The following is a 67,656-nucleotide window of genomic DNA, read 5'->3' as shown; positions in this document are numbered from 1 at the left end:
GTAAAAATTCTGACACGGGAATAATGATGGCTTTGATTGGGCCCCATTTAACGGGAGGCACTTCCTGTTCCTTTGTATTGGTCTCATTGTGAGAAGATGGGGTGGGAGGGGAGTGGAGTGGGCGAGGCAGGGTTTGAGGGAAACAGCTGCTGGAGATGACACAGTCAAGAACATCCCTGTGACCTCCCACCCTTGCACACAACGCACACACATTCGCACATATCACCACCTCTCACATTGGTAGACCTGTAAATGTGGGTGCATGCAGATTTTTCTGCTGGTGACCCAGTTAAATCTCTTTTTAACTTCCACGCTGAATCGAGAGTTATTCAAAGCTGGAACACGACCATGGGACGCTTACTTTCAATTCTCAGGGCAAGCGCCACTCAAAGAGCAACTTTCAGGTCATTGTTAGTAGTTAAAGTTCAAAAGCATGACACTCAGATCAGTCACTGAGCACTGCCATCTGAGGTCTTTAGTCCAGGGGAATATCTAGATTAGCAGATTACTGTGCCTCTATTCAAACAACTCAGGGATAATACCTTTAGCAACCTGTTTACAGGAAAACAGGGCCAAGTGTTTTCATAAAATTATCATATATAAATTGTCACCAATATACCTAAATGCCATTAGTAATCACAGTATAAGACAGATTAATGAGCAGAGAATGAAAAAGAGCACACTTTCAACAGATAAGAGTTTTTTAAAAACTCTTATCTAAAATTAGTTATTAAACTAAGCTGCAGCTTAAATGTCAAAAACAAGTCAGTATCTTTGAAATCTTTGTTGTTAAAAAAAGCTTTCGTTAAATGTTATTTAAAGGTTAGGGTTTGTGATCGCGTCTGTTTTGTTTGTACAAAGTGAGGGAAGTCTCACTTGTTATCTGTAAAGGAAGGTCTGTGGTTCTCAAGTTAATTGCTGCAAGCGCAGCTGTATGTTGCACTTCTTCTTCTTCTGGAGAGCCTGACATAACCTTTGGTTTGCTTAGTTTTGAGAATAATTGTGAAATTAGAAAACTTTGCAAGACGTTCTGTGCTCAGAGGTGGAATGCACACACGCGAACGCACACTTAGTCTTTATGGACACACGCTGACGTTTTCTGAGTGAGGTTTTCCATTAGCGTTTTTGCAGAGATCACAGGTTCTTCTGTTTCCTGCCACACTCAGTGTTTCGCCACACAAGCTAACCAGTGTTCATGCACTCTCTGCTGTGCATTGAACATGATCACTGGAAAATCATCAGCACACACACACTCACACACTCACACCTGCCACAAACACAGATGCAAGAGCACAAACAGAGTTATGGTTAAGCTTGATTATGCATCTGTGTTTCTCACACTCTCTCTCTCTCTCTCTCTCTCTCTCTCTCTCACACACACACACACACACACACGCACGCACGCACACACGCACGCACGCACACACACATAGATAGATGGATAGATATACATATAATATTGTGTATATAATATGCAAAAGCAAAGCAGATTTAAAGAACTCCAGTGGTGAAGATAAGCTTGGCAACCCTTTGATAGAGTCATCTGCTCCATTCAGCTCCAAACCATATATTTTTAACCAATCAGTTTCCAAGGCTGGATAAAGTGCCCTAATGTCTCGTTACATGAGGGCAGTGGAAGTTATCGCACTTAGCGATATAATAGAATTTCCATCATTATTCCTCTCAGCACATTTTACACACCGGTTGAGTTACTGTTAGTCATTACTGCTGCTCTTTGACACCATTCGTGTTTTGAATAGAAAAAAACACTTTGCGCCTCTTTTCAGGGATCTTCTCAGATTTGATATAGGTGATCTCTTGGCAGGTAGCATTGTCTGATTATGGGAACCCTTACAGTTGAATTTGTGCAAACTGCAAAGGGCGTCCAAGAAGACTCAGTACTGAGGTTTGTTCTTTTTACTTTTCATGTAAATGACACGTTCTTCAGTAACTGAGAGTAATAAACATAAACCTGATGATGAGATTATCTTGAACTGTCAACAATCTATGGGCCGACTTTTAAATCGCTTCAGTCCTTCTTTTCCAATTTAGAGGTTGTGCTCATTAATCATAAACTGATTGTTAATAAAGATAGAAATTAACTTCATCATTTTGACCAGCAATGATCATTTTGTAATCTCTATTAAAAATGCTTAAAATATTAAGAGTTGCAGGTATAAATAACATGTAATTTGGTTCAGTTACTCAATTAGTAAAAAATGATTTTAACAGAAAGAAAAATGTGTTTGTTACATTTACATTTTTGAGTTATTAACTGCTGCATAGTTTTACTTATATACCTTTTATTTATTTTTTTATGTACAATTTATTATTAAAATAATCTCTCTTACTTGTGATTCTTTATCCCTTTCTTCATTTTCTGTTGGTCTTTTATTCTGTTATAAAGTGAATGAGACCTAAATGTTAAAATGAATATTGGAGGGATGGCTATGATGTTTTGGCTTTTCTGGAAAATAATTTAATCATCTTATTTTTCCCCTTCAGTCTATATTTCTAATTTACATTATATTTCTTTTGTCACCATCATATCTTACTGTTCTTTTTCTTCTTTTCTTAAATTGCCTGCTCTTATCCATTTTTCCAGCTGTGCTGTACCAACAGTCCAGATGTTGAGAGACTGGCTCTCATAACCTCTTCTACTGTCATTCACCTCACTATAAGCCAGATCTTATTTGATCTTTAAAATGTTAGCTTTTTTTTTTAGGGAGGACTTTTGTGTGTGTCTTTTGTCCTTTGTGTGCAATTTTATGATCATGAAGAAATTTGACTTCTGCACAGTTTTAATTCTCATTATAAAAACACTACAACAACAAAAAATTCCGTCTTTCAAAAAAACATTTGCATTAGCAATTTTCTTTGTCCTCATTTGCTGTTTTTTCTTCAGTTTTGTCTATTTTTATTTTACGTTTCATTGTTGCATTGATTTGCTAAAACAACATTTAACAGATTAAAAACTAGATATTTTTGACTAAAACTTCACAAAGTTGTACATAACAGTTTGCTGTAGTTCTGATACACCTTATAACCAAACAAAAGTACGCAATTTATTGTCTGACATTATTCATGACAGGTTTTATTTAGTACAACCTAATAAAGTATCAGTGCCCATTGACACATCTTTATAGTTTAGGACTACAGCTTGCTACATGTAGTATTTACAATAATTAAGTATAAGCAACATTTTTGGCCAGTAGGTGCAGAAATAAAATATTTTTTTTTCTTTTTAAAAGGCAAGTTTCATAGGATTATATGTGAAAAGTAAAAGAGCATTGTAAGGAAAAGACTGATGGAAGTTCAGTGCATTGGACGATGTTACAACCTAGCGTCCTTTACACCCCCCCCCCCCCCCCCCCCCACACACACACACACACACAGACACACACACACACACACACCTCAGACACACACAATCCCTCCCTCTCTCTTAGCTTTAAAACAAATGCTAAAACTGTTATCTTCACGTAACACTTTACTGGCTGGGTCAAAGGACACTTAGCCTCTAAAGTTACTATCTCTGCATGCGAATGGCCATTCATCAAAGTGGACCCAATGTCACCTTCCTCACCTCTTGTCCCATAATGCACCTCTCCTCCTCCTCCTCAACACTGTCATCCATGGTTCCTGCAACTGCTCACCCCTCCTTCGTTCCCCCGCTCCAGTGCTTCCTTCAAAGCGCACATTGATCATCAGTGGATAGACAGTTTAAGAGAGTCGTACTGGTTTCGCTGAGCGAGTGTGTCTGTGCATCGGCAGGGGTCACACTGTGAAATTAGGCTGCATGCCAAGGCTAATTGAACTCAGGGTCACTAACGCGCATCACTGACCGTGTTACTTAGCATATCTACTGATAAGATTGTGTGCATGTGTGTGTGTGTGTGTGTGTGTGTGTGTGTGTGTGTGCACGCGTGGTTGTGTGTATTGCAGGTAATTTAAAGTAAAACAGCAAACAGAACCCAAGGTAGCCATAATAAGGAATGACTACAGTTAAGTGGTTTAAGGTGTCACGGGAAATGACATTCACAGACCATCAAAGGCATTTTTCACACGTTGCTGTGATAATAACCACAATTGTTTCACTGCTGTTTATAGAACAAGAGGTTTTAAATTGGAAGTAGCTTGCAATTAAACAAACCATGCAAACACAAAGTATATACATTCATGCATGTAACTGGACAATAACAATCACAACCAGCGTTTGTTCCCATCTCAGGAAATTTCCCCCCCTGATGTTTTGGATGTTGTACGCATATAAGAGGCCACAAATGCTCTCTAATTTAATTTTGCATCCTTCTCAAAATAGATGGCCAGCATTAACCGCCCACATGAAGAAACGCCAAAAAGTAACTCACACATACATACAAAAGTCTAACTACTGAAAGGTCAAATTAGGTAGCAATTAGGCAAATTGAAATAGCTGCTAAATCCATTTTGCTCTAATTAGAACACTTAGTAGTACCACAATTTGTAATGCATTAGTCCAGTCACCTCTATGTAATTACGACATTTCATTTCACCTGCTGTGACCCGACATCTCCTGAATATCATTAAAAAGCAGCTTTTTCGAGGTTGTGTGAGAATGTAAAAAAAGGTCACAGTTAATAGTTTGCAAATACTTGCACACTAGTTAAAAGGAGACAGTTTAGGTTCTGCTCAACAGTAGTAACTATAGCTACAAGTAACATTAAGGGACATTAAGGAAAGAGTAAATGGTAAAACATGGTGTACCAGGGGCACAAGTGTAAGTTCTGCAGCAATGTTAAAATGGGTTAGATCAGATGTTGTGAGTAAGGTAGCATTTGGTTGTTTTTCTGCTGTTATAAGTGACAATATGTCTGGAAGTGAAGGAAAGCTGGTAGTTTTGAGTTAGAAAGAGCTCACCAGATATCTGCAACCTTCTTCTCATAAAGCCTAACATTTCCCCGTATGTTCCATATTTTATTGCACGAGTTTGACTGTAACAATCTAATCTCCAGAGAATGAAGTTAACTTTATTTGCATCTGTTCTGCTGAGATGCTGCTTTGATGTTGACCCATGTCATCCCAGTGGCTTCTAATCAAATGACCTAATGAAGGGGGTGGTGATGTGTGTGTGTGTGTGTGTGTGTGTGTGTGTGTGTGTGTGTGTGTGTCTGCCGTCAGAATGCAGACTGAGACTATCCGCTTTCTTTCTCTACCCATGTGGAGCAAAGGGTCAAGAGTTGCAACAGTTTTAATGATGGCTTGAGTGAATGTGTGCGAGAGGGTGTGAGTGTGTATTGTGCACTAGATTCCTTTGTGCTCATCTTTCCTGAGTTGCGGTTCTCTGTAGCGTGACCTCCGGCCTGGTCACTTGACCTTTCCAGTGTTGACCCGTCCTTGGTCATCCAGCTGTAAAACAGACTGTGCACATCTGCGCTTTGGTTACATCCTGAAGAAGTTCTGTGCTCTTTAAATGAAAAAGCCTCATAAACACATCTGTTTGTTTTCTCACAGTGTGGGTTCCTACGTGGTTTCCTCCTGCGATTGGCCTATTTGCTCACTCTAAATCTGCATGCTAGAATCTTTACTATTATCGTTGTTCTTCCATAGGTTTTTTCCCCCTAGATTCCTTGCCCCCTCTGCAGAGGACCAGAGGAACTGCATTTGCGCAGACTAACACAACTTACAGTAAGGCATTTGGGAGTAGGCAAACGAAAGAGGAGCTGCATTTACTTCCTAATATTGTTAAGTTTTACATGTTAACCAAATAGATGACGCACTACCTAGTATTTAATATTTGCTTTTTCCTTTCCTTTCCTTTCCTTTCCTTTCCTTTCCTTTCCTTTCCTTTCCTTTCCTTTCCTCGTGGAGATATGCATAATGCCATTTGGACGGGTCTCACTTAAATGACTCTCAAATACACACAGGAACAATTTATTAGAAAAAGTGGGGTGTTTGGGATGATTGTCAAACCATTCCAGGAGAGAAGAAACAGAGCGTACAGATTTCCGTCGCAGTTGCATCTGGCTGATCACAGTTGCATCTGGCTGACGGAGAAACTTTGACACACAAATCTGTCTTCAACAGCCCGAAAACCTCAATCTAAGAGGGCAGTTTCACAAAGTTCGAAGCTTGTGGAATGAATACGGTGTAAGACCTGCGCGACAAGCCACGGCAACAGACTGAAAAAAAAAAAAACTCCCCTTTTTCTACCCGCATCTTTCTTTCTTTCTATTTGAACTTGTTGGGTCCCCGATAAAGCACACAGGGCCCCCTTTTCGTCTCCTCCCATCCATCTCTCTTTCTCTCCTTCCTCTATATCTCTCTTTCTCTCTCTCCCCCCTGCTAGGATCCCCACAGCTGCGCGGACCAGGTGCGTTCCGCCCCGACACACACACACACACACACACACACACACACACACACACACACACACACACACACACACACACACACCCTTACACCCGCCAACGGACGCAGCAGGAAATGCCTAATACCAGTTTTAGAATGATGCCACTATGCCAGCTTGACAGGGAGGCTGCAGGATCTGTCACAAGAGACGGCAACGGAGACCGAGAGAGAAAGCAAGCCCGACTGAGTGAGCAGTATCTCGCACAAAACGAGGAAACCGAAAGAATGAAATAATTGCTTTATTTCCAAATGGTACCTTCTAATATTAAGTCGAGACAGCCGAAAAGACTTTCCGCTGCTCTACCAAACAGTGTCACCTCACGGGGGTTCATTTCCAATACTTGCATCTCCACTGACAGAGCCAAACATACATCCAGTGACACCCCTCTCCAGGGATCCTAAAGTAAAAGGGACCTCTTTGTGACTGTGCTTATGCGTGGGACAGCGCACGCATGTGTGACTTTACGTGTGGGTGGATGCACATGTGTTTTTATAACAAAAAAAAGAAAAGAAAAAAGTACCAGTTATTTTGGTCTGTGGCTCACCACAGCTCACACTCTCCTCTGTCTTGTACTCATCTCACATGGCCCCAACAGAAGAAGGGGAAAAAGTGTGTGACAGACTGAGAAGCCAGTGAACAAGAGAAAGACAGATCAGAAAATACAGATAAGATAAAGAACGAGTTGATGAGGTGGAGGAAAATAAATTTGTCATCAAAAGGTTTGCACACTACAGGAGATTTTAGAAAATACCCGACAAATCAGTATGCACTGCTGGCCTAATTCGTATTTGATGGCCTCCATTTGTACTGGTGCTGGTGTGTTTCTTCTCAAAAGTACTGCACTTCTCATAAAATGTCTCACAGAACGAGGTCTTGGGAAGGGAGCCAATACATGTTGTTTCATACAACAGTGAAGAAGATTACTTCTTAAGCAAAAAAAGCATATATAGTCCCACCAGTCATGATTTCCTAAAACCTAAGCGTCTTCTAGGCTACCATATACGGGTGGCCTGGTGATACAGGGGTTAGTGCTATCGTCTCACAGCAAGAAGGTTCCTGAATTGAACCCCAGCTGGGGCCTTTCTGCGTGGAGCTTGCACTTTCTTCCTGTGCCAGTTAGGGCTTCCTCCTACAGTCCAAACACATGCACATCTATTGGCCACGGAGGTGAGGTAAGCAGACAAAGTCCTTTAGGTGTATAAAATGCATGGTTAAATGACTAAAGAAGCAGGTTTAGTCATAGTTTTTTATTTAAAACGTCAGTTTTATTCAACCGTAATTTAGTCATCTAAATTCTTTTTACTCTGCTTTAGTCGACTGCATATCGTGAGATTATATTAGACTAAATTTAGATCTAAACTTGAGTCATTTGAATAAAATATAAAGTGTAACAGTTTACACAGTTTAAAAAGCATTTTACCAGAATAAACAAAGCTCTACCCTTTCCCCGGGGCAGCTCAAATGTGCGCATCTAATCTTACTGCACACTTCCAAACTCGTCCCATGTTTCTACGCAATTAAGTAGTTCTGATTGGATCTCATCTCTGCAGAGATGTTTTTATTCATGCACAGTGAGCGTCAGTTCATTTCCTCACACTTTTTGTCCTCATGCATTAGTTTTTATTTCCTTATAGCCAATTTCGTAGACATTGGTTAAAACTAGTCTAAACTAAATGACAATTTTTTGTTGCCCCTGTAAGCATTTTTAGCCTTGGACTAGGCTAAGTCCACTTCTCGTATCTGAGGCTGCTACACAATGTTTTTGGAGCATGGTTACAGTCAGTCTTAGGGATCGAAAATAAAAACATATGTATGTTAAATTGTGGCATACATATTATGCTATTAATTGATTAAAATCTGATTCTCTTCAATAAGAACCACACACCAACTTGCAGTACTGTGTAATAGTCTACTATAGACTATTACACAGTACTCGGATCATCATGAACAATTAAGGAGATTTGCAAAAAAAAAAGCAATAAAACAACAAAAATCAGTAGCACAAGTCTCTAATCATCCGACTGACCCAGTCCAATTTAATAGCACGTTATAGGACAATATTTGATCAGCTGACACAATAGGACATTATGGCTGCATCTAAAGTAACAGCCCTGATGGTGTCTCACTGATAAATACGCATTAAGTTGCATAAATTTAACCTTTTTTGCCTTTTCTTTTTTCGTCAGTCTTTGTGAAGCAGCTTTGCTACTTTTAATATTCAGTTAAATGAGAAAAATGCAAAGCCATTAATAGTCTAATATGTCATAGTTACTTATCATGTATATGCTGAACGTTCTGAGGTATTGATATTTTTTTTTCTCCCACAGAGGTCTATAAATAGGAAATGATGCACATGGTGCATGTTACTATGTATATGTCAGAGGTCAGTGTGATCAGAGACAAATGTGCAGTGTAAAGCACAAGTGCAATGTGGCTAACGAAAACTCTTTGCATTTTATTGTATTGGAAACTTAGAGAGACCGCCAAACTCATATATTGACACATACACAATTGCACACCCTGACACCTCAATGTGGCCACATTCTCACCTCAAACTTTTCCATTCACTGACTGACAGGCCAGCGTTTCCACCAGCGGATGTTTTTTGAGGCCAGTATTTCTTTGAAAAGACACAGAGGGCCTCAGCCGCACAGGAGAAAATTATGTCTTCAGTAGGATACCAAGAGTCTTCGTGCCTCGCTGCTGAACCCTTTCTCTTTCATACACCATGGAGGTTATAATTTTCTTTTTGCGTGCATCAACTGAAATGTTTCACAGAATGACATAATTCTGTGTTGGAACCTGTTGGAAGTAAATTTCTATACAAAGAAACTAAACATAGACGCACACACACACACACACATATGCACACACTCCAACAGGAAGAGTGTGGGTGTTTGGGAGCAGCTGCATGGAGTGGCATCAGACCCAGCTTCCTCCTGGTGCAGCGAGCACCATCTCTCCTCCCTTTTCTTTTTCTCTCCCACCATCTACTCATTTCCTACACATTTATTTCTAATCTTCCTTTGTTGTCGCCACTTCCTAGACAGAAACATATATTTAGTTGCAAATAGGCAACATCATCATGCCACCATCTTTATGATGAGTCTCATCAGGAAACTGAACCCAAGATTCAATCTGCACCGTTGACAGAAATTAGTTGGCTGTGGCAAGCACACGGAAAACAGTTTGCGCATGTTGCAATGCAAAGACTGTGTGTGTGTGTGTCCTGTTTCTGCCCTCTTTCCTTAGAATGGTTACACATCAGCACATTGCCACCTGAAAGCCCAAACGTTACTCAATACTTTCCTGCACTGAGCTCTAATTGAGAGCTTGCTAGCAATTTTAAGAGTTTACTTAACTTGCGCACCTGCGCGATGTGAAGCTGCAATGACTCAAGCAGTTGATGGACAGAGCAGATAAAGCTATAAAAAACACACACACACACACACACACACACACTACATAAAAGAGAGATGGTTTGGAAATGTATCTGTTATATGGGCGCCCCAGCTGCAAAATGTCAATCTTTTGATTGTTACACAATCATCTCTGTAGTGGCTTGATTATAAAAATGACATGATAAACAGGATGCATTGCATGTGTCAGAGAAATGTTCAGCAGTGTTTGAATCAAGGCCAGTGGAATCTTCTTCTAACACAAAGAGGCACAGGTGCAAGAGCCTAAGCATCTTGGTGTTTCAATTTTCTTTTCACTTTTCTCTCTTCTTGCTCCATACTGCTATTACTCAGTCCAATTCCAGCCATTACTCCTACATCTTTCTGCTTTCTTTTAAGAGCTCCTCTCAACCATTTTCTGTCAGCAGCACACTCCCAGTACGTGATAACTGTGCTGAAGACACTCAGCAGTTATTTCTGTGTTTCCTGTGTGTCATGTGGTGGTAGCTTGAGCTAGCTAGCATGGCTGACAACACACAGGCTCCCAGGTGCAGAGTGTCACGGAGTGGGCTGTCAGCCAGAAAGCCTGTGGGCCAGTTAGCAGCCAACAGGGCCCTGCAGCACGTGCTGGCCTCCACCCCCCCAGTGCTATTCCCAGTGGCAAAGAAGAACAAAGTTATAACATTCTGTCTTTTTTGGGAAAACACATGTGTATGTGAACATGTGTGAGCCTGCGTTTCTGCTGCACCAAAGTAACCTGTTTGAGAGTACATTTTTTAAACACAACATCACTGCTTTGTCAATGACTGGCATGCTGTAGCTGATCTGCCGTATTTGGTAATATGCTCCTGTTTCTCTCTCAGAGTTAAAGGGTCAGGCTGCACTAACAGAGCCGACCTCGAGTGAAACCGGCATGCAGGGGCACCAGGGTTTGCCCTCTTCCCCCAGCTCGCCCCCAGGCCACAGATGCATCGACCCAGACAAGGCTGCACTTCTCTGGGCAGCACAGAGAGACTGCTGTGCTCTGGTTCCTGGAGCCCTGATGCTCTGATTGAGACCCTGCGCCCATGCAGGAACCAGAGGGAGGGGAAGAGAGAGCAACAGAGGGGATGCAAACACATCTGGCATCTGCAAAACCCGCACACAACTTCTCATATCATCACGGAGTAATGTACAGGCCCTATAGAAAAGCAAAGCGCTCCCGTCCCTTCGCTATCACACGTGCGGAAGACGATACGCACCCCCACACAACCAAATGGTTGCCTCGCTCCAAATTCTCATAATTATGTGAGGAGCAGGACAAGAAGGCACAACAATCCTCCAGCTGGTAGGACAGCACCAGTATACACCGCTCTGTGCTATTGTTCTTTATATATAGCTCTCCAAGAAAAGCTGTGTTGGTGTCTAAAACAATAGATTATGTCACCACATGGTATCTAAAACAGGAAATGGTATAAAACAATGCTCTCTCCAATGGTGTATGCACATAGGGTATGGTATATAAATAAAGTTAGCTCGATTGAAGCTCTTAAAGGGAAGATACATGAAAAGCTATGAAAGGAGGACACCTTAGAGAGCATATCAGAGTGCAAGAATTTGTGTGGGTGCACGTCTCTGCAAGGTGTCTTTTTGGTGTGTTTGCTTCTTTTGCGTGGGCGCTGCCTTTTGCATTAGGCGGCAGTACAGGACGGAGTTCGAGGTAGCGGTTGGGACTTGTGTTTGTGAGGGTTGAGTGTACACGTGTGGGTAAGAGTGCAGAGTACCTCTCATAAACAACCAGCACCAGCTTCAGCCCACTGTTCCACAGTGCCACAGGTCTTTGCAAAAGCTTTCTTCAAATCATCTGGCAACGATTTTCATGAGCACAGTTGTTTAAAAACGGATGGGTAATACACAAAAAAGATTTCTTGTGACAGAAAAAAAGAATATATCAAATGCGTGATGCTGGTATGGATGCGAGCTGCCCCCTCTCTTGGAGTATAGGCCAGTGAGAGGCAAAGCAGCACGCTGGAGCGGTGAGCCCTTTGTGGCCAGCTGTGGGGCCATTAAAGGCCCATCTGCAGACAATAGGCTCTGTCTGAAGGGCGCACACAGCCTGGTTCCTGTCCTGTTCTGCCTCACTGTGTTTGTGTATGGATGCGTACATGAGAGTACCAAGCATTTCCAAGCCCCATTTTAATCTATTACAAAGGAATACAGAGAAAACACATTTACTCACGCAGCTACACTCTAAATGGCACTCGTTTTTACATGTCTGTGTTAAAGCCGGTAATTTTCCACACAAAAATCTCTCCCTACGTATTATCAACTCATAACCTGAGTTAGTGATAACGGCGTCTCTGCTTTGTGGGAGAATCATACCGTGGCTCACTCAGGCATCTCTTGTTTCAGTCAGAAATCATCACAAATGGCGGAAAACCTGATGTCACAGCGCGATTAAGGCTTTAATGCCACCCTCTTCGTCAAAGACGGGGGAAATGAAGCTCGCTTCATTAAAAGGTTATCTCCTCTCACACACTTGAGACGCAAAGCAGAATGCAAAAATATAAGCAGGCACTGGAAAACAGCAAGCTGGCCCAACCACACACCACTCAGCGCGGTTCGATCAAGCAAGCCACAGCTTCACATGCCTCGACACACACGCACACACATACAGAGCTGCTGCATGCAGACACATGCAAAAATATCTGTCCCAATACTAAAATAGGCCCACAGAGGTTGCACCTGCACCTGTGCCCTGGTCCACACCTACACACAGGTGTCAGGATGTGACACATACACACAGACAGAGAGAGATAGCAGAGAGGGAGGGGGAAGAACAAGAGCGGGGTGAATCACACTACTGCGGTCGACCAGAAAGCTTTTTCTAGATATCATCTCTGTATTTTGGAGTGTAACCATGTGTGTGATTTTCATTTTTAAACAGACTTTCATGTTGATGTGTTTAATTATAAAAAACACACAAGAAATTCTGCACACAAGGCAGAATCGGAAATTCAATTCTTTTAAGTATGTCAAATAATGAGCCTTTCATTCCTAATTATGGGCTACGTAGCGTAGAGTGAAAGTTTAAGCAAACCGTGTATCATATTGAATGCACGGGTATTCAAGTGTGTCATTGTGTGATTCAGAATGAATGGCCTTTGAATGTGCATCTGTTTATCACAGTGAGTCACCCATTTGTCCCCCCAGTGGTACGTCCCTTCTCAAATGGGGCTGAAAAGGGGACAAAATACTTTACGCAGTGGTTTTTCTTTATTTTATAAATATAGATATCTGTGTGTGTATATATACAGAGCTTTGTGGGCAGACATATGCATAAATTAACACATACTGATATATATACACAAACACCTGCACACTAAACATAAGGTAGGAGGAGAAACATTTTTATTTCCAGTGTAATAATAAGAAAGGCAACAAGTAATAAAAGGAATTAAATTGCAGTGTTTAGAAAAGTTAAAAACTACAGAAAAACAGCATTAAAATCAAGCTAGTATTGGTGTCTTTGCCTGCTAAGAAGTATAAGAAACTGAGCTTTGTCACAGTGCTGTGGCAGTGTTGGAGGTGAGACGGATTACACGGATCAGGTTAGAAAACCGTTTCATCTTCCAGTTTACCAAGACAATGTTTATACACTCATCCCACATTATATGTATATTTATACATAACGTATGGATTTCTTTTGTGAAATCTCGCCACCCTCTGGAAGCTGTTAGTTACTGCAGTCAAAAAGAGCACTGCAATACAAAATTCAATCATGTTTCAAATTAATTTTTATGCAGCTTTTAAACATTTATTTTGTGTCATTGCTCTCCAAGTTTTTCAAGGTTTTTTTTGTTTTGTTTTATTTAGAAAATCTCTCAAAAATGTTTTACACATGTTTGTGTTCTCCATAGCTGGAAGGCAGCCAGGAATTACTGAAGCTTATAACAGATATGAGGCTCAGTAATGATGTTGACTAATGTGTTATTATCTTACAAATACAAACAGATGCATTGTAGATACAGTCCATTTATAAGAAAAAGAAAATAAATTAGATGCATGGACTGCGAACAATGAAATTAGTGCCTTGAAGCATATTCTGCGAGCTGAGTATTTTCCCTCTCTCACCACACGTGGCTCACAGTTCATCCTTTCTGGCGCCGATGGGACAGGAAATCCCGGTGCCTTTGAGGCCACAGTAGCCTTTAGGTACCTTCTTCAGGTACTGCTGGTGATAGTCCTCAGCGTAGTAAAACTGCTGCCCAACCAGAATCTCAGTTGTAATGGGACCATATCCTTTTTTCTCCAGCTCCTAGAGACAAAACACAAACATTCACCACTTTAGTTGAAACTGAATGCAAACTGAGAAATAAAAAGAAAAGAAAAAAAAGCACCTGTTCATAGTGTACACTGTTTGTTATTCAGCTGATGCTCAGCACAGTGATGCCATTGACTGAGGTTAGTCATTGTCATTACGTTGTGGGTTTGTATCCTCCACACTGCTTTCATTACCACACTCATGAAATATATTCAGCATTGCTTTCTCCAACTCCCTTAGCTTCCTCAAATGAACACACCTCTTAAATGTTTTTTTTTTTCAAATTCTGTAGTGTATTGCGTGTGAACTTCCAATACATCTCCCTCATACAGTAAAGGGTTTCTGCTCCTCAACTAGAAAGCAGGGTGATTGAGTGACAGAAGAAAGGAACATCTTTTGTTTTGTAGTGCAGCGTGCTTCTGTGGCTCTCTCTGTGGGACAAAGCATCAAAGAGTATCCGCTCTCTTTGAGGCCTCTTTAAGACATTTTCACACTTAGCCTTTTCTAAACACCTTGAGAGAAGGCTTCAAACCCACTAAAGCAGCACGCTCGTTCACATAGACACTCATAACGCCTTGAAAAACACCTCTGACAGATATATCAAAGGTTTACCTGCTGTGCTGAGTGGTTTTCTCTATCTAATAATACAAGCACTCAGGCCTCTCTAGATCAGTGCTCCTGAGAGCTGACAAACAACAAGTCTGAGCTGCACTGGGACTGTCTGTGGGCAACAAGTAGCTTGTGTGTACAACAGATTGCTACACCTCAGAGAGAGCAGTTTGCAGCACTGAGGTGCTTTGCTTTGTGGGGGCGTCAGATGGGCTCAGAAAGTACAACAAAACAAGAGCTGAATGTGCTCAAGAAGGATGAGCATGTTCTTACCTTCTGCATGTAAGTCATTAAGTATGTTGTTTATATCCGATAAGAGTATTGTGTAGAAGGTTGTGATTGTACAAACCTCAAAGATCTATCCCTAAACTTTACACTCCTTCTGAGCAGGTTTTGGCTCATCACTTTGGTTTTATGAGAGCTCTTCTGCTTCATTTTTATTAACCAGCACCGCTGGTAATCAGGGTTGGGGTTAATTACAGTTTTTTCTGATTGTTTAAGCACATTTTTTGTAACTATTGGCTAATTTTGCAAAACTCTTCACACAAATAAGAAAACCTGTCACCCAATAATCAAAACATTGTAGTTCTCTTGCAAAAGCGAACACAGCTAGATTACAGTTTTTTCTGAATGCTTAAACCCTAACTGTGATTCCTGTAGCACAATCTCTAAAACTATTCAGACTTATAGCAAAACCACTCACTGAGTTTGCAAAACTAAAAGCACAAAAACTGCTTTGCACTCAGTTTGCAATTTTGTAACACACACTTTGCAAAACGGTAGGCACAATTCACTGCACAACACTCAATTACCAAATTTCCAACACACTCCTAGCAAAAGTATACACATGTATGGCTATCATTAACACTAACTTGCCAACTGTCTGGCACACTTTCACATGTGAAAACTTTTTTAGATAATTAGTTCACTTTGCAATCAGCCTAAGCACTATAATACAGGTAAGCTGTGTGTGCGGAGTACAATGGAGGGAGCAGAAAGAGTGAGAAGTAGAGGAGGCCGAGGAAGAGGACGTGGAGGTGAAGAAGTAGGATGAAGAGGACGACAAGGACAAGGAGGAGCAAGAGGAAGACGAGGAGGGGGGAGAGGAAGGGTAGGAAGAGTAAGAAATAGAATTGCTGATGACATCAGAGCTACAATAGTGGACCATGTAATCAACCGTGGAATGACCCTGAGGGAAGCTGGCCAACGGGTCCAGCCTAACTCGAGCCGCTACACTGTAGCAAGTATCATAAGGACATCTTGAAATGAGAATCAGTTAGTACAGTCACTTCGCACAAAGATTTGTAGCACTTCCATATGCCAATGAGAAACACACCAATACCATTGATGTAAAAATACTGAAATTGTTACTTTACAGAATTGCTAGATGACCAGATGCTGGGGGCAGAGGAAGCATGTTCACTGCAGACCAAGTAACCCATATAGTCATTATGGCGATTGCAAATAATCCTATACTTGGAAATAAACACTTGTGTTTGTTTTGATGTGTTTGAATAAACACCAGTACTTGAAGTTTGGATCCCTCTATGCTTATGGATCTATGACAGAAGTATGAGCTCAAACTGACATAGCCTACCTTGTGCACAGAGAAAGCAAAAGCCAGATGTGTTTTGTATTCATACCATCAGTGTGCAGTTGGCGCATTGTGTGCTTAGTAGATGATGGCTTGTGTGTACTGTTTGATACGGAAACACCATTTTTACAAAGGTGTGAAGAGTTAATCTAGCTGTGTTTGCTTTTGCAAGAGAACTACAATGTTTTGATTATTGGGTGACAGGTTTTCTTATTTGTGTGAAGAGTTTTGCAAAATTAGCCAATAGTTACAAAAAATGTGCTTAAGCAATCAGAAAAAACTGTAAATTGACATTTTTATACACTCGCCGGTCACTTTAGGGTTAGGGATAGGGTACATATTGCCAGCACTAGGCTGGATCCCTTTTTCCTTAATTCTTCACGCCAATGGAAACATAATCAGGGATTTTGCTCCATATTGACTGCAGTCATAAACGGATGTACATGGTTAGCAACCATGTACAAATGGTCCTAAGGGACCTAAAGTGTGCCACGAAACACCATTAAACATCCACCAGCGGTAAGGATTTGTGTTTTCAGGAATTTATGGCAAATTTTGATGTCTCAGCAGAAATCGAGACTCATCAGACCAGGCAGCATTTTCCAATTTTCTATGTTGTCAGATTTTGTGAACTGTAGCCTCACGTTACTGTTCTAAGCTGACAGAAGTAGCGCTGGGTGTGGTCTGCATACCTTGGTTGTGTCAAGTTGTTATAGTGTTACTGTTGCCCTCCTGTCAGCTCGAAGAAATCTGGCCATTCTCCTTTGACCTCTGGCATCAACAAGGCATTGTCATTCAGAGAACTGCTGCTAAACCCAAGGGACGGCTGTGCAGCTTAAACCACTTTTCTTCCCCATTCTGATATTCAGTTTTATCTTCAGCACATCATCTTGACCATGTCTATATGCCTAAATACATACAGTTGCTGTCATGTGATTGGCTGATTAGATATTTGTATTAACAAACACTTGAATAGCTCCAGCCAATGAAGTAGACAGTGACTATACTTAGTAAAAAACCCACATGACCAGATTTTGCTTGTTAAATCAGTCAGTCCATCATCAAAACTGTTACAATTTCTTTGATTAAATTACTAATTATAACTGAGCTGATGAGTCTGTTGGAAAAGAGAAACAATAAAAACTCACAATGAAGCAGCGGTATGCTGTTTTTCACTGCCTAGAGCTATTTAGCTGTGAGAGTTCAACAAGCTAACCTCATACCTTTGGTCATCAGTAATTGTGTGATGAGAGAATGAGACAATATCAGAAAAAATATCATTTCTAACTGAGACTAATGTCAGTGAAAAGCAGCAGGGTAGTGTGTGATGTTGCCCACATGGAGGCAGTGTGGTACTAACCGTGTGTGCTCGGGTTTGCTGGAGGTGATGCAGTGGAGTCAGTAAATCAAAGCTCTGCACCCCACAGAGAGGCTGAGGCAGCAGCTGACCTCTAACTCCTCAGTGGTTGCCGCTACAATGTGAGGGCTCTAATCTCCCTGCAGGAAGGACCCAGTGTCCACAATCCAAACTACAACACAATGCAGTCCTTAACACAGAGCCCGAGCCTCACGAGCACAGACGTATTTACCTTTTAAAAAGGCAAACTGTGAGCAGTCTGCTAAAGAAGAACCAATTTTCCTGCTTGTATCCACCAGCACTGTGGTTAGCCAGCCGGCACAAGCAAAGAGCTTTGTACATCATGGCCTAATTAATCCGCCATCACCACCAAACCACAGTAGCAGAGAACCCTCCGGGGCAGAGGATGCTCCGTGTGAAGGGAGCGCCACGTCCAAGCAAAGGTCTGCTATTCTGAGTATACATACACCTCCACCCTGACACCCCCACACCACTCCCTCGCTCTCCATCCAGCCTTGTACAGCAGTCACAACACGGCGGCCATTTTAGATCTATAAATCAAAATGCATGGCGTCATGCCACTGTGTATAACCTTATGTGGCTTTGCTTTCTCTCTCTCTCACTGCAGCAGCGGCGGCAGCAGCAAAGGCATGGAAGGAAGAATATGGAGGGTAGGAAAGGATGTAAAGATGAGGGGGAGAAAATTCTAGATAGGAAAAAGTTGATGACGTTCAAATGATGGTTACCGAGAGACAGGCAGAAGCGTGTTTGCATGTGCAAATATGTATATGAGTGTGAGACGGCTGATGCAAAAGGTGTGTGTGCTGTTAGTCAATTTGTGGAGTCAGATATCTTGTCACAAATCCACATCATGGGGACCTGATCCCCAAAAAGCGAAGCCTTTTAGGGTTAATATGTTTTTATTTAGCAAAGATCATAGTTAGCATTGCGGCTAGTCATGGCTCGCAGTTAACGCTGGATTAAATTTGAAGCTAATGAACGCAAGTCAATGCAATGTCCTCTTAAGTGACAAAAACATGTTTGTGTGTGTGTCCAGGGCTGAGCTCACTCAGCCCAGTCAGCCCTTCCTTTCTTCACGCCTGTCGGAAAGACTCCCATGTCAAAGACATGGCTGAATGGGTGCATGTCTGTTTCTCTCTCTCTCTCTGCATCTCCCTCCATTGCCGATTCTCTCGCTCTTTCTCCCATGTGAGCACAGAGGACTTTGCTTCGTGCTACCAAGTCCTCCCCGTTCGCCATCCAAGCGAGAGAGCCCCTCGCACCATCGCCATCGCTAGAGAGGCGGCCCCGGGACACAAATAGGACGTGACACCCCGAGAGAGGGTTGAGGTGGAGGAGGAAAAATGTACTCTCTCCCTCTCTCTCTTCCTTACCCCACTGCCTTGTCTCTCTGTGTCGTCTTCCCTCGGAAGGCCTACGGCTGCAGAGTGGTGGGGAAGAGTCAGGCACTGACATAGAGTTTGTGACACTCAGTGACTCATGGTGAAGACATTTGAAAGAGGGATATGACCTCAATTCGGTGATTTATGTAATCATGACTTAGTCTGCTATACTTTCACCGGTGTGTCACTGCTGCTATTTGGGTCTCTCCATTTTTCTTTTGAGCTCTCACCTCCGTCTTGGTCGCTAATTCCAATTAGCTTTATTGCCATTATCATAATTAAGTACAGTGTTGCCATAAATTTCAGTATATTTACAATGTAAATCTGATAGTTTAACTGTGGATGAAAAAGTACTGAGACCTTAAGCAAAATTGCAGCCCTGCAGAAAACACTCTTCGTATGGGTTAATTATTCATCGTGCTTTGCCTGTCTGTGTTGATGACTTACTGTGTAATCAGACTTTAAAGTTGCGTAATTAGGCGAGTTTTGACTCTTTTACGAAGCGTTGGGTAGTATATATTCTATAATACTGAATTAATGTTTTATCGTGTAAATGTACTGAATGTAACAGCTAAAAGGCAAAAGAAGTGGAAATATAAAGAAGCATAAAATGTTAATACTCGAGCAAAGCAGTTGTTCGCATGTTTGCGCAAAGACAAAATAAGATTTGCGCGTTCCTACCCGCTATCCATCTCCTTTCGCTCAGATCTAAAAGCCAGCACGGCACTGACTGCAGCTGCAAACATGAACTCTGGAGCACAAAAAGCTCTTCAACATCTTAAAAATGTAAATACACTCTGAGTACTACGGACGGCAAACCTGCTCTGTGGCGAAATGCCGGGCTGCGGCTCTGCCTGCAAATACACGAAAAAGCCCGACGTGATATTCATGCTCCAGTCCACGGCACCATGCTTGCCCTCAGTGACCTCGGGGAGAGAGGCAGAGTGGGAGTGATGGAAGGACTCTAAGGGAAATACAAAAAGAGAAAAAAATGGAGCAAAAGAGCGACTTTTGAAGAAATGGAGTGAAGATCAGTGACCAGAGTGTGGTCATACACAATAACAGAAAAAAAGGATATTGTATTGTTCATGTGAGGTTTTGTGAAATGCAATGAGTGTAAAACTCATCATGCACATCGCTGCATCTGTATGTGTGCAACTGTGATTTTTCTTTTTCTTTTTTTTTGCCTGCTCTGCTCATCTCTCTTTCCCTCTGTCATCATGGGTCAGGCATCCATTTTAGCTGGGCTTCTTAAGCGAGGGCTCCTACATTTTGTGAGCAGAAAAAAACACTCCTACATTTCGAGCGGGAGAGAGAGGATGCACGCTCTTCAGTCTCGGAGCAAGGTGGTGCACGCTCCTGCATTTTTTTCTTTTTCCCAGGGCAGACAACAAGTAGCTCGCTATCAGAAGACCCCAAATGCAGAAGATCAGCTCGACGTTCCCGTGAAAAGCGATCGCCTTCGAACATCGCAGCTGCAAGGCGATCGGCAACATCTCACTCGCAGGCGGCGACTTAAAAAAAAGAAGTTGCCTGCGAACAATATTCCACTAAAATTTTTCTACTTATTAATTCATCTAAGCCGATAATGCTGTTTTAATATTGATCAGTTCGGCGTGCGGCTAAATTTAAACAATTTTAAAAAAAAAATGTGCAGCACAGACTGGGTTGAGAACGCTAGAGCCGGGGAATCACTGGAAGGGTAAATCTCACTTTCTGACGACTTTCCAAAATGTGGAACGTGAGCTTGTGCGACGAGAAGCGTGATTCTGAAACCTGCTGATGTTGTGCCCTGTTTTAACAGCCCCCGGGCTTCTCCTCAAGACTTCTAGCCTCAAATGATCTCCTCCTTTTTTTTTCCCAGCCATCATCCGAACCCCTGCGCACCACCCCTACACCCTCCACCCCCCACCCATTTCAAGCTCATTAAGTTAGGATGCTTTATCAGAGGGCACACTCACCCCTCCAAGGCCCTGCACACATGCATGTGCGCATACACACGCACACAGTATTCAAGCTGGCTTGATAAAACCTATTGTTCATACATGCACACACACACACACACACGTGTATATATATATAGAACCCCCCGTTCATCCATTTTTCTCTCCCCTAACCCATCTCTAAGCCACCCCCACCCCCCGACTCTCCTAATCAACTCTTCCCATCCCTTCTCTCTCTCACCCTCCACTCACCCCCACGCCCCTCACCCTAGCTCAAGGGAGACACATTTTAGCAGAGAGGGAGGGATAGAAAGAAAAAGAGATGGGGGGGAAAAGAGGGATGGGGGAAGACAGAGGGAGAGAAAGTGATGCACTCCTCCTCTCTGCTCTGCTGCCACAGCAGCTTGGCTACAGAAGCCTTTGATGTTCTGCAAATTTCAAATTTCATTATAGAGAACCCCCTTCTCCTCCCCTCCCCTCCTCTCCCTCACCCACCCCCTCCCCCCTCCCTCTCTGCTCTCGCGCTTAAACAAGCTTTTCTGCCTCACTCTCCCAAGCCTCCATGCACCCCCCCCCTCTCTCAATGCTGAAGTTAAGAAACTGAAAGCCCTGCAGAAGAGACTCTTCGTATGGGTTAATTATTCATTGGGCTGTGCCTGTATGTGCCAAATGTATGTCTGTGTGCGTCTGTATGTACACGCGAGTGTGGGTGAGTCATGTGCTGGCAGTGGGGTGGAATAGGGATTTTGTGATGCCTTATCTCTGGTTGTCTTAGATCGCCTCCACCCACTCTCTCTTGTCACTCTTCTTGAACATGCATTCACTTCTCCTGATGCTCTCCCAGACAGCATTGGGCTTTCAGGATAAAATACACACTCACATACAACCTCACAAGCGCATACACACACACAGCAAGCTCTTCCTCCGTAGAGATGCTGTTTTCAAGCCAGACGTTCTTGAGACTCAGCATCAATGTGGCGAGGCAACCATTTCAGGGCAGGAAGCTGCCATTTTGGTTCAGAGTGTGTCAGCTGCTTTGGGAAGACACGTATCCCAGTGGTCCCAGTGGCCCTCAGATGGAACTGGGGTGCCACTGAAGTGGCTGACAGATTGGTGGAGTCAGCAGCGTTCCAGAGAGTCGGGGAGATTGAGTGAATACTGTTTCTATTCTAGAAGTTTGCAAATGTGAGTGTGTGTGTTTTGAAGGGTCTTCTATGGACTGGTTATTTATTCTCAGCCCTTCTCAGGCAGGTGATGATATAATGCTCACTATAACTGTCAGGGTCCCTGTGCCTACCCGGTCGGCTCAGTACGGCTACATATGTTTTGTATTCCTTTTTTTATTTTTTTCCTGCTCTCTCCTTTCCCCTCTTTCCCTCCTCCCTCTGCCTGGGCGGAGCTCACCTGCGGGCTCCTGCCCTTGGCCCACACACCTGTGGCTCATCACGAGTGATCCAGCTCCTTTATAAGACGGCAGCCCTGCGTTTCTCGTCGCTGGACCGTTGCCGACCCTCATCAGTGTAACCCCAGCTCAATGACTTCAGAAGTGTTTCATAGCGATTTACCTAACTACCCATTCGTGTCTCTGTGTACAGATTCCCTGGACCTACCCCTGTGTTACCCGAGTGAGTGGAGTGTGAGGAGGAGTGGACGGAGAGTGTGCGTGTCTTTCCCGTTCGTGTGTGGACCCCCGGAGCCCGGCTTTCCCCTCACTTTTGTAAATAATCACCTGGTGCATCATAATAAAGACTCTTGTGCTTTCAAGACCTAGAGCCTGCGCGTGAGTCCGTTCAGTCCCGTTGTGACAGAACGGTCCAGCCACAATGGACTCAGCAGGCTCGGCGTCACCCGCCCCAGCCCCGGTCTCGTTGGATGAGCTGTTGCAGCGACACGAGCATATGTTGATGCGGCTCAGTGGAGACGGTGCCGCTTTGTCTCTGGCTCTCGCCCAGCGGACCCCGTTGACTGACTCTCCGCCCCCGCCAGCCTCTCCGGCAGACGAACCCATCCCGGGCGCGAGCGCGTCTCAGCCCGCAAGCGCGGCCCAAACTACACCTGTGGTCGTCGGGCATCAGCCTCCCTCTCCTGAACTGTTTCATGGTGAGTTGGATAAGTGTGCAGGATTTCTCACACAACTCACTTATTTTTTTCGTCAGCAAATTCACTGGTACCCTGGCGATGGAGATAAGATTTCCTTCTTTGTCCAACTGTTACGTGATCGCGCTCTACAGTGGGCCCAGGCAGTGCTACGATCCCACCCCGACATCTCCTACCCCGAGTTTTTGTCTAAGTTTAAGAGCGTTTTTGACAAAGGATCCGAGGCTGCCGCCGCCGCTCAACGCCTGTTAAATCTTAAACAAGGTAGACGCAGGATGTCGGATTATTCTGTCAATTTCTGGGTTTTGGCTGAGCAAACGGGGTGGGGGCAGGAGGCGCTAAAGAGTACCTTGCTTAATAACATCTGTGATGAATTAAAAGGCGAACTAATAATGCATGACCTGCCTGCCTCTCTTGACTCTCTAATGACTCTGTGCATTAAGTTAGATGATCGCCTTCAGGCTCGCAGAGACCTCCGGGGGCGGGCCTTTCAGGAGCCACGGGGGCTCTTGGGCCCACCAGCGGGGGAATGGAGGGCTAAACCCAGTGCTGCCCACAGTGGCGAGCTAAGCGAGGAAGGCGAGCAGCCCATGCAGCTGGGTCGCTCACGGCTAACACCCGCGGAACGTCAGCAACGCATGGTCTCTGGTGAGTGCCTGTACTGCGGCCGTAAGGGCCACTTCATTGCCACCTGTCCATCTCGACCAAAAGGGGGTGCCCGCCCGTAGTTAAGGGAGTACTGGTGGGCGACCTGTCTAGTAAAAGCTCCCTTCCGCGCTTAATGTTACCGGCCAAGTTAACAGTTCACACAAAAACCCATTCTGTGATGGCGTTAATTGACTCTGGCGCGGAACAGAGCTTTATCGATTCAGCCCTCGCGGAAAAATTAGGGGTTGGGTCTGACCCTCTACCTCATCGTTTACATGTCACCGCCTTATCTGGGCAGCGGCTGCCTGATATAACCCATGTCTCAGAGCCCGTGTCACTCACACTCTCCGGCAACCACACCGAGGTTCTAAGCCTATTCGTGTTTAAAGCTCCTCAAACACCGCTTGTCTTAGGTCACCCCTGGTTGCGACAGCATAACCCTCATATCGACTGGAAATCTGAATGCGTGGTGGGCTGGGGAGTGGATTGTCACATGAATTGCCTCCGGGCTGCAACTCCGCCCTCCGCGTCTCCTCCAAATAACCTGTCTGAGCCTCCGGATCTCACCTCTGTTCCACCTGTGTATCACGACTTGGCTGAAGTTTTTCGTAAAGATCATGCACAATCGTTACCACCTCATCGGCCGTATGACTGCGCCATTGATCTTCTCCCACCACACTCCCCACCTGTCGCCTTTATAGTCTCTCCCAACCTGAGAGAGCGTCTATGGAGAAATACATCACGGACTCACTGGCAGCAGGCATAATCCGGCCGTCCTCTTCCCCTGTGGCAGCCGGCTTCTTCTTTGTAGAAAAGAAGGACAAGTCTCTCCGGCCTTGCATTGATTACCGCGGCCTTAATAACATTACGGTTAAGAACAAATACCCCCTACCGCTCCTTTCCTCGGCTTTTGAACTTCTGCACGAGACAACGATCTTCAGTAAATTAGACCTCCGCAATGCCTACCATCTAGTTCGGATCAGGGAAGGCGACGAATGGAAAACAGCTTTTAACACCCATCTGGGGCATTTTGAGTACCTGGTGATGCACTTTGGGCTGACTAACGCCCCAGCAGTTTTCCAGGCCCTCGTGAATGACGTCCTCCGGGACTTTATCAATCGGTGCGCATTTGTCTACTTGGATGATATCCTTATCTTCTCTAAAACAGTGGCGGAGCACGAGACACACGTCAGACAGATTCTGCAGCGTTTGCTGGAAAACAGACTGTTTGTGAAAAGCGAAAAGTGTGACTTTCACGTGGACTCCGTGGCCTTTCTCGGATACATAATAGAGCGGGGTGATCTGAAACCCGACCCGGCGAAGGTCCAAACAGTGCTTACCTGGCCCGAACCCCCAAACCGTCGACAGCTCCAGCGCTTTTTAGGCTTTGCCAACTTCTACCGCCGCTTCATCTGAGATTTCAGTAAACTCGCTCTGCCTTTAACCAGACTCACTTCTCCAAAAGTGTCTTTTCAGTGGGACCAATCCGCGCAGGAGGCCTTCCTACGTCTCAAAGAACGGTTCGCTACGGCACCTATCCTCTGCCAACCCGACCTCCAGCAACAGTTCGTCGTTGAAGTGGACGCATCGGATTCTGGGGTCGGGGCAGTGTTGTCCCAACGGAGGGAGGGTAAGCTCCACCCATGTGCCTTTTTCTCTCACCGTCTCTCCCCAGCAGAGCGCAATTATGATGTTGGAGACCGGGAACTTCTGGCTATCAAGTTAGCACTGGAGGAATGGAGACATTGGCTAGAGGGAGCCACTCAACCATTCATTGTGTGGACAGACCACAGAAACCTTGAGTATCTCCGAGCCGCAAAGCGACTCAATCCCCGGCAAGCGAGGTGGGCTCTCTTTTTCACGAGATTCAACTTTTCAATTACGTACAGGCCCGGGAGCCGCAATGTGAAGCCAGACGCCCTCTCCCGACTGTATGACTCCTCTGAAGCGGAACCCGAGCCAGGTCCGATTCTTCCTGCCTCCTGCTCCATCGGCACGGTGACCTGGGAAATCGAATCTCAGATTAAAGAAGCTCAGAAAACAGAACCAGATCCCGGGACCGGGCCCCCAGGTCAGTTGTTTGTGCCCTCCTCTGTTCGTTCTCAGGTACTGCAATGGGCACACGCCGCCCGGTTCACCTGTCACCCGGGAGTACACCGCACCATACGATTCCTCCAGCGTTACTTCTGGTGGCCCACTTTGGCTCGGGATGCACGGGAATACGTCGCCGCCTGCACGACCTGCGCCCGTAACAAGTCGTCCAACCAACCTCCCTCCGGTTTGCTACAACCGCTGCCCACTCCGGGACGGCCTTGGTCCCACATAGCCTTGGATTTCGTCACCGGATTACCGGCTTCAAAAGGTAACACAGTCATTCTAACCGTTGTGGACAGGTTTTCTAAAGCTGTCCATTTCGTTGCCTTGCCCAAGCTGCCTACGGCCCTGGAAACCGCTCACCTCCTCACCACGCATGTATTCCGCCTCCATGGAATTCCGGAGGACATTGTGTCAGACCGTGGCCCCCAGTTCACTTCACGGGTCTGGAGGGAGTTTTGCTCCGCCCTCGGCGCTAAGGTTAGTCTGTCCTCTGGCTTCCACCCTCAGACCAACGGGCAGGCTGAGCGGGCGAACCAAGAACTGGAGGCTGCTCTGCGGTGTGTGGTGTCCACAAATCAAACTACCTGGAGTGACCAGCTGCCATGGATTGAGTACGCCCACAATTGCCTGACTTCCTCAGCCACTGGAGTTTCACCTTTTGAGGCGTCATTAGGATTTCAGCCTCCGCTCTTTCCGGCCGTTGAGGGTGACCTCTCTGTGCCATCCGTCCAACACCACCTGCGTAGATGTTGCCGGGTGTGGAGAGCCACCCGAGCTGCCCTCCTCCGGACGACGGCACGTAACAAACAGCTCGCAGACCGCCATCGGACACCGGCTCCTGAGTATGCGGTCGGACAAAAGGTATGGCTGTCCACCCGCTATGTGCCCCTCCGGGCGGAGTCCAAGAAACTGTCTCCTACTTTTATTGGGCCATTCGAAATCGGTGCGCTTGTGAACCCTGTGTCTGTTCGGTTGAACCTTCCGCGCAACATGCGTGTCCACGACGTTTTCCATGTCTCCCAGATTAAGCCCGTGCTCTCCAGTCCTTTGTGCCCTCCTTCCGGGCCCCCGCCTCCCGCCCGGATCGTTGATGGGCTGCCGGCGTATGGGGTCTCCCGCATTATGGACTCTCGGCGCCGGGGGCGGGGGGTCCAGTATTTGGTCGATTGGGAGGGCTACGGGCCGGAGGAGCGCTCCTGGGTGCCTCGCTCGGCTGTTTTGTGTCGGCGCCTGCTCCGTGACTTCCATCGCCGGCACCCTGGTAAGCCCGGTGGGTCGCCGGGTGGCTCCCGTTGAGGGGGGGGGTACTGTCAGGGTCCCTGTGCCTACCCGGTCGGCTCAGTACGGCTACATATGTTTTGTATTCCTTTTTTTATTTTTTTCCTGCTCTCTCCTTTCCCCTCTTTCCCTCCTCCCTCTGCCTGGGCGGAGCTCACCTGCGGGCTCCTGCCCTTGGCCCACGCACCTGTGGCTCATCACGAGTGATCCAGCTCCTTTATAAGACGGCAGCCCTGCGTTTCTCGTCGCTGGACCGTTGCCGACCCTCGTCAGTGTAACCCCAGCTCAATGACTTCAGAAGTGTTTCATAGCGATTTACCTAACTACCCATTCGTGTCTCTGTGTACAGATTCCCTGGACCTACCCCTGTGTTACCCGAGTGAGTGGAGTGTGAGGAGGAGTGGACGGAGAGTGTGCGAGTGTGAAGAGGAGTGGACGGAGAGTGTGCGTGTCTTTCCCGTTCGTGTGTGGACCCCCGGAGCCCGGCTTTCCCCTCACTTTTGTAAATAATCACCTGGTGCATCATAATAAAGACTCTTGTGCTTTCAAGACCTAGAGCCTGCGCGTGAGTCCGTTCAGTCCCGTTGTGACAATAACAGCCTTTTCTGTGCTGTGATACAAACTCAGTTTGTTTGTTTAACATTCATCTACTTGTAAATAATTACATTTAATTTTTCTGGCTATTTTAATTATTAAAAAAAAGAAAAACATCTCATCTTGTCTTAAAAAATCTCAAATTCATAATAGAAAATCATTTAATAATATTACAATAACATATCATATCATGCAATGACATATTTAAGGGTGATATTGATATTCTTTGAATGAGTACAATGTACAAAACCTCTCTAGTCTAGAGCTGCCTGGAAAAGATGACCCTAATCTGCTGACCTGCTGGGGATCATACATCGATCAGGCATAACATTTTGACCACTGACAGGTGGTCATGGGGCCTGTTACTGTGTGGGATACATTAGGGAGCAAGTGAACATTTTGTCCTCAACGTTGTTTTAGAAGCAGGAAAAATAAGGATTTGAGTTGGACCAGAGCCAAATGGGGCCAAACTGTGATGGCTAGACCAATGGATCAATAGAAGCTATGGAAGAAGGTAGCCTGGTCTGGGGTATCACATAGATGATGGGGTAAGTGCGCGTCACTCATCTGGGAAACACCAGGATGCACTAGGGGAAGAAGGCAAGCCGGTGAAGGCAGTGTGATGCTTTGGGCAATGTTCTTCTAGGAAACTTTGACACGTACCACCTATCTAAGCATTGTTGTACACCATGTACACCCTTAATGGAGAGGATAATGCACCCTGCCACAAAGAAAAATAGGTTCAGGAATGGTTTGAGGAGAACAACAACAAGTTTGAGGTGTTGACTTGACTTCCAAATTCCCCAGATCTCAACTGATCAAGCATTTGTGGGATGTGCTGGACAAACAAACCCAACATCTCGCATCTTACAGGACTTAAAAGGATCTGCAAGATAAAATAGCACACCTTCTACCTTCATGTAGTCCACGCTTCGACAGGTCAGGGCTGTTTAGGCAACAGCACAATATTAGGCACGTGATCATAATGTTATGCCTTTTCGGTGTACAAAATAATGTTTAAAATGACTGAAAGTTCTACAGGAGATTCAGGATGGCTGAATTATTTCAAAGTGGAGGGGCAATAAATAGATGATATAATTTCCCTGCTCATAGTTGGTAACAAATGAATGAATGAATAATGTAATGACATGTGAAAAGTTTCAAATATACAGACATAACATGTCCTCTTAAGTAGCAAGTTACCATTTAAAACTAATGTTTTGTGTTGAGTAATGATAAGGAAACACAACAGCTGGACAATAACGCAAAGATTTAGCATGGCTGCTATCCTCGCTAATAAAAAAGAGATATTTAACAATGAACTTAAGGAGAAAAAAACGCCAAAGCAACCTTTTATATCTGCCTGATTTCGTTCATCTAAAGTCTTAGTCGTATGTGACCGAAGTTATTATGACTGTGTACCATCAATGTTTGAAATGATCACATCAAAGACGGGGACCAGATCTGAGACTACTCAGTCAGTTGCCATCTTCAAAGCAACTTTGGTGTGTCAAGAAGGCGATAAAACAGGGACAAAACGGCAATAAGAGGCAGTCGGCGTGCTGTTGATTTTTCCTTTGAATTGGGTCAAGTTGGCACTTACATGCAATGTGTTTGCAATAAAACAGAGATTAACTGTGATAAATCACAAATCTGTGGATGTTTGTTGCCGTCCATATCAGATGTTTAGTATAGAAAAGAGTCCCTGTATGAAGGAGCGTGAATGGGTGATTGAGCCATGTTGTGTAAAGCACTGTGAGTACTTACAGTAGACAAGCGCTATATAAGATCCACGTGTTAATGAGGATATTGTTACTGTACCAAATGCGTGCATTGGTCTGGGTTTTCTTCTTTCAGGTTCTCCCTTTAGCGGTTGCCTCCGTCTCACACTATCCCTTTCCTCCTCTCTGGCAGCTTCCGTATTTAACATGCCCAATATATCCACTATCCCTCCTCTGCACATGTCCAAACAATCTCAGCCTTGCTTCTCTAACTTTCTCTCCAAACTGGTCAACCTCAGCTAAGCTCTGATGGACTCATTTTTAATCTTGTCTGGTCAGTCCCAAAAAAATCTCTGCTGTCTTCAGCTCCTCCTCTGGTCTTTTTCTCAGTTCCACCATCTCCAAACAATACATCCTTTCCTTTCACTCATGCTGCTGTCCTTCTGTGACAAGTTACCCTGACACTCATCTCCTCCCACTTCACGCTGCCTACATTCTCTTCTTCACCTCTCTTGTGCCCTTTCCGTTGCTCTGGATGGTTGATCCCAGGTATTCAAACTAATATACCTTCACTACCTGCAGCTTCACTGTCATACCTGTCTCCCTCTCATTCACACGCATGTATTGTGCCTTGTTTCTACAGACTTTCACTCCTCTTGTCTCCAGAGCATGCCTCCACCTCTCTTTCACCTGCTTCTTACTCTCATGTACAGATCATCCTTCTCTCTCACTGAGTCCAAACACAACTTCCATATCTCTGCTTTCTTTGTCTTTAGCCAACAATAGATCAGTTTCCACCAGCACCTTGTTGGCAAACAGCACCGGAGGAGGTCATTTTTAACTCGGGCCCCAACCGATCTGGTATGGAAATCTCATTCTTGATGTTTTTGTTTGATCTTATAAAGATTTTACACCATCATGATGCTACCTTTGACATATATTTGAGTTTGGGCTAGACGGGGAGCATTGATAAATGGGATAAAGGCAACAGAACCCTGGAAAAAAGCCATGGAAAGATGATTGAATTATGTCCTGACGTCTGTGTAGAAATGTCTGAAACACTGGAACCGGCTCTGCTCACTGTAAAAAGGAAAGCAAGATGTATCCTTGTATGTGCCTTGCATACAAGGATACTCCTCCTCCCCTCCCTCCATCGCTCCATTAAGTTCAGTTCAGTTCTGCTCTGCTTCAATAAAATCCCAGTATTACTGTGGAGCAGGAATATGTGGCTCGTCTCTAAACACTCAGAGCGGGGACTGAATAAAGAGCGACAGGACAGAGCCAAAGTTTTAGCACTGTGCTCACAGCTTTGAGCCATCCAGTCATGCCAATTACACACTCATTCTGATAACATCTCCCCCGTCTTTCCAAATAAATAAACACTCCTAGAGGCAATTATCACACACACATATCAGCCACAAAATAAGACATGCTTTTGGTGTAAAAAGCATAATTTACAGTTAATTGCCTGCCACAAACCTTAGTCACTCAGGTTTGTGTGTTTCATTATTTGAAGGAGCACATGCCAATCTGTCTGCCTTTATAAATTGAATAGCAATTAGTTGCAGGCCTTTCTCCAATCTGTTCGAGACTGACTCTTGCCAGTTAAGGTTGAAATGAGACAGGCTGTCTCCCACCAGGTGAACTGTGCAGTCCTTGCAACTGCAAGCATCCAGAGGTTGAGGGTGCCGCACGCTCAAATTCCAGGTGAAAATGGGTCATTGAAACTACTTGCTATTGGTCCCAGGTAACAAGAAAATTCAATGTAAGCACTTCGCAACTACTGATTATTCTGGGTCTCCTAAAAGTTTTCACTTTCACTTGCATTTGAGGCCCTACAGTGAACCGGGTGAACTCCAAAGAGCTGCCAAACAGATCACAGGTAAGATTGTTTGGTCGAATGCCGTTTCTAAGTTCAAAGATGAACTTTTAAACTCAAAATATACACATGTAATTTCCTCCTGTCTCTTACTATGCAGATAGTAATGCATGTGTGCCATCTGTGCATTTCTCTCCCTGTTTCTTTGTTGACTGTTACAGGCTTCATCCATTTGCCCCATGCTCTTTAGCTTTTTAAAAAATACTTCAAGGGTGTATCTTGGTGGTATGTGTGCTTGCGTGCGTGTGGGTGTGATGAGGTCGTGGTCAGTTGACAGCCAAAGGGCAGGGTCATCTTCAGTTGATAACCTGTCAGCGATGACTCTCTGATCTAACTGGCTCTCTCGTACTTTTCATGTTCTTCCTCCCCCACCTTTATGGTCCCAGCTGCCACTCCTCTCTAACCTCTGACCCAAGCCCAAGGCCAAGGTTGGGAGGTTGTTGCCACGGCAACAAAACAGGCCCGCAGCGCCTGGCTGCTGACCCCGGGAGCCCCAAGTAACCCTAACGATCATAATTTGCTCCCCTCTGCCCCCTGCCAGCTCATCCATGAATACCATTTGGAGGAGCGAAGAGGGTGATGCCGGGAACAACGGACGGATCGGCAGGCTGATGGGCAGAACAATAGAATGAACAAAAGAAGCACGCGTGCGCCATTGAAAGGGAGAGCTTTAGAAATCAGTTAAGATGGCCTTTTGACCCCCTTCCTCTCTTTCGGTTTAAGAAAGACGGTTTAGATGCATATCACCTAAAAAGATGGTTTTGCTTGACTAAACTGCATAAGAGGTTGCTACTCCAGACACTAATTTTTAATTGCCATTCAAATAATAAAGAAAGCTCCAAACTACCACTTAGACTGCTGCAACACTCAAAAAGGTTCCTATATACTGATAAAACCTATATATGATGACTCAGTCATATTTATATATATGCATTACGTTAGTCTTTTAACTGGAAAGGTGTGTGAGACTTTCTTCACATTTTTCAAGAGTCGCTCCGTGGCTACTGCTTTACTTGGCTTATAGTTTGGTTATATGCAATCCCATACTTGAGTAAATATAATAATAAAACCTCCTGATGTGTGTGAGGGGGTATCATACCTGCTGGAAGGCCACTTTACTCTTCAGCGCAATCTCCTGCTGAGTGGGGTTGGATGTGTAAATGGCTGAACGATACTGAGTACCTTGGTCATTGTGCTGCTTCATACCTGCATAAAACACACATACACACACACACACACACACACACACAAGGAAAAATAAGACACCCCACAAAAATGCATGAAGCACCACAATCAGAGCAGACACAATGTGATTTGCATGCAAAAGGCTTTCATAATTATGTCATCATCCTGCGTCTTGAATTCATGAGGCCGAATGAATTCAAAGTTCACAGCAGATTCAGGCTTTCATTAGGAAGGCCTGAGTCGTGTAGGTGTATGGGCAAATGAAGGTGGACACATTTTCCTCTTCTTTGTCATCTATGTGACAGTGTCAAACATTTTCATCAGCTTTACGTCAGAGTGTTTGGGAGGATATCCAGGTATACTGTAACTTGATTAGGGGGCCAAACAGCTGCCATCCTTTCTATGCTTTTCAAATGCTAAACTCCTGAGCAGCTCAGACATCCGTGGACACATCTCCCACTCTGCATTTGTTTCCTTTCTTTACTGAAGTGTGTCATTCTTGTCTTCTTCTATCTTTCTAAATCCTTGTCTTTTTCAGTCATTGGCGTTTTGTTATGGGCTTGAATCACTGATACATGTGTTCTTGTTTAGAGGCCTGTCAGATATGTCTTTCAGCCTGATTTTGATGGTGGATTAGTTCATGTGGACAACACGTTTACTCCTCCTTCCAGCCACTCTCATTTTACTGCACTTTTGGCTACTGGTCAGCGATTGGCAAGCAAAACAAATGGTTCATTCTTACATTTTAAAGCTTGTCATGTTTCTGTCACCATATTCAGAACATTTTGCTGTGTCTTTGTCATGTAGAGGTAATATGCTTTTGTGTCTCCTTCCCTTTCTCTTTTTCTTGTTTTAACACAGATTTTTCTGGGGCACCATATCCTACATGGCCAGAAAGCAGCAGCATGGGATCAAACTGGCGTGAACATTTTGGCAAACATCTGCCTCTTCAGACATCTGGCAAGAAGCAACTCTTGAAAAAAGTCACACAACATTTTGAAACAACAGTTTTGCTCATTTGTGTTGTATTTTGAAACTGTGCTGGGCCCTGTACCAAAGCAAGGCAATCCGACTCAGTAAGTCAACCCAGGACTTCCAAATCTAGCTACGAGTGTGTTCACATGAAAGGCATTGCAAATGTGGGCAGGTCTACTGACAGAAGAGCAACTGATCTTACAAAGAAAGATAATACAATGATATTAGAAAAATATTTAGAGAATAAACACATATAAAACCGACTGCCACAGACAATGTGTGCTAGTATGAGAGTGTGTGTGTGAGAGGAAAAGTGCTGAACAGTAGTTTAGTATTAAAAGCCCTGTATGAATGTGTGAGCACTTTAAGCACTTTTGTCAGTAAGACTGGAAAACACCTCCCACATTAATAAAGTCTAGCCTATTTGAAGCTGGGAAGAAAAGCCGGAAAAAATACAGACTGTGTGAGGTACGAGAATTATTGATATCACAGTTTTATAATGGAAGACGTGGGAGAAAACTTGATTTCAATATTCTGTTAAATTCCTTTAACATTTTTAATGTAAGTAAGTAAGTTTTAGGATTTTTTTTTCACATTCAAAAATTTAGTGTAAGATCCACAAGTACAAATAGCTGTCCTGTTTTAAATTTGTATATTAATGCTTATAGAACAAAACAACTGTTGTAAAATAGTTTACAGCCAACAGGGAAAAAGCATAAAGGAATAAAAGTGCATTAAGAATCTATATTTATCACTAAGGCTCAGGAGGGAAAAGCAAAGACTTTGGACGCTCTTAAAAAATTCAGCTCCTCCTTCTATCTCTGGATCCATGAATGCAATGGTAAAGCTATTTTCCATAGATCTGCTTGATCTTTATGTGGTGATTTCATAGCTGCAGATCTCTAATGTTGAACATTACCTGTTCCAGAGGAGGTTAGGTCTGCAGCACAAGTTACCATGGTGATATACTCTCGCAAAAAGTAAACCACCATCAAAATCTGATTTACCCCTAAAATCACAAGTTGTAAAAGCAACCAACAAAGGTGAGAATGGTCTTGCTTTTGAAGTTACGTTACAGACATCAACAATAACAAAATTCCCATATTGTACATTTGTGTTGTTTGTTCAAACCAAAACAATGAGCTGAAAGATGGTAAAGAGATGATAAGGGCTAGTTCGTCACTAAGAATGAAACTGCTCTCATTACAAGTGTTCCTCAAACCAATTGTTAACGTAAAAATAATGGTTACAGCCTTGTGAGTTTGAATAATGGTGGCTTCAGTTGTCTTTAGGTGTTTTTTTTTTTTGGGGGGGGGGGGGGGGGGATTGGTTTGCTGAGCTGGTCAGTGCAGCGCTTCTTTTTAAAAGTGCATCAGACTTTCAATTTCCCCTCTCCTAAAGATTTCCTATCTCCCCGATAGGTTTAACTTTTCAGCCTAATGATGGCCTTCTTCACTTGCATCAATAGCTCTTTGGACCTGGAGCTGACAGCTCCAGTAAACAGATAGAAAATGTAAATTCCACATTTTAAAGCAACTCCAGATCTATTATCCGCTTCATTTATCATGGAAAAACAAAGGTACAGGTCTCACCTGGTCACAGAGCTTCTTGTAAGTCAACTGTCCAATTTCTTTTTCAGCCTATTATGTGGAACTATGTATGAAAATGGCAAAACGACAAAAAAACGTGTCATACTTCAAATATTTACGTCACTAAATGTAAGGTTTGTTGTACGTGTAAGGTAAAACAACACACTGTAAGCGATGTCTGTTGTTACATCTCAGATGTGGGTGTTCAATCTATACTGTGGCAGAATAACAATTTCCACTCACTGTACGGACAAGATATCTCCCTGACACAGTGATCTGCATATCGTGTTCTCTTTAGATTAAATGCTACCTTACATCATAGAGTGTCACAACCTATCTGTGACACAGTCTGTTCAGGCATAATGGCTATAAGTATTCATCTGGTCTTCATTCAAATCAGAGCAGACAAGCAGGCATTGACTGCTCTCCGACACACGTTGAATAAACTCACTGTTACTAATGTTGCTGCCTTGAGGAATTTGCTTCACTGAATATTTCTGGAACAATATCAAATGCTCGTACACTTAAAACATGATCTAAAAACAAAGAAGGCATACATATCATAAATGCAATACAAATAAATACATTTGAAATCGGCAATCCTAAGTAAAAGTGATATACAGGTAAATTTTACGACAGTGCATACTTGGAGTAACTTGGATAGTGAGTGAAATAAAATGAACACATAACTGCTCTGACCTTCAGTAAAAACCAACTAATAGTAATTAAGTTTCAAAATGTCACCCTGTTGCTTGGAATCAGTGTGTGTGTTCTCTATGATCCACCAGCTTGGAACTCAAATACAAATATTCTGCAATTTTGTAATATTTTCTAATTTTACCTTTTTATATCTTTAATTTAGCATTTACTGCATCTATACCCTCAAACTCCATCTTCCGTAAACCTGCATTGTGCACCCCCCACCCTCCAGCACTGCTGTTCAGTGTAAATGGTTGCCCCTCTATCAAAGGCTACCAACTCAATCTTCCATTGGCTTCTCACTCAGAGTCTTTCCTCTGATTGGTTAACTCGAAGGGGTTTTGCAGCTTGGCGCTTCCCTCTGACCTATCCTGCTGACCTGTGGTCCTGAGCATGCTGACCACGCACAGAGCACCGCTTGCATATGCACGTGCATGGTGTCGTATGCAGCAACACATATATTAATTATGCCAGGGAACACCATCAAATATCTCGAAATTTACTCCGCTTTAATTTGATTAAAGCTTTTTTTTTTCTTATACAGCTGAACATAATTAATTTTCCACCTTACAGAAACAGTGGAAGCTTAATATCTCACATAAAAAAGTAAAGATGAAAAAGGCTTCTCATCACAAAGAAGTGGTAGACGATATGGAATATCAGAGAAAAGCCAAGAGACAAACACCCTGGAGTGGTAATTGCAGCTTCCAACACAATTAAGTTCTGAGATCCATCCACCATCAGAAGGAGTCACTCCCTAATCAAAATATTAACACCATCCAAAATATGAGCCTAGCCTTTGATTATACTAACTCCAAATCCATCCCCATAAGCATTCAGCCCTCAACTATGATGGCAAAAAAAAAAAAAAAAAAAAAAAAACAGGAGGGGGGGAAACACCCCAAAAACTCTTGATTCTCCCCTCCCGCCTCCATCGTCTCTCTCAGTCTCTCCATTTTTAACAGCCCCCTTCGTTATTTTCTCCATCCATCAAAGGCAGCAGTAATTATTAATGAGAGCCTCCCTGTTCACTCTGCATTATGCATGAGAGCCTTGCCTCTGAAAGCAGAGGGTAATGGGGGTGGACAGAAGAGGAGGGGCTACAGGTGACACATGTACACACACACAAACACACTCATCCACATATATATGTATATATAGATATATATCTATAGGGCAGCACGTTGGCACGGTGGTTAGCACTGTTGCCGCACAGCAAGAAGGTCCTGAGTTCAATTCCACCATCAGGCACCATCAGGCAGGGGTCTTTCTGTGTGGACTTTGCATGTTCTCCCTGTTTGTGTGGGTTCTCCCCAGGTACTCCTCCCACACTCCAAAAACCTGCAGTTAATCTAAATTGCCCATAGGTGTCAATGTGAGTGCGAATGGTTGTCTGTGTCTCTATGTGTTAGGGTGTACCCTGCCTCTTGCCCTATGAGAGCTGGGATAGAATCCAGCACCTCCCTCGACCCTGGAAAGGATAAACGGAAGTGAATGGATAGATATGAACACTGCCTCTCTGGGTTACTGATGTATACCTCCAACCCCCCTCCCTGACCAAATGAGAACCTTTAAAGTGTATCTTTTAACACAAATGGAAGCCACAGTGAGAAAAAGAGGGAGGGCGGAAGTCTCACAGGGAGTAGCTACTCTCTTCAAGAGACGCTTGCACACAAACCAGCGTATGCAGAAGCAAACTCTTCTGGGTCTTGTTGCGTTTAAACCTGCTGAGATTTCTTGCAACTCTATACAATTTCTTCCAATGTTTGTCCTTGCACACACACACACATACAAAAAGGCTCCACTCAGCTTGTCCCTTCTGGCTGTTGGGGATAAAAGCACGCCATTTCTCCCACTCCCAACTTCACTTTCCCTCCTTCCTTCAGCACTCTGGGCTTTTTCACTTTCTTTCTCTAGCTCTTGCCTCATTGCCCACTTACTAATTTGTTTCCAGATTTCTTTCCTTGCTTTCTTTGCCATATGCACGTATATGTTTTTTGTGCTGAAAGGATGCAGAGAGATTTTTTGGGGGGGGGGGGGGGGGGGGGGCGTGTTCTGGCACCAGCGAGTAGCCAGACTTGTGAATTTAAAAAATAAATTATTTGCAGGCCAAGAAAAGAGATGAAATAGTAAGAAAGTAATCAGATTAAAATGAAGGCTGGTGTTGTGACAAACTGGTAGGGAGGGAGGAGACGAACAAGTGATGAAGGTAGAAATTACAAGCCAGGGAAGAGCGAGTGGCACACTTTAAACATGCTCCACTTTCCCGCCATCCTACGGAAGTGGGGGCTTATTTTTTTTATCCGTGATCCTTCATCTGGTAGCACTCCACCGCTTCACGTACCGTTCCCACCTCCCCTTCGGTCTTCATCGGCTGCTCTACCATCCCTGTATTTCAAACGCGCAGTTGACACTTAAATAGATGTAAAACAAGAAAATGAGGCACAAAAAAATCATTAGAAGAAAGAACAACAAACATTTCAGCAGTCAAGCTTCTGTAGGTGTCTGCAATTAAGAAACGCTTCTGCATAATTGGTGACTTTCTGCATGCTTCTGAACACGGCGGGAAAAACATGTGAAGTGAATTCAGAACTACTGCACTTGGCAGCACATACCAATTACACTGCAGCACAGTGAAAACTAATGAACTAATGTAGTTTCTTTTTTATTTTTCAACTCTTGATTCCTTACTCTCTACCTCCGTTTAGTGCGATGCATACACAACTCTGGTTACGGAGGAGGTTTAACACAGCCCTGTGCCCATGCTGAAAGATCATCGGGAATTATTCGGTGTTCGCGGAGTCCTCATTTCTACTATTCTGTCAGAAAAGTACACACACGCACGCACGGAAACACAAAAAGATGTATAATGACTGATAACTGCAGTCTTCCCTGTGCATTTGTGTGTGTGTGATAGTACTCAGGGTTGTGCCGTGCCCCGCGGTCCTGTTACGACTGTGCGTGCCAGCAGAGCTCTCTCCTCCTCTCCACTCTCAGATGCTATTTTTGCCCTGTTCTTATGTAAGACGCTCCTGATGCGCTGGAGACAGAGGCAGAGTACGGAGATGGGATGAGGAGAGCATCCCCAGCGGACACACACTCTCTCCTGCACGTGCAAACGCATTCGCACACATACGGACAGATGTACTGTATGCATATATAACATAACCATTCAAAGGAAAAAAATAAGCCATTGCAAAGCTTGCTGTGAGGTAGTGACACAACACTGAAAGGAGGTAGTTTTAAATCAGAGCTGTGACTCTCAGGGATGTTACCGCGACTACATCTGTTTATGTGACAATGCATGAGGTAGATCGCTGCAGTTACCTCTTTTGAAAAGCTGCCTCATCTTACTGTTTTTAATTTCTCCATACAGGAGCAGTGCTCTCTAACATGATCACTTCATAGTTCTGGGCATGTTGTCAGACCACTGTGACTCTAACCCTGAGCTGTTTATTTTTAGCTGCTCCAACAGTGAAGCGAGCTCTACCATTGTACTCCAGTCAGTCCATACTGAGAGCATAAGTTGGATTCCTCGAGTTATATCCCTCTCTACTTTAGACAGAGTTCAGGTCAGCAGTTTCAGCAAACCCAAACCTCCTACTGGGATCAAATTTACATATTATATAATTATGTAAAAATGAAGTAAACAGAAATATAAAAAAAAAAAAAACCCTGACTGCTCCAAATTAACAGTTACAATAATAACACTCTAACTTCTTTGAGTTTCTGTCCAGAATTAAGTACATGCAGTTTCTCTTCCCTGGAGGGAATATGTTTTTTTAAATATTGATTTTTCAAATGCTGCACATCTTATTTTTCTTTTAATAAATTTGATCTCATTTTGTGTGCTGTCAAATTAAATGTACGACAGGCAGTCAAAAAACTTAAAATGTTTAGGACACTATCACTCTTTATTCTGAAAAACACTTTAGTTTAGACTTTAATTTTGAAAGAAGAAACCACACTTACCTTTGGAACCCCAAATCTCATGTCTAGCTCTAAATATATTTTTTCAGTCCAGTTGTCATCAGTGTTGGGTTATTACCACGAAATATGAATACGTTCACAAAAACCCACAGAAAGAAAGGTTGCAAATTTGTAAATTGAAAAAAATACATCGAAATATTGAAGTATGAAAATGTTAGAAAACTTTAACATATTCAAATGGACATGCAGAACTCAACCCCCACGCTGTGAACACACGTGCCTCAATCTCCATAAATTAAGGCCGTCAGCATGTGTGAGGGTGTAATAACCGACACCTGGTAATGAGCCCGCCAACCTCAGCCAACCACAGGAGAGAAACAGGGTTGGATTAGAAGTGTGGGGGGTTGCAGAGGTCATGGGTTATATGTCAAGGTCATCTCCTGTGGGATTTTGGCTTTGGATGTGCACGGGCACCCCTGAAATTGAGGGATGTGGTGACACGGGGGGGACACGGGGGTACCCCAACAGGGAATTGACGTGTGTCGCCGCCAGCTGGGGTGAAGATATTACATAAAGGAATATTCATGCTCATTGCAATTGTCAGAAAGTAACCGCTGCTAGGGTGACTCAAATAGATCATGTTTATGTGTGATAGGCAATAAGCCATTTAAATACAGCTTGTCATATAGAATGTAATGCAGCAACAATGCTGTGCAACTTACATTCATATTGTAAAATATAGATTTTAGAACAAAAAAAAAACCCCAAGCTCAAATGTAAAAAACCCCTCACAATCATTTTTTTCTTTTCTTCTTTTTAACTAAACTATTTAAAGTATCTAACCTACAAAGGTTAGCATGCATGTATGGTGCAGACGCTATCAAATGAGGACAGATGCGTCGGCCATTTTAGTTGTACACTTGTGTTTTTGTGTCTATCGGTGTATGCCTGTGATGTCTGTTCACTGACGCAGCATCAGCAGCCCACAACATAAATACTGCATGGCCTCAAAAAATAGAGAGGATGGAGGGAATGAGGGAAGAGGAAGCAAAGAAGGGGAAAAAGAGATGGGGAGGAAACAATGAGGAGGGGAAAAGCCTCGCTTGTTAAGATGAAGGGCGGCGGAGAGGGTGGGGGACAAGGGGAACGGAGGAAGAGATGAGGAGAGCGGGGGGGGGGGGGGGGGATGAGGAGCAGGGAGGAGAGAGTGACTAAGAGATAAAAGAGGAGTGAGTGAATGTGAGTGTGTTTGTGTGATGAGCGGATGGCCTCAGGGAGCGGTCGACTCACTGTGCTGCTCTGCGGATGTACTGACGGGCTCCGGGCCGTTTGCTCTCTCACTTGCCCCTCCGCTCCACTCACTGCAAAAGGGACAGGGGTAGGGGGTGCAGGTGAAATGGGTGGGGTGGGAAGGCGGAGGGGGTGATAGGATGAGACAGGAGGAGAGGGGGAAACTGGGACAGAATGTGCAAACACAGAGGAAAGAATTGGAGGAAAGAAGATAGAAAACAGAATAAGAAATCAGAGAAAAAAAAGGGGGGGGGGGTGCTTGTTTAAAAGGGTTAAGGATTAAAAAAAAAGGGTGGTAAGGCAAATATTGAAGTAACAGAGAGAAACAGTGGGGTTTGCGCTGAAAGGTTGGCAGGATAAAGAAATGACCAGATTAGGTGCTCCTATCTTCCACAGGGAGTGCGGAGATAGCAAAAACAGAGAGTGAAACCGGGCCTACAGGCCTCTGTAACAAGGACTCGTCCAGTGAATACACTGACAAGCAGCCTATGCTGCTGTGTACACTCTCTGCATGCACAGTATGCATGGGTGTGCTCTTAAGTGTATGTTCAAATGAAGCAAAGCTTAATTAAAGCTTAAAGTAGGCATAGTGGGCACTTGTGCATAAGGTAAAATTTTACTGCGCCGGAGTCCGCATTAAAGCGAAAGAAAAACTGGATGGGCTCGCAAGTCAGCGGTGATCATCCTCAACGAAATCACGTTTTCAGCTTTCAAGATGCAACAAAATGGCTGCTGCCCTCTGACATGCAATGTCACCCGACTGTTGAGAGTTTGTCATTCACTGGCGTGGAGGGGTGCTCCTGAAGAGTTGACTGAACGTAGACATGAGAAACTTATAATATGGAAGCATGTTGGAATGGGGGGGTGTGGGGGTGGCTTTATGCAACATCCCAAAGAAGCCAGCAGATTGAGACTAGTGTTGCTGAATATGGAAAGGGGGCACACAGCAAAGGCTGCTGGGAGTTTCTGATTGGCTGCTAATGTTGCTATCCAGGCTGGGATTGGTGGAGCTGACGCAGCCCGACATCACGTTGTCGGGACTAAACCCTTTTGAACTGAGGCAAAGCAGAGAGGCACAGATATCAAAACACATACACATATGTGCATGCACACACCCACATGAACGCATTAAAAGGGAAGCATTACATGCAACTGAATATGCACCTGTGCATTGCCCCCCCGACACACACACGCGCATATGTTTTTATAGATATATATCTATATCTATCAAACCTCTGCTGTTTTGATACGTGCCAGGAGAAAACAGAATTCGTAATGCTCCCGGGCTCGTCTTCATATACGATCTCTAGTGAATGTGTGCAGTTAAAAGGGAAAAGAGTGAACTTCCTTAATTTCTCCATTCTCTTTTAAGCCCAGCTCTAAGGTGGACAGAATAAATTGGAGCTTAAGCATGCGTGAAGGCACAGCCAGCGGGCCCTTTTCCACCACTCCATGCTACATTTGTCAAATCAGAGGAATTTCTGCTACACGTGAACCCGGAATCTGAGAAGAGAGAAACGGCCGGGATTCACATTTAAGTCACGCGCAAAGGAGCAACACTCAGGGAGACTGAGAAAAAAGTACATTTGAGTTTGTGGTTATTCCAAAATATGTCGTCTGATCTTACCTGTGACAAAAAAATAAAAATAAAAATACATAGTGCATAGACAATAAGCTGCACACTATTAATAAAACATGAGATGAGACAAGGCAGCGAGTCAAGGGAAATGCATGACTAGTCTTTTGGCCTCACTGCTTTTTCACCGTGGTGTGTCAGCTCGACTCTTTGCCCCCAGTAAGACGTGTCTCTGCTCTCAGCTGTGGTCAACAGGAGAAGAATCCCTTCTGATTAGGAGGATGGGGCTCTTGGATGATCTTCAGCGCTCAGTAGCTTCTTCTTCCCCTGCATCCTTCCAAAATCCTGCCTCATGTAGAACAGCCGAAGTGAAAAGCTTATGCTTGTATTTATCTGGGTATTTGCGGTAGACGCACAAACATGGCTGACATTCCAGTGTATGTAGGTCACACCAGGAGCGATCATGAGAGAGCAATCATGACAGATGCAAAAGGGATGACAAAACCGTCACGGGCAACGTTACTGTGAGTGTTGCGTGTGTGCACACAAGCCTGAAGGTTGGGCCTATGAATCTTTGATCCATCTCTTCCCAAGTTGTCATGCCCCTCCCTACATTCAATATAAGTGAGCACAGTACCTCTTTGCCTGTCCTTTCTGTCTCTCACACACACATAGATGCACACACCCTCTACATATCCTCCCGGTGCATTAATGTTCTTACATCACCTCCTCCAGTGAGCACAGAAAACAAGAGAGCAACAGACTTGAAGAAAAGAAGAGATATGGCTTTTGGGGGATGTGGTCCTTGTCAATGCTGTGCAAGTGCGATGGAATAGCGATCACAAGTGAAGCATCTGAATTAGTTAAGCGAGCTGTTACGACGTCGCTCCAAAGTTTCTGAACAGTCACCAGCTTCCTGTCACTGACTACTTCAGATATGTCGTTAAGGGACTAAACCCACGGATGAAGCACAAGTGAGCACAATAACATAAAAATCCAAAGACGTTATTCAACCTAGAAATGAGCGAATTTAGTATCATCATTGCGTCACCCAGAATCCAATATGTGTAGTGAACGACAAAAGGCTGGTATACATATAATAAAGTAAGAAAGACGCACATGCTCAGTGAGGTTTTCGGGAGCTTGAACATGCACCACACTGGTGGGTCTCTCCATGGATGGCTGGATCTCAGACACATTAACACTGTCTGGCGTTGACTTACACCCATGAGACCTCCCCCCACCACAACACACACACAGGCACACGTCTGGGCATCATCCTTCTGCTCTAATACACCCTGTGCCCCTTGGGAGAGGACTTATTTGAGGGCAACTTTGGGGTTTGTCTGTGAGTGTATGTGTGCGCTGCTACCTTGTGTTGGATCGTGCTTCTCCCAAAAGTGTTTAAGCAGTTCTTCAAGGCTGATGTCTTGGGGGGAGAACACCACTCTCACCACCTCGGTGTGACCTGTCAGACCTAGTGGAGAAGCACAAATTTGCATTAATCTAAGTAAAGTGACACGACATCCCCTCTTATGATGTCCACTCGATCCAGGTTCTCCTTATTTCACTCTGTTCTCCTACATTTCACCACAAACACTGGACATACTGTAACAGCTGATTAAATTTAAAACAATTGCCTACTGAAAACTGCAAAGGAGAGCTCATGAGTGGGATGCTTGTGCAGTGAGTTCAGGTGCCACAGGTAGAAGACAGTCAGCCATTGCTCATGGCACAATGGGGAGAGAGAAAGTGGCAGAAAGAGAGATTCAGATAGAAAGAGAGAGCAAGAGAGAAAGCAGTCAATGTTGGGGTTTATGGTGGAGGTTGCCAAAAGCACTCACTCCTGTCTGCAGCTGCCAGGACCCCGAAGCTTCAACAAGCTGCCTGCAGGCATTCACAAAGTAGGAGCTGCTTTAAGTCTCACATGTAGGTGCATCCGCAACGGGAAACACATTTAGAGCAGAAAAGGTAATCTCAAACGCCAAGCACCCCTTTGCAAACACATTTTTCTTCTAAACATAAAGACAGAGGTGTCAGCTTGGAACTGCTTCAGAAGAAACTGTAAGTACAGTATACAGCACACACACAAAAGATGCCCACACAGAAAGATTTATCAGGTGCATTGCAGATAATAGATGAATGTCTGCCAAATTCATGCATCTGGTTTGAAACCAACTTTCTCTTTTCTAAATGATGCTCAGAGGAACATGGTGTGCCAAATGAAAATGGAGGAGTTCGTTTATTTAAACTGTTGTTACCAAAGTCAAGGAGTGTGTATTAACTAATTTCTGAAAAAAAAGGTGATGCTAGAAACTTTAAGCATATTTTTAGATTTAGATTGTAATATATAAGCATATTGTGCAGCAAAACTCCTCAAGTGTTTATATTTTGCAAGGAAAATTGGAAACAGGTGGAGCTATTTAATGAAATGTGCAAATACTCATAGAAGTACAGTATATAGGAGCTTGAAAGACAGTATTTCATATGACCACCTTTATTCTTCAACACAGTCTGAACTCTCTTAGTCAAGCTTTCTGTGTGTTTTTCTATCCAGGTATGCTTTAAATGCATTGGCAGTGTGTTTGGGATCATTATCATGCTGGAAAATGGAGCCACTGCTTTCAGATGCTTTCCAGATGGCACTGCATAGTGGATAAAAATCTGATGGCAGTTTTCTGCATTCATTATTCCATCAATTATGATACGATCCTCAACACCACTATGACAGATCCTCCACTGTGTTTTATAGATGGCTGAAGACACTAACTGTTGGATCTCAGTTACACGACAATTTAAACCAAAAATTGCAAATTTGCAATAATCGTCTCAAAAGACCTTTAAATACTTTAAAAAATGCTTTAAATACTCTCTGTTGCAGCAGGCTTCCCCTCCCTGAGCCTGGTTCTGCTGGAGGTTTCTTCCTGTTAAAAGGGAGTTTTTCCTTCCCACAGTCGCCAAAGTGCTTGCTCATTGGGGATCTTATCATTGTTGGGTTTTTCTCTGTATGTATTATTGTAGGGTCTACGTTACTATATAAAGTGCCTTGAGGTGACTGTTGTTGGGGTTTGGTGCTGTATAAATAAAACTGAATTGAATTGAACTGAATTCTTAACAGCCACCCTCACCCTGAAATCATTTCTTATGACTTCAGTGAACAGCTGGTGGATCAGCTGATGGGCCAGATGCATCTCTTGGGTCCTGTGTTAGGTCAGGTCTGGATTATTTCTTAATGACATCACTTTCAGATGTCATTTATCTGGTGTAACACAGTTAGCTAAATATATTAGCAAAATATAAAGAAATGAGGGGTGGCTCGAGACTATGCATAATACTGGACTTGGCATATTTAATATGTATTACCTGTATAAAACCTCTAACTCTGTGGGATTGCAAACATTCTGCAAACACAGAACAGTGAGTGTGGTTGCAGACTGGCAGTCATGCTGTGAGCAACTCAACAAAAATGGTAGAAATTCAGCTGGAGCAAAAATAGCTGTTAAGATCTGAAATAATATGACTGTGGTATGACTCTTCAGGGTTGTCGCACATGAAAGGGGTGAAAGTGGAAAAGGCCAGCAACACTAAAGCTGCTAGAGATTCAATTTTTGGCTGAAGGACCCTTCAGCAAGGTGAACAGCCCTCTGGGTGAAAAATACCTCAAAGCCCAACATGGCATCCCGTTGGCCTTTTTAGTTTAATTGTTATCTGCTGTTATAAACAGCAATGAGTGAAAAAGCTTTGGAAATCCACAGAAATACTTGGAATTACCTTCAGTGAGCAAACAAGAGTCTTAAGTATAATTATTGTTATTTCACCCACAGTGGCTATATGAATGCACTCAGAAGCTACGCCTGTGCTGAAGAATGCATTCTTGAAAAATATAACTTCACATTGGGGCTACTGCCTTCTGACATTTGTCTTACAAGTTTCTTATGCCAGTAGCAATCATCCAGAGCCAAAACAGCATGAAGCAATAAAACACACACTCTCTATTGCAGTAATGGCCCTATAGCAAAGCCATATTTACTGCAAACTTTCTGCTCACTGCTCCAAGTCACAGTGAATGACACAACATAATCACAGTGGTTCCTTATAGAAAAGTCCTATATTTAATCACAAAACACAACTGACCTTCCAACCCAAATCAAAAGTGTATGAAAGACTATATAAACAGTCACAGTCTTTCTCCTTTCTTCCACTCCTATTTATTATAGTGGTTGTGATATTAATAGTTCAGATCCTGCACTGAAATAGAATTTACGGCCTATACCTTAGAGATCTACACATGGCCTCCATTAACTCTATCTGTAAGATATAAACTGAACTAAAGTGGAAAACATGGAAGTCGTGTAGTGGTGCTGTGTCGCTGTGAGGATATAAGCAAAACACTGGAGTCTGGAATTTATGGTTTTTTTTTGTTCTAATAACAATCACCAACCTTTTTTTGTAACCAATTTTACCACTTGTTAGTTTACTAAGGTTTGGCAGAAAATAACAAACTAATGAGAGATTTTTAAAAATCCATTGATATGATCAGCAGTCTATCTGACTGTTATGGTTGGAGGACTGGATTCATCTTCATGCAGCACGGTAGAACTGAAAGGTATCAGCATTAGCCTTTGATTCTGTATCGCAAACATCTCGTGCAATGGACTGTTTTACAAATTAGTTCAAATATGCTCATTGATAATAACATCATTTTCTCATCACTCCCAGCTGTCTGTCTGTGTCTGTCGAATCTGACTGCACCTCAACCTCTTCTATTTCTGTCTGTCAGAGCATCCAGCCTGTCCTTCTATCCCTCCCTGGCTCTTCTGACAGTTCCATCAACCCCTTCTTTCTGTCTGTCTGTCTGTCCTGCCTTGGCTGTGTTGACAGCTCCTCGGTCTCATGCCGTCGCAGTGTTCTGCTCCGTCATGGCCAATGGAGCGACGCCTGCACTCTCTCAGCCGATGGACAGGTAACCATTCTTTCTCACACTTTTTTTCCTCAAAAGTTTATTTTACCCATTTCCCCACTTGCTTCGTCACTCAGTCTCTCTTTTTCTGTCATCTGTCTCCATCTCCATCTTCCTCCATAGCTGACCATCGTGTTGCTGGGAAACTGACAGAAAGCAGGACTGGGAGGAGAACAGATAGAAACATAGAAATTCTATGAAGGGCTCTGCTCAGAAAATCTGCCAACTAAGCCCAGAGCATCTTTCCCTTCCTTTACACGTTCCCATGCTGTGCCTTCACCTAGACATTATGCCAGTATGGAGTGATGGAGAAGCCTCAAACTAACACTCATATCTCCTAAAACACAAGGGAGGGAAAAGGAGAGTAAAATCTAACATATTCTCTTGAATATATACATCAACTGCCTACATAAATCTTTTCGACTGTCATGATGAGGACCGCTGAGAGACTAATTTAGAGGGATTCAGACAGGTAGCCAAACATTTTCAAAGCCTCCGACTGCAAATACTCAGGATTTATGCCTTCATCTCCGGCACGTTCGCCAAATCAAACTCTCAGGGAAAGAAGCCCAATCTATGGCGCTTCATACACAGTAACCTCTGTTGGCAAAAACGCCGCAGTACAGCACAGTACAGAGCCCAATCCTTACAAGTAGGTCATGGGGGGGGGGGGACGGGTGGGTGCAGCCCATCTGGAGCGGTGCATTCTGAGTAGTTGACTGCAGATGAAGGGAAGGAGCAAGAGGAAGAGATAGCTTTACTTAAAGCAACCTTTCCAGCTGTTTATCTGTTTTATTTTGGCCATAGATGTAACAGTAAAATGTCCTGCTCAGGGGAAGGTAGCATGATCGGTTATTATAAATCAAAGTGCAGGTATAATTACACAAATGCGTAAAAGCGCAGTACCTGAGCAGACCTCTTCGTAAGTGGGGTTTGGTGTGAAGCCACTTGCATAGCCCACTTGTGTGGAGAAGACTCCCGGAAGTCGCCAGAAAAGTTTCTCGGCTCCCCAGAAACAGCCCATTCCTGGATGCGCACAAACAAATGCATGAATCGCCCCTGCTTCAGCGCTACAGTAAAACCAGCTTCTCGCCAAAATGTGTTACTAACCACAAACTGGTAAAAGAGGATGCCATATTGGTTTATTTCTGATTTTTCAAAAGTGTGATTGTGCAGTCTCACCAAACATGATGGTCTCCATCCCTTCTGGGAAAGGCTCCACAGTTGGATTCCCATTGACTGCATGCTTGTCTGTGAAGAGAAACAGTGTGCAAATATGGCTTCAGACCATAACACAGTGTTGCAACAGTACAAATTACAATACGAGAGCAAAGAGGCCTATTAGGCGCCTCGATTTGGCCTCACAAGTCTTTACAGGCTGCCCCGGGCCAGCAAATCAAAGCCAGAGGCTTCTGTGCAGGAAAGACATTTAAGGGATTACACAGCTTTGACTGCTATTCTATCCCTGCTGTCCTCTCCTCAATACACACAATTAAACACAAAGCAGCAGTTCTGTCTGATCTCTCTCCCTCTTACTTCACTTTATGTGGAATGAAAGCGTGTTTAGTGTGCAGCTCGACACCACTGGGCGTCCACAAAGCAAAAAAGATGACTACACTTCAAGGGCGTGAGCCTGTATAACCTCACATGTGGGGAAGAGCACTGCAAGTAGACTCAATGCCACCCTAATCTTCATCATGTTAAAAATACCCAATAAGTAAAACAAACTGGAGTGCTGAGAGGTAGCACTCTACTGCCAACTGTGCTGAGTGGAATTAGAGTGCTAAAAAGGAAGTGTGTGTGTGAGTGTGTAGCTCGCAAATGTGTGAGGGGGATTAGGGTTTAAGAAGACTGAGGTGACTTAGCGTGCAAATCTCCACTAAGCAAGGCTGGTTTGTACTGCAACCACTAATATTAGTCTACAGATAAACAGGCCACGGGGTACACTAAGAGCTTAGGCACATCCCAATAATGGACGCTTGCGCTGAGTTCAATGTGCGATTACTTTCTGGCTGCTCAGAAATGTTATGTGCAACACTGACCTGAATAAAAACAATCTCTAATCTGATACGGACATAATAGTTCATTTCCTAGATGGGATGATCTCCCTCTGCGACAAAAGGCCAAAGAACAGCAGCTACCTTCAGTTTAGGCTTCCAGAAATCGTTCCGAACCCAGACAGCAGAGCACAGAAAAGAAACAGTTTCTGAATGCTTGGGCCCTTAAGATTAAGTGTTTGGAAGACTACACAATAAAAGAGTACACTTGAGCTGATAATACTTTCTTGGCGTGCTAAGGCACTTCTGTTACTTGACAAAAAACTGTTTGTTTTTTACTGTGGAGTAGCACACTGCACAAGCACAAAGAAGTAAAATGTCACGGGGGCCTGGGTGCCCTAAGGCGGTCTCTTCTTGCCCTCCTGTTGTGCGACAGTGCTGTCTTTCAGCAGCAGGTTGTTTGGCAGTGCTAGGTCATGTTCACGAGCACAGTTAACTCCAGTCAAAGTATATGAGTGCCTGTACGGGCAAAATATTCTCATCCGATGGAGGTGACTTGAGGAGGTGTGAGAACATTAGATATCTTCCGTTTTTTCCCTGTGAATTTGCATTGTTTCTATCCTCCGCTCACTCTCACCCTCTTGTCCTTTGTTTCTGGCCACGACGATAAAAAGTACTGTAGCTGCCAAACGACTGAGAGAGAAAGAGAGCGCGAAACTGAGAGAGTGAGAGGGAGAAGAGTGTGCGATAGAGAAGGAGGAGAAGTGGGAGGAGGAGAGATCAAGCTTGCCAAAACAATAAAAGGCGTAAATAGCCAGTGAGAAGCAACAGATGAGGGTAGCAGAGAGGCAGTGAAGGATTCTTTTTGGCTTTCGGACCACCATGCCTTTGGGCGCTATATAAAAAGACCAAGCACTTCATCCAAGAGAACACGGAGAAAGCAAACACACAAACAAATAAACAAACAAAAAAGAGAGAGAGAGAGGTAAAAACAAAGTTAGCCAAGAATATGCCGACACAGCACTGTCCAAAGAAGGAAACTCAGAGCCAAATCTCCCCGCCCTCTCATCTCTGTCAGCTGCTCTCCATCTTCACTTCACACTCTCTTCCTCGCACCACCTTCCCATCATCCCTCACTCCCTTCTTGCTAAACATGTGCGCGGCTGCCTGCATGCACGCAACCAGCCACACAATCACCTGCACACCAACCTCTGCAGTGGGTGTTTCTCCCAGGGAGCATCTGGCAGAGGTCCAGACAGTGCCAGGCTGGCTCCTTTCACTGTGCCTGGTCCAGCACCCCCCGCCCTCCCCCTCCAGACCAGCGCCCACACCCCACTCTGCCAGAATTACCCCATCTAACACACGCAGGCACTGAGAAAGAACTGAATACCCTCACTACGCTCCCTCACTACGCCAGCAAAAGAAAGAACAGAGGACGACAAAAAAAAAAAAAAAAACAAGCAGGGAGGGTGACTGACTGGGCTTACAAAAGGAGAAAACAGGCTGAATATGGGGGAAGGATTCATGAAAAGGCTTTTTTTCCCAACTTGGATGAGATATGGGCGTAATTTTTTTGCGTGTCTTTGTTTTCTCGGATATCTGAAAAGCACTGCACCTTCTATACAGTGCAGCAGGACAGAAGCGGAATACGTTGGTCACCTTTTGTTGCTTTTAGGATGTCGGTTGTAGGCGGCTGGACCAGAACCAGAAAAATCAAACCCGGACACCCTGCCACTCTGCTTGAATCAAGCTTACCACCAGTCAAGGGGACAACAATCTGTCTGTTGTTTAGCGGACAATAAAGCCCAGTTTGACTTGTTTTAGTGGGTATTTAGTCTTTGTTAACCTCCGCTTCTACCCGTGATCCCGTGTTTCTCACCCGTAAAACTGAAGTCCAAGCGCTCCTGCCTCCTCACAGGGACCCGGGAGAGGTTCTATCCCTGGATGCCAAAACTGGCATTGGAAGGTTGATTTCCAGGCTGCTCTGTTTACTTCCTTCCAAAAAAAAAAATCCATTCTATCGCTTTCCTCTCTTTCGTCCCCTTCCCTCCCTCTTTCCTATTCCCCTTCCTAGCTTCACACAGGTTGGCAGGGACTCAGGCACGAGTCGTCGGAGCAGGCTGATGCTTTATGCCGCTGCCAACTACTCCTCTGCTGAATGGGAGGGTGGGTAGGGGCGAGAAAGAGTGGAACAAATTGGGGAGGGGGGGATAAAAAAAAAATACCATTAAAAGGTAAGTAATGAAAACTTTGCTGCTGTGGCCTGTAAACAACTAACCCAACTTGTTATTGTGATGCATACATACACCTCACACAGTCACTATTCTGGGTTGGAAAAAGATTGCGATTATTACATCAGCTCCACTATTCCCCTTCCTCAAAGATGGAGGAGCATCCTGTTTGGGCCTGCTCGTAAATCTAACACAAGCCGGTGTGATGGGAAAAAAATAAAACAGTCTCCAAGTGGCCCAAGAAAAATGCTCATTCTCCCCCTACACATATATGAGAGCAAATCCAATGATTTTCTATACAGCTAGTGTCACAGAGGGGTTTACTCCAGAGTGCACTGACCAAGATGCATGAAGAGTGTAAAGGTCTCTAATTCACTGACTGACTGTGGTATGGAAACCATACAAGAATCAAATGACAGATTTCAGGTTATGTTCTTGCGCTGACATTCTAGTAAAAATCAGTGAGCTGCAGGACCGCCCATAAGCAAATCTCTCATTTATTTATCTTCTGTTTGGATACTTAATTTATATGTTTACTCAACGCATGCATGCTTTCTCCCCCTCCAAGCTCTTTCCAAAACTAGGAACCCAAGGGCATCAAGAGACGGAAGAGAAGCAACAGAGGTATAACACCAGAAATATATCTTCTCTATGAAGCTGCTTTTAAGAGTTATAGTGAAACATGTAGCAGAGATTGATTTTAGTCAGCTGACCTCCCCCATCCTGTTTAGAAGAAATATTGGCAGTCTATCCCGCACTGACTCAAAATAATAGCTACTGTGCCCCTACCATGTAGCAATCTGCCACTGGATCATTCTCGCCAAGGTCACTGAGTACATTATACAGACTGGAGCAAGGAAGGGAGAGAACACAGGACAACAGGACATCTGAACAAGAAACGGGGTGCTTCTTTAAATGGAAGGCTAGAAGTAGCTTTCAAAATTAGCGATCTTCATTGTGGACAGGACGCAAGTGCGTGCACTCGGACACACACGAGGCTGGGACAGCACAGGGCATATGTGGAGACCGTTCTTGCAATCCTTAAATTACTCATGCTTAATGGCTCACACCGTCAAACACAGAAGCATGCTATTCCAACACACACATACACACACTTGAACGACCCCATCTAAACTGCTCCCCCATGGTGAAAGGGGAGGAACAGATTTCTGCCATGCGGTGTCTCCGAGCTGCTTCAACAGACGGAGAAGGAACTTACGACGGGGCGGAGCCTTCATGCGCATAATGCCCAGATGGACCTCTGGACGCTGCGGCACGGCTTCATCCTATGCGCTCACACCCAGGTCCCACAATGCACTTTGTGGATAGAGCTATCTATGTTCATATCACACCACGATTCTCCTTGGTGGTACACTGATACTGGCCTTGCGGTCCCGAATTAATAAGACGAAAAAGTGAATGAAACGACAAGACGAGCTGAGGTGAGGCAGGGATGTTTGACTCACAGAATGAATGATATTCCGAACAGTTCAGCAAAAAGTAGTAAAATGATTTCATTCAGTTGTTTAAATGTGACATTTTCTGTGCCAGGATGGCTATAACAGAGCTGAGGACTTGATCCAAACAGATTTGTGTTATCCTGACTTAATCAACAACTATTTGTACACAATCCCACCACATATCCCAACAGGCTTTTGCTGCCACTACAGATTTTGTTGTTGACTGAAAGATTTTATTACTTTCCACAGACTACATCACACAAATTCACTAAACAGGCTAAACAGAGGGGTGAGGGGAAAAATACAGATACAGTACAGTGACACCAAATATCGACATTTTATTCATTAAATCAAACTACTATGGAAATACAACAAACGCGAGGGCTGATCTCATGCACCACCATCTTGAGATAATGTTACTCGACCAAACCGCTCAAACAAAGGGAAAGTTGCTGAGCACAAATGTAATAGTTAAATATTAGTTTCTGTCCATGTAGACAGCAACAGTTATGTGATTTTTCTATGACCTATCACAGTTAATTGCTGCAGAAACAGGTTGCATGTAATTGCTAACTTAACCCCATTCAATCGCAGACTGATAGCAGACTGGCTCCGTCTTCAGGACACATTTAAGGCAGGTGTTGGCATGCTTGATTATTATCATTTTTGTAGGAAAAAAAAAGACATTAAATAACTTTTATTTCCAACTCTACTAAATAGTATCACAGCAAATGTATCCTGAGGTACTTGGTTTGAAAAGTTAATGTCAGGGCAGGTAAAAAAGCTCCAAACCTCCATATTTATATCTCCACAGTTGTGAAAATGTCAGGCTAACACAAGAGTTCTGTGGATACAATTTACTTAGTCATCGTATCCATATCAGCAACCCATAGTGTGATGTCAAAAGTCCAGCAAATACTAACATTTTTATTTCCACCCAATAAAAACTGTAATTTAAAGAGTAAATAATTCTGACCTGCAGCTCAAACACATTTAATTCAACATAAATTAAGCAACAAATACTGCATCCATTCTAGTCATCGTAAAATGGCCTCTTCACTTACTGTGCAATGCTTGGAAAACAAAACTAAAACTATATATGGCGGTTGTTCTTACGCCACCGTAATTAATGCTGCTCCAAAACCGTCACTGAAAAACTGACTGTTCAGGATGCTGTGCTGAGTTTTACAGCTCAGGTGGAGAAAAGACTGGAGCCAGAACGTCAATGACACTGTAACTCATCCAGCTCACAATCCATCGCAATTCATGTTATTGCCCGTAAAACGACAAGTATGACCTTCACCTTGAGCACAATTTAGGTGAGGACCCATTAGGTGATAAACGTGTGCAAGTTTGATTAAATTCTGACCAATACTGTAGGAGGAGTAGCGATTCTTGAGGAATTGTAGATGGACGGACGAACTGTAAATGCCCCGCCATGGAATAAGTTCACAGGCAGGATGAGCTAAAAATATAGTTTCAGGAGAAGTACGCTTTCAGGGGTTTCTGAAGGCTTTTAAAGACGTGGTTAACATTGTGAAAGTGGTTTAATTCAAACCCCGAGCTTTTCCTGAACCTAAGTAATTTTCTTGACTACCAATCAACCCGAAATCTGATAATCTTCTCTTACTATAATGATCGTAGTGTATGTATGTCTGGTGCCTAACTCTTGCTATATAAACTGCCACCATTATCAACATCTATATAGCGTCTGTAAAATACTTTCTTAACACTCAAAACATTACAAATGATATATATATATATATATATATATATATATATATATATATATATATATATATATATATATATATATATATATATATATATGTGTGTGTGTGTGTGTGTGTGTGTGTGTGTGTGTATAGTAGGTTATCTTAAAGCAAATGACCATTGCGTGTATGTTACATTTACCATTGTTGTTTACCAGCACGGTTTGCTAAACTATGTTCAGTGTCACCTTGGGGTTATTGCAATGTGTTGGCATTCATTTCTGTAAGTAAGTGTTCATCAAACAGTAACTAATAGCTTCACAAAATTAATAAGTTGCATGCAAAGAAGAAGAAGAGTAAATATATATATATATATATATATATATATATTTACTCTTCCTTTTGCCTGACTTTTGAAAGCCTTTCTATTTTTCACTGTGCTGCAGAGTTTTGACAACACAACAGGTCTGGTCAGTTACAAAAGTGGAGGAAGATTTACTTGTTGAAAATCCACCAAGACAGACTTTCACGTGATTCTGGATCTGATCATATTTTCAATTTCTGTCATAAGACAGCCATAATGTCCGGGATAAACAGTCACAAGCCCTTACCATCAGCTGCACACACTGCAGTGCGCAGGGATATAACTTCAGTTAACACAAACCAGTGTGTCTGTTGTGATATGTCTCAACCTTTAATATGGCTGGATTGATCCCTGAACAAAACGTCCAACACCTACGTTGTGCCAAGATGAAGTCAAGGACTTACAAGTGAAAAAAGAAATAAAAATTAAATAACGAAACCTAACACCCACTTGAAACCTGGGTTTTCCTTGATAACTATAATCTGAAAAATACTGTTTTCATTTGTGCTGCCCCTATTTTTCTGCAGAATGGAACGAGTTCAAACCTGTGGTCATGCAGGGCATCAGCACCTCCTACCAAGAGTGGAAAATAACAGCAGAACAAGTTTCTCAGCTGGTAGGTATTCTGCAGATGGAGCAGAGGCTTCGACTGTTTGGAAGCTGTCACCTTAATCCTTGTATACTTCAGCTACTTACTTGTGTACTTCAACTATCTATACACTTAATAATTAGTTTATAAAGCAGTACCAACTGCACATCTTACTTTGCTTGCTCTGAACTTAAAATTTCTTAACAACGACGCTGTTTTCTGTCACTATTTTTCACACGAGCTGTTCTGATGTCACTCGTGTGCGTGTGCCACAGGTAACCTGGAGCACCAGGTGTCACCCCCGTGCCAACTGTTATCTTGGTACAAACTCACCACCGTGCGATATTTACCTGCCACGACCATTTTCTCCTCCCTTCCTTTCAGCGCGGCCTCTCTGCTCGGCATCTGAGTTTTATCAAATGTTTTATCGCTCATTGTTTCAGCGACAGCGAAGCACACGTAAACTACGAGGAGCCACACGATCTGTGTTTGTGTTTGAGGGCGTAAATGTGAGGTTGCCCGAGTCTTCCGCCATGCCTCCATAGCGCCACGTCGTTCCGTTACATAGCGGGATAAAGGGGAGGGAGAAAGGGATGGAGAGACGTCGTCGAAAACGCCATCAATATGAATATTCATCGCGCGTGGGCAACGCCGTGCACTGCATATTAACTAGTCAAGGGGTTAATATGACTTTGGCACAAAAGCCTGCACAGCACCGTGTGCGGGAAAGAAATTAAATTTAAATAAATATCCACGGCGTCCAGCATGTAAATGAGCACTCGCCAGTAATCAGCGCTCATTCTGTAGGAGGTGCTACTGGTGGAGCGGGTTGGAATATAGATGTATGGAAGGTTATTTCCCCTTTGTGGTATTTTATATAAAGTAATGCTCGTTTGTGGTTAACGTTGATGAGAAACAGCATTAAGAGCTCGCAGTTAATATCTAACAAAATGGCTCTAAGCCCTGCAGGATAAATGAAATGCAAACGAAGATGGGCCACGTTTTCGTGGACACAACTCTGACCACATAAACGATCCTAAAATATCGAAAAAGTCATGCCCTTTAAACCCTTGTGTTGTCCTCGGGTCAAAAATGACCCCTAGGTGAATGGCAAACAAGTATATGGGAATCCCGAGGACAACACAGGTCTTCTTGGTTATTTCCGCCTTATAAACCTGACACCTATATTTTTCTTTAGAAAAATCATATGGAAGAATATGTAGAATGAAGAATGTGTACTTACAAATGCTTGGATGAGGGAATGTAAAATCCCAACTAGTGCACGTATATTATGTCTGGAGACATCATTCATGATGATTCGATGACTAAAAAGGCGCAAATTCCAGTCTGAAGTCTTCAAGAAAGGCATACTTATCAATCATCTGACATCTCATTAGCAATGAAAGCTGATGCCTTGGATTGAAAGCTGAACATAATTTCAGTTTTGTGAAACAGACAAAAGAGACAGAGACTAAGAGGTAAAGAAAAGTTGAAAGTATTGGTCAGCTGATGGATAACTAAGGACAACTAATTAATTGTGCCAGAATTTCTACTCTAGAATCTGTTGGTTTTGTCTGTTAAACAAAAAGTCCTAAATCTTTAGTTTAGGACTGTTGGGCAGATAAAACTCCTACTTTGGGAGAAAGTTCACCCAGGAGTCAACAACAATCATTGTGTCCTTCACTGTCTTTAACTGGCACTAATATGATGTGTGATTTGCAATTATAACCCACAGAAAAAGGCAAAGGCACAAAACTATTTAAACTATTAGTCTAAAAAAAGTCACTCAGAGTTACAAGTCTGCAACAGTCAAAAAGCAGAGTTTTACTGCAAATACAGCCAGACCAGGTGATGCGATAGTAATGACTGTGATTATTTATGTGCGGAAACTTAAAAAAAATTTTTTTGTGTGCGCTCTGAACCAGACAATGAGAATAACAAAGAATTTGGGGCATTGTTCCTATATCCTGCAATCCAGAATAACATCACACCCTGCCGCAATCCTCTTTTCCTCTCCCTCTTCCTCTTTCTCTCTCTTATCTGCTGGGGAAATGAAGCTCAATCACCTGCGGAGGAGCTGAGGGCGGCATTGGGGACTTTGCAATGCAAATGCCAGGTAATTACCCGAAAGCTAGGAGAGTGGAAGCACACGGATGAAAATAGAGGAGGCAGCGGAGAGAGGGAGTGAGGGAGAAAGAGAGCGATAGAAGGAGATGAACCAAGCACAAGGTTCACATGCCTGTTGATGCAGGATGATTGGGGTGTTTTCAGGGTGTTGTAGGGAATGTAGGAAGTGGAAAGGGGAGAAGGGGTGGAAGATGAGAACCACAGGAATGGATTGGATCTAAAAGGACTCTGTGTTGTGGGTTAATTTCCTCCTGCGTGTCAGTCTGAGTCTGTAAAAGTATATATGTTCATTCTGCCAACACATTAATTTCTAATAATATGCATAGTGTTTTTTTTTCCATGAGTGCAGTACTCAGTTGTGCCTGCACTTGGATTTGCTTGTGCCTGAGTGCTTACATCCACGTAAACATGTATGAGGGCCTGTGCGCATGAGTGTGTGCGTGCTCCGTAATGGGCACTAGTGCAGGTCGTGCTCATATATGCATGCGGAGAGCGACTGCATATGTCTGGCGTGTGACTCGTGTGTAGTAGCAGAGGATTTAGTGAGCATGCCAGCTTGCAGCTGCTTGATTGTCAGTGAGTGAGAGCAAAGAGATGTGCAGATGTGAGTGAGTATCAAAGAAATTATGAAATGACCTGGAATTAAACACTGCAGTACTCGGTATCATTGCATGTTAAGCCTTCTGTTAGATGGCGACATGGTTGGGAAGCAGGCTTGCATACCTGGTTTACACAATTTTATTTAATAAGACAAAAAGCCTATTTGCAATTTAGTAAAGGACTCCAAACATCTGATTGTTTGTGTGTTTGTTGAAGATATTACCAAGCAATAGTGTGACTCACAAGCAGTTTGCACCTCAACTCAATAGCTGCCTCTGATTAACATCTAAACAGAACAGGAGCCAGCCAACCAGAAAACTGTTTTGGCGATTTAGTGTAATTGTGGCTTTGCAAAAGTCTCACTTCACCTAATTAGAATAATAAATCATGCCGCCTCGTTCTTTTCAAAGGGCCCTCTATCGTATCGTCGAAGCAGGTGGGATTGTGGGATGGTGTGAAAAAACAAAGGGTTTGATTGCTCTGCTGAACCTACAGTCAGTTAAAAGCAACATGGCGCTCTCCGGGGATTCATATTAAAAAGTAAGGCTGTATCAATTCATACAGCAGAGTGGGAAAAAACAAACTTGACAAATTTTGATTCATATGCTGGCCCATGCTTGACTTCACTTGACATAAACCACTTGGCTCATTGGAAAATAGGGAGAAGAGATGGGGGCCTGTTTGAATGACATGAAAGGCTGAGCCATGGCAGTACCTTTCTTCACTTGTTTCAACAGGAAAGTAAATATACACTATAATGGACAGCTACTATGGATGATAATATAATATTTGTCCATGTTATATTAGATTTAATAGTACAGTTTTGGTAAAAAGAAAGCAAGGTTTTGTGCATCAGGATATAATAATACTACTACTACTAATAATAATGTAGTCTTTAACAGGCCTTAAAATAAGGCAAATACAATCTCAAATAAACTACAAACTATTGCACAGTGTCACTATTTATTTAGTAAAAATAAGCCAAAATACAGAAACTATGTGAAAAGTACACCCATGATTTGCAAGCTTAATAAGAATTTTCTTTACAATATTATAAGTTCAGTGAAACTTAAGTCCTGCCACAGCACGTGAGACAAGTTGAGGTCTGGACTTTCCCTGCACTATCGAAACACCTTGATTCTCTTATTTTCAGCCATTACATTGTAGAGTTACTGATGTGCTTGGGATCCTTGCCTTGTTCCATGACCCGATTTCAGCCAAGCTTTAGCTGTTCGACAGATGGCCTCACATGTTTTTCATGTATTCAAAAGTCACATGGACTCGTCAAACTCACTGACTGCAAAGCGATCTTCTCCTGTGGGTACCAAATAAACCCAAATGATAACCCCTCCACCACTGTGCTTGACAGTTGGGATGAGGCATTTGTGCTGATATGCTGTGTTGGAAAAAGAGAGAGGAGGTGTTTTCCTTTTATTTTTGGCATTTCACAGCGTGACCTTGGGTTAAATTTGCTAGGAAGATTGGAATGATGGACTTTAAATTGTTTGGAAATGACGTTCCCAGATTGATGGGCAACAATGATTACTTAAGATCACTGCACATGTTTTTCCTCCTTGGCATTGTTTTAACACATAGAAATGGCTCAGGGAGCAAACTGCCAAAACGTCTGCTCTTAGCGAGGTGCTCACGCTTGCTGTTGATCAGTTATTTAAGAGCATTTAATTTAATACAATCCTCAGCCTTCCTGTGCCCATCTGGTATAATGACAGCTTAAATATTCAGAGCTGCGCAGCCATAAAATAAAAACAGAATGTGTAAAAGATAAAGTGTGTGTAGTTGCTGGCTAGCTTTCCCTTTGGGTTTCTTTTTTTTGCCCTCATTCACCTCAAGTTTGAGGTTGAGAAATGGACTGGCATTTAGAATCAGCTGCTTTCCTCCTTTTCAGCGGTAACGCACGAGGGATAATCTTTTATTTACCTCTATGCATGGGCATATGCAAGTGCACGCACACACCAGCAAAGATATATTCACGCGCTGGCGTGCACACGCCAGCTCAGCAAGTATACACACTAATCACATGCCCAGAGGACATGATATAACGAGATAAACCACAATAATTTTCCATGCACAATAATTACAACGAAGTATCATACATACACTGTACCAATTAAGCTAACACAATTAACTCCAGGGCCATGGAGGATCTAAGAGGCTTGGTGAACCTTATGAGGATTTGTAGCAGGTCCCAGTAATTTCATATTATTTTTCCATGTATCAGGTAACCGTCTGCGCTGAGCACCTGTGGAGTATTAGGAGGGCCATTTGGCTCTGATTACATCCTCTGTCTCTGGTGAGCACTGTGTTTTGTTGTCACATTTTCTCTGCCAAACTGTTTTGCTTTTGTAGGAACACTTAGCTCACCGTAGAAGTCTCCCTAGCTCTCGCTGTACAAACCTCCTCATCAGCACCCTCCTCTCTGCATCACCTCCCTCCTCTCTCTTTGCTTCCCGTTCACATCCACACCTCACTCTCCGTGTCTTTCTGTCTCTCTCTCACTCGCTCCCTTTCTGCTGTGAGGGAGACCACTGTAGGCGATCAATACCTGACAATATGGCAAAATCATATATTTTTCCTCTTCTTTAGCAAATTCAATTTGGTCCTTAACATTCCAGTGGCTTTAATTAGATGCCCACGGAAGCAAATTGCAATTTACATTTTTATAGTTTTTCGAGTTAATTAGCTTGCTCACTCAGCCAGACCTGACTTGTTTATGCTTTCTCCACTTCCTTTTCTCATTCTGCCCCCTCGCCTAATGTTTGAGGCCTCTGCATATGTTGCATTTACAGGGAGAGGGGGAGGTGGAGCGCTCATAATGTCACACAATTCTTTCTCAATGAATTAAATAAAACGTTAAGTCCACAACCACTTCTTTTATTTGCCATTAGGCTGCCACTTATTGTGTGTTGTTTTGGTTATATCAAAAAGTTGCGGCCCATTGCGCAAAAAACATTTTAATTGTTGTTTTTATAAGGACATGTAGGTTAAAAAAAACAAGTAACTTGTCCTGTGTGTTTCCTGTTTAACTCCCTGTGTGATATTGAGTTTGACCTCTTTTCTGTGGCAGCGACCTCTTTGTCCAAAAGTGCCTTTACAAATACATACAGTGCAACCTTATTTCACTTCAGTTTCTGGGTCTAAGCTTCTCTTTAGACTTAGCTTTAATTTTTTCGAGTATTGTAAAGAAAAGGACAAGACTGACAAAGTCAGTCAGCAAGACAATCAGCTGAGCAGACAGGCGAGTCACCTCTACTGTCAGTCACCACCCCCCCATGTGACCAGAGGACTAAATGAAACAAGGACTTAGATGTCCTCCATGTTGTGTTCTGTTTCACCCTCTTCCGTGATCGCTCTTCATCTTTTCAACAGACGTCCGACATTTCAGTCATGCAGCCTTGGAGAATATGGGACTGGCTGGGGGGACCGAGGGGTTGGTGGCTGCCAAGAGACCATGTAAGCAATGACCTCCATTACAACACAATTAAATGACTCGTGTCCTCCTTCAAGGTAAGAAAGCACTTCCTCCTGTTCCTTACATGTTTTCCTGCTTCCCACCCTCCTCCATCTCGCCTGTCTCGTCCCTTTGCTCCTCATTAAAACATCACATCTATTTAGTGGGGTCTAAACTGACATATTGAACAGAATTGTCATTGTTTGACCAAGGCTATTTCTTTCAGGGCTTCGGGAAGGCAGAGGGGTTAGACAGGGGGCTAATGTTCATGTTAACCACTAATTGGTGATTTTATGCTGATAAAAAAGGTCAAATAACAGCCCAAAGATCCCCGGATGCTCTAGCTGGTAGCAAAACATCAATAGACAATGAGCTATAACCTGCTGCTAAAGGACGCAATGATTGCTGAAATGGGGCAAGTCGAAGCTTTCCATCACATGACAAAGAGACAGTAAGAGAATCAGTATTTGAACATCAGCTGTCAGATCATTTCATGGTACAGAAACTGGGGGCGCATTTATTCTTCCTGCGAGCCTTTAAATACCACCGAACAAATGAATGAATCAATCTTTCAAGAAGTCTTTGTCAATTTAGAAAAGACAAATAGCCCTGACTTTTTAGAAAAAGGAAAAAAATATAACAGGACCATCTATCCACAAGCTAAACTAAAAGAAAATATCTCGCTGAGTGGGTGGGCTTCTTTTAAGTTTTGAAGTACTAAGAGTGCAGAAAAAAGAGCTTAATTTAAAAGTCTGTGGGGATACCTCTAGGCCCTGCAGGCTGCATCATTATAGGCAATATTTTGGTGGAAAACATGCCCAAGGAGAAGCTCCTGGCTCTGAGCGAACACTGTTTGAAATCACACAGAATCTTTGAAAGCAAACTTTTGTGTTTCTTTGGACTTTCTGGAATCACTGTCTTTTTCCTTTTTTTTTACTTAACCCTTTTAATGGACTATGCGCTCACCTCAATCAGAATTCACCAATATCCTCTAATTATACACTTCTTGTTTTCCTATAAGTCCACAGTGCCTTTGAATTCTGAATGTTATTCATCTCATTTTCCTGACAGCTCGGTCCTAGTTATGTTTTGAAGTGCTTTTCAGCTATCCTAACCTTATTTTTCTCCACGCAAATTGCTATTGCTGCATCTATTCTGTCCTAAAAACTGATAACTAGAAACATAAACACAGCCAAGACATCGGTCCAAAAAAGCGGCATAATCTCTGCCTGAGGGAAAGAGGGTGAGTGGATGAGTGGTAGGGAGAGGAGGGCCTCTGACCTGATGTTCTAGCCCCTATCTGCTAATTAGCTCTATTCGCTAACCAGATGCTTATAATTAAATTTACATGCAGTGGTGAATAGCGGGATAAAAAAGAACAGATCCATCAGATGGCCGTGAAGGAGGCGTTGAGCGACCATCGCATGGTGTGTAAAATACACAAGAACATAAAAGGCTCATTAAAAGAGACAATAAAGGGAAGAGAACCCCGGAGCACTTCAAACACCATCTTGCGCCGTGCCCTGGAAGCATCCACCCACCTTCACCTCTTTTCTCCTCCTCTTTTCTTCCCGCCTTTCCCCTCCTTCCCTGTGTCATGCTTTCCCTCCCATTTTCCTTCAGTTGTTCATCTGTCGTTTCAATCATATTTGTGTTAGCCTGTCCCATCCGTTCACTCTGCACCTGCTCCGCAGCAGGGTTGTTTGTTGTCACACAGGTGATGGGAGGCTACCAGAGGCGGCCCCTTTCTCCTCTGGAGATGTTCAGAGGAGACGAAGAGGGGGAGAAAGAACAAGCTCCTCTTTAATGCAGTGTTGGCACCATGCCCTGGCGGATGGAACGAGCTGCAGAAGCAAAACAACAACAACACACCACAACAGAAAAAAGCCTTACTCAATCACTTACTCCCACTTTGATGCTCTGGCTAGTTAATTATTGCTCGGAGCTATTTAAATACACCTAATTAAAACAAATGTAAAGTAGATCATTAGTTGAAAGATGTTTGCTCCCCACTGAAAGGGAACTGGTGTTGTGGGCAAGCAATCAACAGGGCACCCTGGATTGCTCTGTGGTCAGTAACAACTGAGATATTCAGGGCCGATGGAGGATAAACTGGCACCAAAATGCCTGTCGATCTTAAAAAGCTGAACAATGGTTTACGTTCCATCAAACCGCAGCGGCCAGCAGGCTGCGAGCCAATCAAACCAAGTACATATAGAGGGCAGCCCATCAAAAGTAAATATCAAAGGATCTGACAGCCAGAGGTCTAATTGCTGTTATTTCCCATGAGGAGCTCTTGTGTTCTGTAGATAAATAAACCAGAGCACGATGAAGAGAAAGTGGAGGTATGGAGAACTCACAAAGAGCACTTAAGGGATGCGAAGGAACATACATTTGAGAGGGTATTGTTCAGGCAAACATTTTGATGTGTCTTAGCAGGGAAAACACAGGGGTAATTAATATTGGCTGAATTTAATGTGGATGTTTATGCTGCTTTATTGATATGGTTTAGAGAGACATGAAACGGAGCCATCTTTAGTGTTATTATGCTGTTCATGCTCCGACAAGTCAAAATATCTACTGTGAAAACACCCCGTTGCTGTGAAGGTTTACTGCTTATGTATTTACAAATTCTAACACCTTCAGAATTCTAACTTATTTCATTGTTATTCTCATGTCTGCTCGATATAGTGGCTGCTTAAGGTAACCCAGTAAACTGCTTGTGACGTCAATACAGGGAGTGCAGAATTATTAGGCAAATGAGTATTTTGTCCACATCATCCTCTTCATGCATGTTGTCTTACTCCAAGCTGTATAGGCTCGAAAGCCTACTACCAATTAAGCATATTAGGTGATGTGTATCTCTGTAATGAGAAGGGGTGTGGTCTAATGACATCAACACCCTATATCAGGTGTGCATAATTATTAGGCAACGTCCTTTCCTTTGGCAAAATGGGTCAAAAGAAGGACTTGACAGGCTCAGAAAAGTCAAAAATAGTGAGATATCTTGCAGAGGGATGCAGCAGTCTCAAAATTGCAAAGCTTCTGAAGCGTGATCATCAAACAATCAAGCGTTTCATTCAAAATAGTCAACAGGGTCGCAAGAAGCATGTGGAAAAACCAAGGTGCAAAATAACTGCCCATGAACTGAGAAAAGTCAAGCGTGCAGCTGCCAAGATGCCACTTGCCACCAGTTTGGCCATATTTCAGCAACATCACTGGAGTGCCCAAAAGCACAAGGTGTGCAATACTCAGAGACATGGCCAAGGTAAGAAAGGCTGAAAGACCACCACCACTGAACAAGACACACAAGCTGAAACGTCAAGACTGGGCCAAGAAATATCTCAAGACTGGTTTTTCTAAGGTTTTATGGACTGATGAAATGAGAGTGAGTCTTGATGGGCCAGATGGATGGGCCCGTGGCTGGATTGGTAAAGGGCAGAGAGCTCCAGTCCGACTCAGACGCCAGCAAGGTGGAGGTGGAGTACTGGTTTGGGCTGGTATCATCAAAGATGAGCTCGTGGGGCCTCTTCAGGTTGAGGATGGAGTCAAGCTCAACTCCCAGTCCTACTGCCAGTTTCTGGAAGACACCTTCTTCAAGCAGTGGTACAGGAAGAAGTCTGCATCCTTCAAGAAAAACATGATTTTCATGCAGGACAATGCTCCATCACACGCGTCCAAGTACTCCACAGCGTGGCTGGCAAGAAAGGGTATAAAAGAAGAAAAACTAATGACATGGCCTCCTTGTTCACCTGAGCTCAACCCCATTGAGAACCTGTGGTCCATCATCAAATGTGAGATTTACAAGGAGGGAAAACAGTACACCTCTCTGAACAGTGTCTGGGAGGCTGTGGCTGCTGCTGCACGCAATGTTGATGGTGAACAGATCAAAACACTGACAGAATCCATGGATGGCAGGCTTTTGAGTGTCCTTGCAAAGAAAGGTGGCTATATTGGTCGCTGATTTGTTTTTGTTTTGTTTTTGAATGTCAGAAATGTATATTTGTGAATGTGGAGATGTTATATTGGTTTCACTGGTAAAAATAAATAATTGAAATGGGTATATATTTGTTTTTTGTTAAGTTGCCTAATAATTATGCACAGTAATAGTCACCTGCACACACAGATATCCCCCTAAAATAGCTAAAAATAAAAACAAACTAAAAACTACTTCCAAAAACATTCAGCTTTGATATTAATGAGTTTTTTGGGTTCATTGAGAACATGGTTGTTGTTCAATAATAAAATTATTCCTCAAAAATACAACTTGCCTAATAATTCTGCACTCCCTGTAAACTCAAGATTGTCTGTTTCTGGATAATTATGTTGGTGATGAATAGTAAGAACAGACAAAAATATCTGTCAAATTAAAAAAACTGATGTAAAATATTTAAAATCACTGCAAACAGAAGATTCGTGCTACATGAAGAAGACAATCAGAGTGAATAAGCCAGTTTAAAGAAGTGCATTGTGAGACAGGATTTTAAAATTGAGCGAGTTAATGCTGGAAATATCTGGTGGGAGGGAATTCCAGGGGGGAGAAGCAGAACAACTGAAGGCTAGACCACATAGTAGATGTAGGTAGGTGAAATGAAGAGAAGAAGGAGAAAAAAAACTGTGAGTATTAATGGCATTTTGGAGAGGTGCTGCAGAATGAGGTTATGGGTTCCCATAAAGGTGAGGAGCAGAAGTTTGAAATCATCACAATAGTTAACTGGAAGCCAATGGAGCTGCTGAAGGACAGGCGTAATGTGAATAATGGAAAGAGATCTCGTGATGCAAGCACCAAAGTTCTGGACCTGTTGAAGTTTATGTATGGACTTGAGAGCAAGACCAAAAAGAAGAGAGTTAAAGTAATCAATCAATGTGTAATCAACGTAAGATGGACAGAGGTGATTAATGTTATGAAGATGGAAGTATGAGGACCCAGTGATGTTACTGATATGCTCTTGAAAAGAGTGCACGCTGTCAAAGATGACACCTAGACTCTTGACCTGAGGGGAAGGAGAAATTGAACAGTTGTCAACTGTTACATTAATACAAGGTGCCAATGAGGACGACCTTGGTTTGATCACTGTTTAATTTGAGAAGGTTACATGAGAACCACAATTTGATTTCTTGGAGGCAAACAAAGAGGGCAGTGGGTGGTAGAGCACAGGTAGGCTTGATACACAGGTAGAGATGGGTGCCATCAGCATAATAATGAAAACTGATATTGCATTTATGGAAGATATGACCAAGAGGAAGTACATAGATGAGAAATAAAAGAGGGCTCAGTACAGATCCCTGGGGGACTCCAGTAGTAACAGGAAAAGGATGTGGATTTTACTTTTCTTTAGTTAAATTAACTCTAAAGTCTAAATTTATGTAGAAGAGTGTGCTTCTTGATCGGTAAATGTGTGCAAAACATGAGAAAGTAACTCTCAGAAATACATAAGCTACAAGGTAAGGTGGTTACAAAGAGTCAGCTCTCGTACTGACAGTACGATGTTTTTTCCTGGTAATTTTAATCAGTTTTTTTTTTCTTTAATTATAAGTTTGTGGCATTAATTCCAGTCTCCCGAATAACAGTCAAACATGCAGAATGCACA

At 43.4% G+C, this 67,656-nt stretch overlaps 1 protein-coding gene across 5 annotated transcripts; it reads right to left on the bottom strand.

Annotated features, from left to right (window-relative positions):
• Positions 1-13,634: 13,634 nt before the first annotated feature.
• Positions 13,635-56,536, bottom strand: msrab (methionine sulfoxide reductase Ab). 5 transcript variants are annotated; one of them, XR_003270624.1, is made up of 8 exons: positions 56,220-56,534; positions 48,699-48,767; positions 48,423-48,542; positions 43,929-44,033; positions 38,105-38,173; positions 32,412-32,518; positions 19,875-20,019; positions 14,032-14,086 (listed from the first exon to the last, which is right to left on the bottom strand). XR_003270624.1 is itself a non-coding variant. In XM_026151747.1 (7 exons), exons 1-7 carry the CDS (start codon positions 56,503-56,505, stop codon positions 13,913-13,915), a joined length of 930 nt encoding a protein of 309 aa, XP_026007532.1. In that variant the 5' UTR covers positions 56,506-56,523; the 3' UTR covers positions 13,635-13,912. The 5 variants fall into 5 exon arrangements, 4 of the variants coding, with proteins under 4 accessions (XP_026007532.1, XP_026007533.1, XP_026007535.1 ...); XM_026151747.1 differs by lacking the exon at positions 19,875-20,019 and having other exon boundaries at positions 13,635-14,086; positions 56,220-56,523; XM_026151748.1 differs by lacking the exons at positions 19,875-20,019; positions 38,105-38,173 and having other exon boundaries at positions 13,635-14,086; positions 56,220-56,513.
• Positions 56,537-67,656: the final 11,120 nt, after the last annotated feature.

This window comes from Astatotilapia calliptera, chromosome 19, assembly GCF_900246225.1.
Source record: "Astatotilapia calliptera chromosome 19, fAstCal1.2, whole genome shotgun sequence".
NCBI classification, from domain to species: domain Eukaryota; kingdom Metazoa; phylum Chordata; class Actinopteri; order Cichliformes; family Cichlidae; genus Astatotilapia; species Astatotilapia calliptera.
Note: the sequence above shows the minus strand (reverse complement) of the source record. Positions and strands in the feature narration are given on the sequence as shown.

Bases quoted from the DNA above. Each gene is read 5' to 3' on its own strand.
- msrab (XM_026151747.1), bottom strand. From the start codon at position 56,505: ATGAATATTCATATTGATGGCGTTTTCGACGACGTCTCTCCATCCCTT. The intron at 48,543-48,698 runs GTGAGACTGCAC...GTGCGCATCCAG, and splicing joins GATGGAGACCATCATGTTTG to GAATGGGCTGTTTCTGGGGA. The intron at 38,174-43,928 runs GTAGCAGCGCAC...CATCTATTTAAG, and splicing joins GAAGCACGATCCAACACAAG to TGTCAACTGCGCGTTTGAAA.